Source organism: Dioscorea cayenensis, chromosome 9 (genome assembly GCF_009730915.1).
Source record: "Dioscorea cayenensis subsp. rotundata cultivar TDr96_F1 chromosome 9, TDr96_F1_v2_PseudoChromosome.rev07_lg8_w22 25.fasta, whole genome shotgun sequence".
NCBI lineage: Eukaryota > Viridiplantae > Streptophyta > Magnoliopsida > Dioscoreales > Dioscoreaceae > Dioscorea > Dioscorea cayenensis.
Genome location: NC_052479.1, coordinates 9,221,436 through 9,293,524, shown reverse-complemented (window position 1 = coordinate 9,293,524; position 72,089 = coordinate 9,221,436). Strand labels below are relative to the sequence as shown.

The following is a 72,089-nucleotide window of genomic DNA, read 5'->3' as shown; positions in this document are numbered from 1 at the left end:
TCACTCTTAAAAATGGTAGCACTTTCCATATCTATTCTAGGGGACAGTAACTTTCACTCACCTAAAAAGATAGCTTTTTCTCTCGTTACGGCAAACACAACATCGATTTATTGAGATTAGCTCCATACATTTTTTTTTCAAAAAAAAATATTTTAAAATTTGCGAACTTTTTCACAATAATTCCACTTGAAGTTCAATGAAAGACAAACTATAAAAGTCATCAAAGGTATAACTTGCTAAAATAGAGAAGTTGTATACTTTATTTGGAATAAATAACCAAGAATAGAGTAAAACCTAAAAAAAGGAACCCAAATAGAAACAATCTAGCATGTGCCTACCCTAGTAGTAAGAAACTCTCACTAGCTTTTAAATGCACCTTCATAAGTCAACAACTTGGCAAGTAAAAGAGTTCAAATAATCCTAAGCCCCTTCCCCCACACTAAAAATCATACATTGTCCTCAATGTGTGTATTTGATGCTAAAAGAGGTGAGAATGCAATAATAATGTAGAAAGCGAATGGACATCGATTACTTCTGTTGTTTACATAAGAATGTCAATAATCCTTGAGCCAGGATGGTGCATACCTTGTTGTGCCCAAGTGGTAGGGGTTCACTCAAGGGCAAGAAGAAACCGAGTAAGCATCCCCTTTAAAGTTGAGGGTGTTGGGTGTTGCATTACTAGCCCTGCGAATCCAAGTGGAAAAACATTAAAGCTCAACAAAATAAAAATAAAAAACAAAAATTAAAGACCAATAATTTGTCTAAAACAAGAATAAAGGTAATGAAAGTAAAAGATACAAAAAAATTTTAAAAATCTAGTGCTCGGCAGGGTTCAATGTGTGGAGTTAGTCAGTGCATGTGGAGACGTCAGTGGGTTGGCTGTGGGAGGAGTTGGGACTAGTCAGCTAAGAGGATAGAGTGTGGCCAAGGTTGGCCTTGATCCGTGCCTGCCACTCCATGATCGTGCATTGGTCCATATAGAGCTGTTGGATATCAGCTCATAGCTCCTCCCTCTGGGATTGATGACTGGAATGTGCCTCTGGGTGACAATACTCGAGCTATGATGCCTAACGGGGGGAAGAGTCTCTCTCACTAGACACATCATCCAACTCTTCACCTTACACTTTCATGCCCCAAATTGGTGAAAGCACCGTGGTACTGGTGGCAAGGACTAACCGGCATCTATGCAGGATGATCATCCCCATGGAGCAGAGGGTCTCATTCCTAAGGGTAGTTGCGGTGCTGACGTCGGGAGACATATGAGTCACCCCAAAATGATGTACTAGTCGTGTGATGTACTACCCAATGAAGATAGTGCTGAGATGCACATGTTGAGCCTGATACGCGAGGACATCAGCCAACGCATCCCCTAGATGGATGGGGTGACACTCCACTATACTTTGCAAGAAATACAAATCATGCAGCCCCACCATTCTAATATTATCAGTGCAGCCTACTATCGATATGGCGATGATAGCATGCACGTATCCATGCATAAGCTGGATCAAGTGGGACGCCTTCATCGACCCTGGCTTATAGTTTCAGCCCTACAGATACAAAGCCAAACTCCCATCGGTGTTGTACCAGGTGAAAAATTGATGGAGAGATCCTTATACTACTAGGTCGCAGTGAAGTCAATGTCATATAATCCTTGCAGCAGAGAACTCTATATAACTCAGCTGTTGGGTTCACTAAACATCTGGAACTGTATAACCCTGGGCTGAGAGAACCCTACCAGACTCTTGTCAACTTTGAATGTGCTGAGCACCTCCAAAATGATGTCATAGTAGACCGGCTCCTCCATGGATAGGAGCCAGTCCCCCACACCCCCCAAAGTCCACCATGTGGCAAATCACATTTTCTAACCCTAGGTGTACAAGCACCTACTAGTTTGTAAAACAAGACTGCCTAAATCATTTCTTCAAACGGTCGTACCTCTTTTAGAATCAGGGACAGAACATCGGCCACACAGGTGGGGCCGGGGTGGAGGAAGCAACACCCTCTGCTCTAGAGCTTGATGGCTCTGTCCTCAACCTCTTGGACGGTCGTAACTCGGTCCTCTTTGCTTGAATCATCCTATAGAGAAAAAAAATACAAAATTTCAACTCCAAAAATATGATATTTTCTCAAAACATGAGAGCATACAGCTTGCTTATGGGCAGGCTTATAGCTATAAGCCTCTGGGAAACCTATCTTTACAATAGGCCTTATGGACGTAAGCCTCGAGCTTAGGCCGTAAAGACCCGTCCTATACAATCAAGTCCAAACTTTTTTACAAAAATTGAATCTAAACTACAAGAATGACTTTTCAAACAATCAAACAAACATTTTAAGACATCAAATCAAGGATTCACCACAAAAATAAATAAAAATATTATATCTTTGAGCAAGAAGAGAAAAATGGAGAATCGGCTCATGAAATGCTTCTAAAATGGTCCAAGCCCGTACGAGAGTGCTAAAAAATGGAAATAGATAGCAAGGGGAGTAAAATGGGAGGAGAAGGAAGCGATAGTGACCAGAAATTGTAGAGAAAATAGGATTTGGGCTCATAAAGGTCACTGCAGTACCTTAAACTGCTTCCAAGTGGCTTACGGGTGTAAGCCGCGACCATAAAACTCTCTGTCTTCTCTGTACGAGGCTCACAACCGCAAGGACGTCCCTATAAGGGTTTCATCTCCTTTACAGCTTAGGTTATAGTTGGAAAAGCTTGACACTGCAGCCCATAAAGTTCTCTAAATTGCTTGTACGGTCGGGCTTACAGGCATAAGTAGCCAGTAAGGAACCTAGGTTATAAATACTGGGTTATGCACTATAAGGGACATAGTGAAGTGGGTCATAAGGCTCTCTGCATTACCCTTATGGCTGTAAGTTAGACCATAAGGAACCCAATAAAATTTCCTAAGCGGGTTATGAGCAATAGGGTTCGTTTGGTCTACTTGATAAGTTCTCTATTATACACATTATATCGATCTTATTTAGCGATTAAGTGATCCTTAAGAGTATGTTTTTATGGATAACTAATACTTAATTGATTTATTATTTCTTGCATGACAAAAGAAGCATGATAAGAGTAAAAGGAAGTAAATCGGAAATAAGCCGGTGCCAAAAGCAACAAACAGAGAAATACACTAGTAGGGTACACTCCCGTGTACTGGCCTGTGTAGACTTCGGTAGAGGAGCAGCCAGAGAAGCACACCATCACTATGTGATTAGTCATTTACTCCCTGATCACCCTCCTACCGAGAAAAACAAGGCCGTGTATATCCAAAGAGTTGAAGAGCATATTATAGACGAGAACACTGACATAAGTAGAATACATGACCGTGCAACCCAAGAGCTTGAGCGTGGAAATATCCTAAGAGTTACATTGCTAGATGAAGCAGTACATGACCATGCACAGCCAACCATGTACTTCGGAGCTGTTAGTTTCCCGACTAGTCCTAAGAGTTACACAGGAAAGATACTTGCACATGTATTGGTCGGGTTCCTATAATTATAAATAGAAGTTTTATAGGATTTTAGGAAATTCGAGTTTTGGCAAACTTTTTGAGAAAGAAGTTAAGGACAATTTTCAAGCGTTGGAGAGAGCTTCCAAGGTACTAAAGAGAAGCTCGAAGGAATCGTTGGAGTGACAATCCATTGACAACGATAGTAGCTCACATCAACTCCAATATCACGGCATTGAGAGGGGGTTTTCTTCATATGCTAGGGTTTTAGATATTGATTTACATTTTGTAGTGATGAACCTAGGCTCCATGGAAGGCTAACTTCCTTGGGTGCCCAGATTGATATAGCTTGGGAATACTTTCATCTTCTTATTGCTCTTAATATAGATTGTCTTCGGCTTTCGAATTCATCATTGTTTATCTTGTTGGTTTTGCGTATCGAGAGAGGTTTTACCTTTTTAATTTCACATGTGTATCGAGAGATCCTTGTGATAAGATCATACATAGATGCATAAGTATCACTGATGCTTAGAGATAGGCACGGGCCAATTAACCGGGCTCGCCGGGCTAAACTTAGCAAGCCCAGGTTGGCATCAGGCCGAACCGTAACCAACCAGGCCAACAGTGCTCAACTGCGGGTCCCAGGTGGTCAGGAGAAATTCGTAGGTCGCGGTGACTCGGACCCAATTCGGGACACACTACCAAACCGGCAGGCCGGGCCGGAACCGGCTAGTTCACGAGCTGGCTTGCCTGTTCAGGGGCTGGCCCGCTGAGTTTTATAAATTTTTTAATTTTTAAATAGATTTTAAATAAATTTATAAATTCAAATTCACAAATATAATTTAAAATGTAAAATAAATAACAATAAATTCGGGTGGGTATGACTGCTTTTATAGGCAATTGCTATGCCATTTCCTTGGAGCTGGCCGATGTGGGACTAAATTACAATTATATAAGACTTGTTTATTGTTTATATCCTTTAGTAAAGAACACACCCCTTGAGTGTGACCCACAAGTGCATGGGTTTGTCGAAATAATAAATCCCAGGTGAGTGGGATATCGTATCCACAGGGAATAAGGAATAGAAACACCAAGATTGCTACTTAACTAAGTGGAAATGAAACAATGATGGTGTGGATAAAGATCGATGCAAATAAACTAAAGAAAATAAGAAAAAGAGGTACAATAAAATGAGAGGAAAGGCAATCGATAAAAGTAGGGTACTCGAATATTGTTCCTCCTAGGATTATTGCTTCAAGTGTAAAACCAACTATTATGCTTCCTAACTAATGCTTAATGAGTCGTGGACATCCTTAAATACACGGTTCCAAACCTAATGTCAACTGTGACTAACTCTACACTGTGCCTTGGAGGAGAAATCAACCATTATCAATACCCCACACTATGTAAAGTTGCAAGAAGCTTTAGCGATTCCAAGTGATAAACCATATTCCTATATTTAGATCTAACCCTTTGGTCCAAGCGAAAGACCCCTAGTCACAATTAAGCCCCAGGTGTTAAAGTCACTTCAACGCTTCACGCTGTTGCTCGCGCAACTAAGCCCCAACGGAGTTCATCCCTTAACCCTTCACTCTATTGTGACCGCAAAGAACTCTTGGAATGTGGAGGTAGGATAAATCACACCGGAGGGGAAAGAGGATGCTCTGCTACCTCTCGACTCACCCTCTCGACCCTCTCTAATCTTGCTTTGTCTAACCCTCATGGTGTGTCACTCACTCACAAGGATTACTAATGTAGACTCTCAACCCTAATGTCACTCTAAGGGAGAAATCATTCAACAAGTATTCAAGATTGGAACTCAATTAAAGACATCAACTAAGGGAAGCACAATAAAAGGTTAATCAAACAAATACATCCTAGGGTTCACAAATCCAAAAACCCACTAGGGGGTTTAGATCTCCATGGAGCAAGATATAATCAATAATGAAATCGAAAGTAAAAACATGCAATCCACAGTAAAACCCCCTCGGTATTCGTGTCGAAGGTCTTGTGGAGTAGCCTCGTCCTCTCCAATGGTCCCCTTGTCAAGCCTTGGGCACACCTCGCCGGATCGGTGCCGACGAAAGCTCCCCCTATCTTCCAAGAGAAACGCGGTGTCGAAGCCATATAACCACTCCAAAAGACTTGCCAAAGCCTCTCTAAACCCTAGCCGCCGGCCTTCCAAAAGTTGGAGAAAAGATAGAAGAAAGGATGAAAGATAGATCCTGTAATCGGGGATGTTCACGGCTTTATATAGGCTAGAATCGGGAATCCACACGGACGTGTGGAATTTTCACATGCCCGTGTGGATTTCTGGAAATCTGATTTTCTGCGGGTAGTGAACAGTAACTGCTATAGTAAATTGCTACGCTGATTTGCTACAGTAACCTGCCAAAATACTCCCGAATCCACACTTTTCATCGAGGCAACATAAATGAGCACACGTCGCTTCTTAAATAAAAGGTCTCATTGGTGAAGATCTTGCTATTACTGCACAAGTCGGGATACGCAAAAGTGACTGTCTTTGTGCCCCTCCAAACCTTCGTAATTGCTTGAGTGCATGAAGGTTGTCACACATTCACGTATCTTCAATCACAACTTGTGTCTTCACGTTTGTTCACTCCAAGAATTCATCAACAAAGTACAATCGCAATCCACTTTGGCTTCTTTCTTTTATATTTGGCTTCACAACCCTTCATGCACAAAAGTTCACAAATACACATGCATTAGCGCTAAAACCTGATAAAAGTAATGCTGATAGTAAGAAAATAATATTTCATATTACTAATACACAAGCACTTATCAGTAAAGCATTTTTATTGGACTAAAAGTTATTGGTGAATTGGCTATAGAGTGGTGGTATCATAAGGGTGATGAGGTTCTTTAGTTCAAATCATATTGGCCACCATTGTTGATGAAAAATAAAATTTAATTTGTAAAAATTCAAAAAAAAAATATTTAAGATAATTTCAAATAAATTATAATAATTAAAAACTTTTATTTTTGTTAATTTATTTTTGTTAAATATTTATTATTGAATGTTTTGATAATTTTTTTTAAAACTTGATATTAGTTAATATAGGATTCAACTTAAATCTCTTCAAAAATCATACATTTGATTAAAATGGACCATGCTATATGAGCTAGAGGTCTTGGGTTCCATTCTTGTTAAACCCGTGTTAGGGAAATTTTTCTAGAAAATATATATCTATATATATGAACTCGTTGGATTGACCGGGCCAATCCAGCACGTCAACTTGTAACCGAGCTAGCTACAATGTTGGTCGGTTATGGGTTGTCAGCTAGGCTCGCCGGTTTGGTTGACCAGACAGGTTTTGCCGGGCCAGTTCCGAGCCCAAAAAGCGGCCCATGTCCCCCTCTATTGATGCTCACTAGAGATAGTTAGGGTGCTATGTACCTTTCGATTAGAATCTTGGTAGTTTATCTCTGATCCTTGACATGGAATTCTTAGAGCTCATTGCAATCGTGCAAGGGTAGGAGTAGGAGGGATCCACTTCCACCATTAATATAGGATTAGACACTAAGGAGTGTTGAGAGAGTACTAAGTGTAACTTTGATTTACTTTGATCTGATTTAGCTAAGGGTTTATCTTTATTGAATTGCAATTACATTATTCACCAATTTCCCAAGTGAAGTCAATCCAAGTATCATTCTATCCATCATTTCTAGTTCTCATTTTCCCTTGATTTGGTCTTTGATTTTTCTATTTCTTTTGTTCTCAAAATTGACCTTGAACATTGTTACTTAGTTAGAGAAGATAGAGATGAAACTAATATTATTTAGTCCCTGTGGATTCGACCTTCCTCATCAGCATGTATTACTTCAATTGACATGTACCCTTGTGTGTGTATTCAATATATCAATCACTACCCATAATGTTCTTTGGATCACCCTTAAGGTTTACCTTACGTGCGTAAGTCACACCTAAGGTACCTCCCAACTGTGCTCTTCAGGACTTACAAACTGTAAATGCGCTCATAAGGCTTTATGGAGTCCCCTTACGCACTGGATTAAGGGTATAAGGAGGCTTGTAAGCTTCTCTATTGAGGAATTATGGTCAGGCTTACGGTTGTAAGTAGCCAATAAGCAATCTTGAAAAATGAGCAGAGTTTCCCATGCTCCACCAATTATGTCCAAATACAAAATTTGACCTGGTAAGGACAAAAATGAGCATCTAGCACTACAAACAACCAACCAACTCATAAAAAATAATGACAAGCCAAGCATTTTATTGCTAACACAATAAAACAAACAACTAATAACTAGAAAGCAAAATGCGAGAAAAATACCAAAAATGCTTGGGTTGTCTCCCAAGAACGCTTGTTTTATACCAATAGCTTAACTTACCTGTTGTGCACATGTCAAGGGGGTTCCAAATAGGAATACTCCTCAACCCCAATGTGAGTATCTCTAAAATAGTGCTCAAGTGTAAAGTCAGAGAAAATTGTGAGCTTATCAATCGCATGGACTAACTCGGGTGTTACCTCCTTGAGCAAAGGTATGTCGTTGCCTTTCTTTACTTGAGTGACTAACTTCCAATGCTTTCTCTGTGTTCGTTCCTTAACTTCATTTGTTGGAAGCATGGGAAGTGTCCCCTCATCTTGAGGGTCATCCAATGACACCTCGAACGGCTTCTTGTGCATCATTTCCTGCACAAAATAATCAACAAGTGAGTTAATCACATCAATAAAATAGCAAGTGTCATTAGAAGCAAGAGAATGTTTCATGCCATGAGATAAAGCCAAAATAACTTTTTCAACCCTAAATGTCATTCTACCATTGCTAACATCAATTATAACTTAGAAGGTGGCTAGAAATGACTTACCTAAGATGAGTGGCACATCAACATCCTCATCAACATATAAAATAACAAAATCAACCAGGAAGATAAATTTGTCATCTTTTACCAAGACGTATTCAATGATGCCCCTAGGATCCCTAATTGACCAATATGCTAATTATAGTGTCATCCTGTTAGGCCTAAGGTCACTAAGCTTAAGTTTCCTAAACATGGTGGAAGACATAACATTAATACTAGCTCCTAGGTCCACTAGGGCTTTCTCATTAACCAATTTACCAATGTTACAAGGGATACTAAAACTCCCTCGATCCTTCATCTTCTTCAGCATCCAATTCTATAAAAGTGCCTAGCTTCCCTAACTCAACGTGACTATAGAAACCTCCTCAAACTTCTGCTTGTTAGTTAGTAAGTCCTTGAGAAATTTGTGTATTTTGACATTTAGGACAGGGCTTCTAAAAATGGCACATTGATGCGTAATTACTTGAGAAAATCTAAGAATCTCTTGAATTGCTCATCGGTGTGATCACTTCTTAGTCTAGAGGGATATAGGAGCCGTGGAACATACTCTTTTACTGAAATGTGACACACTCTTCTCTAATGTTAGAGTAACTCCTCCCTCTTTTGCCGGTTTTTAATGAACTTCAACTACCGGCTCCTTGTCCTTTCCTAAAACAGCCCCTTTATTCATCTCCACTTGTTTACCACTCCTAAGAGTGATAGCCTTGAAATACTTCAGAGGATTTTCTTTAGTATTACTAGGTAGACTTCCTTGTAGCCTCTCGGACAACAATATCATAATCTATTCAACCTGGTTCTCCAAATTTTAGAGAGATGACTGCTAATTCTTTATAGCAGACTCAATAATCTAAAACTTGTGGTCATCATTTATATGAACCAACTCAAAACATCCTTGAATGTGGGTTTCCTGTCTGATTAAGGGTAAAAGGGAAATCTTGATGAAGGCTTCTACCCCGGATTATATGTGTTACTATAGAGGTTCCCCTAAGGTTGGTGGATGCTACCAATAAAATCAATTTGTTCAGTGGGTTTGTGCGTCGTTCTTACTATCAGACAATCTATAGATGTGTCTCCTACCCCACAAGTATCACATGCCATAACATTAGCCGGCTTCAGTAATGATAAGCCATCAATCTTCTTGCGTAAAGCCTTAACATGGGCGGCTAGTGCTCAAACCTCACTAATCTCCAGGATCCTAGCAGCCTTGGTCACTGATTCCCACCGAGAGTTCCACTGATAGTTATTTATGGCAATCTCCTCTATCATCTGCTTAGCTGCCTTTAGGGTCTTATTGCCAAGCGATCCTCCTGCTGCCAAATCAATAAGCTGATAGGTATTTTGAATGATCCTATAGTGGAAGACCTATACCTCATCCACTCTTGGAGGTTGTGGTACAGATGCCTCCTTAACATATCTTTAAACCTTTCCCAGGTCTCAAATAAGGACTTAGAACCTAACTACACAAATGATGTGATTTCCTGTCTCAGCTTGGTTGTCATACCTGGCAGAAAGTACCTAACCAAGAAAGCTGCTCCCATGTGGTAATGGAAGTATGGAGAAGTGACTGTAGCCATTGCTTGTCTCTACCATTCAAAGAGAATGGGAACAGTCTTAATCTGATTGTATCATCGGATCCTAGGTTCATCTTCAGCATATCACAAACTTCTAGAAAGCTTCTGATGTGGCTGTCAGTGTCCTCATCCGGTAACCCATGCAATTCCGCACACTACTAGACCATTTGCATGAAGGTTGGCTTCAACTTGAAATTGTTTGTGGCTACCAGTGGTCGAATAATGCTTGATTAGAATAATTTAATATGGCCCGAGCATAGTCGGATAGGGTTCTCTATCGATCTCCCTAATCAGTATGTTTCCTGAGTTTTCTCCTTCAATAGAGTTATCCTCAAATGTGTACCAAACACTCTTTCCACACTACTATCACTCACCACTGGTTGTGATGATTTGCCCTTTCGTGACATACACAACAATCAAAGCAAAAGAACGCAAATTAGAAAGAATGAAAGAAAGAAAAGAAAGAATAAAGCAAAAGAAAAGAAATAAATGGCTAACGTGATAGAATGCAAGAAGCGTTCCTAATATCTCTAATTTTTCCTGGCAACGGTGCCAAAAAGTTGATTGAGATGGAAGTGTATGTGTCGATCTTATAATAAAGTACTAAAAGAGCAGGGTATCGATCCATAGGAAAAAATAGAGAGTACTAATACTAATCCTAACTCCAAAAATTAGCCTAACCAAAGTTGTGATGTGCTAAACCAAATAAGAAGAACAAAAAAAAGAATACGAAAATAAAGACAGTCAAATAAGTAATGGGGAATGGAATGATCAAGCATAGAATTCCTCTAGGGTTTTATAAGTCAAGGACAAAGGTTGTAAGTTAGCAATTCTATTTGAACCGAGAGAAATCCTAAAACATTATATCCCCTCTTAAAAGATAAATAGTAACTAATCCAGTACAGTGTTGATACAGACATCCCACGATTGCATTGCACTTTTGTAATCTCAATGCAAAATTAACAAGAATTCAATAACAAGACAACCCTTCTTATGAAGTGATTGCCCCTAATTCCATACAAAGTAGAAATGCGATTTCTCCTAAAATTTACTCCCTATGATTGCAAAAAGCATGGATTTTCTTGCTAATTCACTTTGGAGGGTTATGGGAAGAGAACTCTCAACTCCAAAATACCCTATTTCTAAGCTTACTCTCAACCCCTTGCAATCATGGCTTGTCTGTGCTAGGTGGGCTTTTTGACTCATCACACAAGCAAATCATATATGAAACCAGGGCTCTCGCTTAGATCGCATTCAAGATATTGATAACACATGATTGAATTCAAATAATATGGATTTCAATTAGAAATCAATTAAAAACATAAAGATCCACAACCAATGACAAAATAAATCAAACCCTAAAATTCATCTACTCCCAACCATCCCCAATATTAGTTCTCCATTAAAGTAGAACAACAATACAATCCACAAGAGGCAATATAAATTAATGAAGACATGAAAATCCCCTTCTCAATTGTACCCTTGATGGTTGCCATAGTGATACACCCCTTGCGTATTCGCAAGTGCATGGGTCATACAGGTAGTTAAGTGTAACCAATAGGATCGAATAGTCGAATCCACAAGGATTGGTATAGCTCTCGATACTTGTTTATTTTCTAATATCTAGCCGACTCAAAGATTGGGTTGAATCAATTAATCTTCTAAATGAGAAAAGAATAGAGATGGAATAATATACAGGGTTTTGTGTTGAAGATATAGCAGTAGAAAGGACAGTGCCCCAGATTTATTCCCTTGACAAATGCAATGACTAGGTAATGATTCAAGAGTTTCTTCTTGGACCGTGGTGAACACCTATGGAGGGTTTGATAATGTATGTCTTTACCCAAGGCTCAGAGTGGACTCAACCCCTTTCCTGATGTGTGCCCTAGCTACACGAGTAGAGATTACCCTCTAGACAACAAATCAATCTAGGGTTAACTAGCAACTTAAAATACAATGAAAAAAATGTGGAAAATAGCAACAAAAAAATCAATGCATACACAGCTATCAGCAAGTCCCTCGTTAGGCTAGCAACATACAATAATCAAGGCAATCAACACATAGAAAGATAAGCAATATGAATAAAAGGAAGACCACAAGGAAACTCAAAAATCAATATCACTAAAATTAAAGTATTAGAAGTCAAGGTTCATAATCCGGGGTACAAAAAGATGGTTAGCCCCTCATAGCCTTACAAACAATCATAGGAAAGCAATAAGAGAAATAGAAATTGTCCATTAAACTCCCTTCTTGCTTCACAATCACGTAGGAGAAGGCTTGACAATAGTTATCTCCAATAATCCTCCTTTTCCACACTTGTCTTTACTCCATATTCGGCCCTGAATGGTGCTGACGGCTACCCTAACTCATGCCTCCAGAAAGAGAGAAGAAGATTTCACCAAAATCTTATTTAGGGCTTAAATAACCCTTTCCCGATGTAAGCACACATGTGCTGATAGGCATGCTAATGACCGTGCTTGGATCCAGATCCTGGGGATTAATTTCAGCACAAAACTAGTAAATTGCAGGGGGGTAAGCACACCCGTGCTTATTGCTTGTACTTTGGGAGCACAATCATGTAAGAAGAACGGTGATCATGCTGAGATTCTCATGAGCTTTCTAGTAAATGCATGGGGTAAGCACACCTGTCCTTACTGACCGTGCTCCCTCAGCACAATGGTGCTAGGGGCAGTGCAACCATGCTTCTTAGTTCTGTGCAGACTCCAATAAAATGCACTAGAGTTCAGAACCCCCGTGCTTCCGAGCATGGGTGTGCTTCAGACCCTGCTTGTACTGAAACTTGTATACCAACACTATTTTATGTCAAAATCGGTCTCTTTTAGTTTCTTTTGGTCCGAACCCCAATTATCTATAATATTTAACAAACATACCTCAAGTAGCATTTGTTTATCATAAAAACATGCTAAAAGGACAAGAAAAATACACAATATGGTATATAAAATATCTATATAAAATGCACTCATCAAATACCCCCACACTTAAACCTTTGCTTGTTCTGAAGCAAACACTCAGCTCACAAGAAAAGATGATGAGTGCATGACCTCGAATCTCATAAAAGATAAGGAATTCAAAGACAACAAGGGAACATTAGAGACTAATGCGAAAACAGTTGATTTCTCAAGAAATAGATTCACCCAATCCATACTCCCTGTGTGTATGTGCATTCACCCTAGGAATGTGCCCCATGTTCCTTGGAAATGAAAACTAGTTCAACAGACCTTATTTCCTACCTAACTAAATGGGTAGTAGCTTCATACTCCCTAGAGCTAGGCATTTTCCTTGGTAGGTCATCAAGTGAATAATGGTAAAGCCCAAGATCTGACTACTTAAGGTTGGCTTTCACACTTCAAAAGAAGATAGCTCTTTCTACCATCTTTTGCACAAACTATATACAACCATCGGTAGGCCATTCATTGGAATCCGACTTTGCGATAACTAAAAAGAAAAATGAGCTCTCTTCTTTTTTTCACTAGAAAGAAATGGTCTATAAACTACAATCTTTGCTAGGATACAAGTAACCCGACTACTAGGTAAAAAATGAACTAGAAAATGTTTCTAAAAAATGGGTGAAACAACACTTAACACAACAAAGTACACTAGCTCTAATGTCACCCTTAGTCTTGTGAATGTTAGTGTAAGCCCTAGCCCCAATACATTGTATGAACTCTTATTATTTGGATAATTATTATGAGGCATCAATTTATCTATTATTATTTTTGTGCGTAGTTGATAAGATAAAAACATCCTTGAATATTGGTTCTGCCCAAGTTATCAAATGGGTGATTTGGATAGTAAAAACTTGGAGCATAAACTGGAACAATATTATAAATGTTCCTTGTCATTTCTTTCCATGGGAATGATAATAAATTAAGACTAGTATGTCTTTTGTGAGAGGGCCTTGTTTTACAGGCCATTAAATATAGGATATTGATAAGTTCCCCTTGCGTATATCCCGCAAGTGCACGGGTTTGTCGAAGTAATAATCCCGGATGAGCGGGTATCGAATCCACATGGAGTAGGGAATAAAAACAATTAATCCGCTTCTTAGCTATGTGAAAAATCAATAGTGATCAGTATGACAATGATTCAATTCTCAAAAGTAAAATCAACTAGTAAGAGAGCACGAGTAAAAGAGAAGATAAGGCAATCGATAAAGATGGGGTACTCGGATAATGCTCCGCCTAGGACGATCGCTTCAAGTGCAAGAACCCTCTATTATGCTTCCTAATCAATGCGATAGTGAGTCATGGAAATCATTCATTACATAGTCCCAAATCTAAGGTCAACTATGCCTAACTCTATACATGTCCCGGAGGAGAAATCGAACAATCTCAACACCTCGCACTCGCATAGAGTTGCAATGAGCTCTAGGGATTCCAAGTGATAAATCTCTTCCTAATTATAGACCTAACCCTTTGGCCAAGGTGGAAGGTCCCTAACCACAATTAAGCCCTAGATACTAAGATCACCTCAACACTTTACTCCGTTGCACTCACAACAAAGCCCCAGCGGAGGGTCGTCCCTTAGACCATTCACTCTATTATAGCCGCAAAGAACTAGAGGAACAGAGGTAGAATCTATCACGTCGGAGGGGAAAGGGGACGCTCTTGTACCTCTTGACTCACCCTGTCAACCCTCTCCAACCTAGCTTCGTCTAACTCTCGTGGTGTGTCACTCACTCACAAGGTTACCAACAAAACTCTCAACCCTAGTGTCACTCTAGGGGAAATGTTCATACAATCAAGCATTCAAGGTTGGAACTCACAATAAACATCAATTAATTGAAAGCATAATAAAGAGATTCAAAGAAACGAATACATCCTAGGGTTCACAAATACCCAAGTACCCACTAGGGGTTTAGCTCTCCATGGAGCTAAATACAATCAAAGAAATAGAATGTAAAAGCAATGAATCCATTGAAAAACCCCCTCGATGGTCTGTCGATGGTCTTATGGAGAGTCCTCTACTCGTCGCGAGGGATCCTTTGTCCGGCCTAGGATACACCTCGCCGGATCAGTGCCGACGAAAGCTCTCCCAATAACCTTCTTCCAAACGACGCGCGATGTCGAAGCCATAGAACCTCTCCAAAACCCTAGCCAATACCTCTCAAAATCCTAGCCGAAGCTCTCTCTCAAGTTGGGGAAAAGATGGAAAAAAGAATGCTGAAATCGGGGCTGAATCGGCTTTAAATAGGGCTGGAGTCGGGCGACTACACGGGCCTGTTGATTTTTCACACGCCCTTGTGGAATTTCCACACGGGCGTGGATAATTTCCACACGCCCGTGTGGATTCTATGAATTCCTGTTTTCTCGGCCGGCTATGAACAGTGTTGCTACAGTACCTTACTATAGTGTTGCTACAGTATCCGTCCTGAATAGCTTCCTGAATCCATACTTTCATTGGGGTAACGCAAACGGGCACACGTTCACGTCGTGGATCACTTGCTTCTTCAATGATAGACAAGTTGGTGGAGCTCTTGTTCTATGTGCATAAGTCGGAATGCTCAAGTGTGACTGCCCTTGTGCCCCTCCAAATGGATGTGCCAACTAGAATACGAGGTTGGCACACACTCTAGCATCTCACACCCGACCTATGTCTCTGCGTTTGAACCTTAGCAAGATTTCCTCCAAAATCAGTGCATTACGATCCACATTGGCTTCTTTCCTTCATACTCGGCCTCACAACCCTACCTGCTCGAAAGTAACATAAAAACACACATATTAGTGTAAAAACCCGAGAAAAGTAATGCTCAACATAAGGAATGAACGCTTCACATTCATATCGCGCAAAGCACTTATCAGATATTAATCAAAGGACATAGATACATGTTAGGGAACAGTGTACCTGGATTGATCCGCTCTTGAGAACACTACATGGTTGTATAGTCATAAGTGTTTTTCTTAAGGAATTCTTGTACTCGGATCCTTCAACTTGAAATCACTATAGGTCTCAGATGAATCCTTACACGCTTTTACTTACGCCTAATGTCATTCATAACTGAGTAGCAAGTACGGGTATGTTTGGGTATGTTACGGTTCATGCTGAGAGACATGAGTGAAGTAAAGCGATTGCCCCTCTCTGTAGAGAGAGTAAATATCACTGATTGCTTCCCCGCAAATGTACGGGATCGCCAAGTAATACCTCGTGTGAAGACACGGGGATCATATTCCATGGGGCTAAGGATCTCCTATTACTCATTCTCGAGCTATTATCTAGCCTAACATCTCAAGTGAGGGAATTTACTCTACTAGGTGCAATTAAAACTAAAACAAGATTATCAACAAATTAGAGAGAACAAGCAATAAGCAAGCAAAAAACTCAATGTAATGCAAAGGCCTATAGATCCGGATCCCCGTGAGGGGTTATCATGAAACATGGATGATGAATAAAAGATGCAAGGGTAAAAAAAACAATGAGATTCCAAGATTAGAACAACCCCAATTTCTCGGTGATTGACCCCTAATCCCATACGAACGTAGATAGGAATTTCTTCCAAATCCACATTCCTACGATTGCATTAAGTATGAGGAAATCTCACTTAGAAGTAAGCCTACTCTTCTTCGGCTTAAACCTACATGGAGGGCTACCAAACACACAATTTCTCAGTGTGATGATACAAGTATCCCCTTCTAATCCATTCATGATCTAATACATGAGAGCAAGTCACATCTACATGCATCACTCATAAAAAAGCTACGGATTTCTCCTTAGTGTAGCACTTAGCATGAAAACAATGGATTAAATCTCAAAATTACCCAAGCATGGAATTAATAAGTAATCATCCAAAATACATGATAAAACCCCCCAAGGTTCACCAACACCCGGTGGCCTTGGGCGTCTAGTGTGTCATCATCCCACAACAAGCAATACAATCAAGTGAAACACAGAAGAAAAGCATAAGTGACACTCCCAAGATGAAATGGTGGAGGAGGAGGTAGAATATATGCCGAATGACGCTTCCCCCGCCAAAGGAATGCCGATTGACGCTTCCTCTAGCCGCGGGCCTCCTTCCTTGAAATCATGGTAGATCTCCCCTTTAATGATGTTGCCTTCTTGCCTTGAGAGTCTTGGACCTTGGTCTTGAATGATCTCCTAGTTTCCTTGCCCTTCTTCTCCTTCCCAAGGTCGCCCAAAGCCTCTCAAGTGGTCTCCCAAAATAAGCCCAGCAAAAGCCCCTTGTTTTGCCCTAAAAGTCAGTATTTATACCCCCCCCATGACATACCCGTATGGGGGTTGTATGGGGGTCGTATAGCACTCAAAAACCCTAGATTCGTGTTTCATACGGGGTGCATATGGTCTCCATATGGCCCTGTATACTGGGTAGTATAGAAATCTGGGCATACAACTACAAATCATTCTGCTGCTACAGTGCATATGGCCCTCATACTGGGTAGTATGGGGATGGTATGAAATTCCTGTTTTCTTGTCTTTTCGCCTAAATGATATTTTCTTGTTCTCCATGGCTTCCTTATGCCCTACAAAGTAAATAGTAGATGATTAAGCACAAAACGGGCATCAAACCTCACAAAATACATGCAAAGTGAATACGATATATATATGAAAACACCTACATTTAGACGCTTATCAAATATCCCCACACTTAAGCATTGCTTGTCCCCAGGCAAAGAACTCATGAAAAAAACAAAGAGACTGAAAAGTGGCTAAATGCATTACCTCTGGCATCAAGCAAATATAAGACTCCAAAATCAATGGACAATGATACATAGATGTTGAGTTATAGTCAATAAGCATAATAAGAAATATCCTGTCTCACCCCTTATATGTTTGTGCCGTGTAAGTGAATTTTATATCTCATTTGCCCTGATCTGGTCTAGACTAAGGACTTCAATCAGTATAGCTCTAGATGCTAATCACTCTACATACAAAGAATACTAAGTGCTACTTCAATGGCCAAATAAGATCCTTCTAAGTCTTTAGCTTGAAACCAAATCCACTTTCTTCTCAAAACCTTTAGTAGGTACTCAAAAAGATCACTAGTGTTTTGTTTTATTTTCATTTCATCATTCATTTCTCTTTTTTTCGAGTCTGACTAACGTAGACTGCACCAACATCATTTTGAAATCTTTCTGGAGGGTGCAAATGCTGGTTAGGCACAAGAGCCACCCAACTACTTGATTACAGTCTACATAGACGCATTCATGCTTCAGTAGCAGAGGAATACTGACATAGACTCATTTTTTTCTTTTTTCTTTTTTTTTTCTTTTTTTTCCATTCATTCATTTCATTTTCATTTTTTTTTCACATTCACCCTAGATCACATCTTCAGAGTACTCTACATGACAAAAAACTAGGACTAGCTCAACAAGACTTAGAAGTTCTTAAGAAAACATTGAAGGATAGAACTTAGTGTTTTAAGGCCAAGTACTCAAAGTAGTGTGTTAAGCATACAAGAGAGTTAGAGTAGTCACATTGGCTATTCCCAGGGCATCGACAAAAAATTCAATGCACATGACAATACTAGGGGTAAAACAGGATTCACTAAAACATAAAAAACAAGTAACTCACATCAATCATTAGTCCAAGCTAAAAGAATTTTACAAGAATGAACAAAGCCATCATAGGTAGCACTAGCATGTAACAAATGGTACTAATACATGAAATACACTCATCCCCACACTTAGTGTTGTACATTGCCCTCAATGTACACTAATCATGAAAAACATGTGAGATGAAGCAATGCAAATAATAGAGGAGGGTGAAAATGAACTTCCTCGGTTCAACTTGTACTCGTCGTGAGGTATGACTCGACAAAAGGTGTGGTGAGCAATTCATGTCTCGTCCGACCTCCATTAAAAAGTAGGAAAGCTCACCAAATTCCCTCAATGCCCTGCGAGGCAAAAAGGGAACATCATCATTCCATAAAAATTTACCAATACAAACACAAAGGGAGAAACTAGGGAGTAGTCAACAAAACACAAAAATGAAAAGAAAATAAAGTTTGACACCACAAGTCGGTAGGGTAAGAACCATGCCAACTCAACAAAATACAAAACACAAAACAAAGCAAACTAAAGTAAATGAAAGGTGTCCATGCTCAAACAGGCTGATACTCATCACAATCTGGTGCCGGTGGTGGTGGCATGGCGGCAGAAGGAGGGGTCATAGTGTGCGAGGATGAACCATAGTACGATCTGATGAAACAGTGAAAATCTACCTCGAGTTGGCGCTATCCCTCAATGATCTGGTGAAGTTGGCCACGAATCTCACGCTGCTCCTGACGCACAGCTTGAACCTCTCCCTCAATCCCCTCAGTCTCATGTCAAAGTCAGGTAATGACGTAGTGCCGGGGGTGGGGATAAGGGCGCCCTCAGGCTCTAACTCTGTGTGCTCTGTCTGTCACTGACTGGACTCACCAGTGGCCTGGTGACGTGTGGGTCTACCACTCGCACACATGCTCACCACAAAGCCTATCGCCCATATGTGGGCTGCTCGAGGGGTGTTGTTCCTCCTACAACGGTCATACCTCATGTTTGCTCAAATACACCCATGCCACGGATCAATCTAGTCACATAAGGCCCAATAAATATAGCTCCCAATCATGTATACGAGCCCTGGTGAAGAAATGCATCGGTGACAAGGTGGCCAAGGTGAGTAGGGCGCCCCTCAAAAATGCCATACATCGTGTAAATATCGGCTTGAGTGACAACCCCCTTGCTATCGACCCGGCCCCAAATAGAAAGAGCAATCAAAGCATGAATGAAACTGCATGCCGGGTCAATCATGCCCGAGGCCTTTCGGGTCTGATCATCACCCGCCAAGGTTGCCCAATAGTTTCTCCTATCCACCTTACTTGGGAAATCAAGCTTAAGACGTGTACCGGGCATGGAATTGATAAACTCATCATTATAGATCCCCAAGTACTTAGCAAAGTCCAAGTGGTGCATAGTACGCTTTTTCCCAAAAGCTTGAAAGCGGATAGTGATACATTTCCTATCCCACACGGATTGTCCATCTTGTCGTGCCTCGAATGTACTCAAAACCTCCAAGGTTAATTGGCGAAAGGTTGGCTCGTTTATGGCAAAAAGCTTGTCCTAACAATTATGTGATAACCACTCCATGACTTGATTTGCTATCCCAAGGTTCTCCACAAGCCCCCAATCAATATAGCACAACGTCCCAAATGGCTTTGTCTTCAATCTATCATATCTCTCTCGATGATGGGCTAACTTGAAGACGGGTTCATCGAGTGTAGATGAGGGTGCAGTGGTTCTTGGGCGCTTGGAGGCGAGTCTTTTAGTGTGAGGCATCCCTACAATGAAGACAACCTTGTTCAAGCTCATAGGGATACAAGATAAATCAAAATAAAATGCAAAAGATGGAGGAAACAAATGAAAAATCGAATTTTTGAGGTCATACGGTCGTATAGTCACTATTCACACGACAAGAGTTTTCCCTATATTCCTAGAATAAAAAAAAATTTACATAAATTTGAATGAAAATTCATCCATGGCATTCACAACATCCAAACCAAGCAAAATGCTAAAGAAATCCAACCCAAAATCTCCAAGAATGCCCAAGAAATGAAAAAGATAAAACTAGGGCATTGAAAAAGCATACCGACGAAATCTTGAGAAAACAAGCTTTAAACTCGAAAAAAACCACTAGATCGAAGTCTCCAATGGATTGGGAGAAGTTTTAGGAGAAAAAATAAGAAGATTTGGCCAAGGATTGAGTGAGAATGAAGAGAGAAACTTGGTGGAAAGGTGGCAGAAAAGAGAGAGTGGAAGAGAGAGAGAGAGAGAAAGAGAGAGGAGAGAGAGGTATAAGAGGGGGGGAGAGGGGCCGGCCCACCCTAGACGGCCCCCATACGGCCCCGAAGTGCTACAATTCATCACTGATTCCGACCTCGAACTACTGCCCATAAGAAGATCAAGCTTTCGCGACAACACATCAACCTTTGCGGCCAAGGCATCATTACTACTAACTTTATAAAGCCCAGCAGTCTTTGTGTAGATCCTCTTGAGGCCCAATGTGATTCATTGCTTGCCATAGACTCAAGTAATTGCTCGGCCTCATCGGGATACTTGTTGCTAAGGGAACCACCCGCTGCGGCATCAATGAGTTGGCGTGTAGCATAATTCAGCCCGTTGCAAATGATTTGTACTCGCATCCATGAGGCAAAACCATGATGGGGGCACCTTCTAAGGAGATCCTTGAATCTCTCATAGGCTTCAAACAATGTTTCGAACTCCCCTTGTTTAAAGGCTGAAATTTCTTGCCTCAACTTCGCCGCTTTGCTTGCCTGAAAATACCTCCCAAGGAATTTCTCAATCATATCCTTCCATGTTTTTATAGACCCCGGACAATGATGTAAGCCAGCGATAAGCTCAGTCTCTCAAACTGAATGGAAATAGTCTCAAACGGATAGCATCGTCTGACATCCCATTAATCTTGAATGTAGAGCAAATTTGGAGGAACCGGAAAAGGTGGTCAATTGCATCTTCATTTGCAAGACCATTGAATTGAACCGAGTTCTGGACAATGCTGATTGCACTTGTTTTAATTTCAAAGTTGTTGGATGCTATGGACGGTGCTTCAACACTAAACTCATCACCCGTGAATTGGGGTCTTTCATACTCGGATAGAGTGCGTCGCTCTTCGACCATGATTGAAGACTCTCTATCCTCAATTTCAATGTTCTGTGTACCCGACCCTTCACCAACTTCTCTCAATCTCAGATGTGAAGTTCTTTCAATCTCAATATCCGGTGTAATCAAGGTCGATGGATTTTAACATGTCATGCACAGTACCTTGCAAAACCAAGAAAGATGATAGAAAGTTAAGATCAAAGGAAAAGAACATTAACAATAACAAATGAGTAAAGAATTGAATGGCTAGAGTAATAATCTAAAAGTTTCCTAGAATTCCTTAAAGGTCCCCGGCAATGGCGCCAAAAACTTGATTGCTTCCCCGCAAGCGTACGGGATCGCCATGTAATACCTCGTGTAAAGACACGGGGATCATATACCACGGGGCTAAGGATCTCCTATTACTCCTTCTCGAGCTATTATCTAGCCTAAGATCTCAAGTGAGGGAATTTACTCTACTAGGTGCAATTAAAACTAAAACAAGATTATCAACAAATTAGAGAGAACAAGCAATAAGCAAGCAAGAAACTCTATGTAATGCAAAGGCCTATGGATGCGGATCCCCTTGAGGGGTTATCATTAAACATGGATGATGAATAAAAGATGCAAGGGTAAAATGGACCATGAGATTCCAAGATTAGAACAACCCCAATTTCTCGGTGATTGACCCCTAATCACATACGAATATAGATAGGAATTTCTTCCAAATCCACATTCCTACGATTGCATTAAGTACGAAGAAATCTCACTTAGGAGTAATCCTACTCTTCTTCGGCTTAAACCTACATGGAGGGCTACCAAACACCCAATTTCTCGGTGTGATGATACAAGTATCCCCTTCTAATCCATTCATGATCTAATACATGAGAGCAAGTCACATCTACATGCATCACTCATAAAAAAAGCTACGGATTTCTCCTTAGTGTAGCACTTAGCATGAAAACAATGGATTAAATCTCAAAATTACCCAAGCATGGAATTAATAAGTAATCATCCAAAATACATGATAAAACCCCCCAAGGTTCACCAACACCCGGTGGCCTTGGGCGTCTAGTGTGTCATCATCCCACAACAAGCAATACAATCAAGTGAAACACAGAAGAAAAGCATAAGTGACACTCCCAAGATGAAATGGTGGAGGAGGAGGTAGAATATATGCCGAATGACGCTTCCCTCACCAAAGAAATGCCAAATGACGCTTCCTCTAGCCGCAGGTCTCCTTCCTTCAAATCGTGGTAGATCTCCCCTTGAATGATGTTGCCTTCTTGCCTTGAGAGTCTTGGACCTTGACCTTGAATGATCTCCTAGCTTCCTTGCCCTTCTTCTCCTTCCCAAGGTCGCCCAAAGCCTCTCAAGTGGTCTCCCAAAATAAGCCCAGCAAAAGCCCATTGTTCTGCCCTAAAAGTCAGTATTTATACCCCCCCATGACATACGGGCCATATGGGGGTCATATGGGGGTCGTATAGCACTCAAAAACCCTAGATTTGTGTTTCATACGGGGTGCATACGGTCTCCATATGTCCCGTATACTGGGTAATGTGGAAATCTGGGTAGATAACTACAAATCATTCCGCTGCTATAGTGCATACAGCCCTCATACTGGGTAGTATGGGGGTGGTATGAAATTCCTGTTTTCTTGTCTTTTCACCTAAATGATATCTTCTTGTTCTACATGGCTTCCTTATACCCTACAAAGTAAATAGTAGATGATTAAGCACAAAATGGGCATCAAACCTCACAAAATAAATGCAAAGTGAATATGATATATATATGAAAACACCTACATTTAGACACTTATCAATCACTGCCCACTCGATTAGTGAGACTGAGTAGTGCGTGGCCACGCCCAAGAGAAATGATAAGAATTATCATTTACTTGACCTAGTCAATTCACTAAGAGATCAAGAAATTAATTAGCATTAAATAAGGGTGACTCGCTCTATGCCTTATGCTAATTAAGATATTCAGTGGCAAAGGATTGTCTGAGGTTGCGATAGCCGTTAATTCTCGACATTGACCTTCGTTTAATATTGGGTAATCGTATTATCTTGCTAGAGAATAATTATGATTTATGAGGCGTTCGTGTGTATGTGATTGTAGAGGGAAGTCGCGATTAGCAGTCTATTTCGATTTGGGGAAAACAAGGATACGTTCAGAATTGTCATCAACACAAAGGTAAAATGTTTTAATTATCTATTGTTTTTTTTATTTTAATCCTAGTTTTGGCATGCATTAGGTTTATATTATGTTTACTTGCAATTAAAAGTTTTCTTATCCGATGCATTTCGACATGTATATTTTTTGCATGATAATTCCCTTCTTTGTTGATAAGATCCCAACAATGAATCCCTAGCAATAAGTCATAGATCGTCCTAATTCATGCTTCATCACAGTGAATACAAAGATAACCCTCCCCCACACTCAAACATTACATTGTTCTCAATGTACAACATGCAAGCACACAAGCAAATAAAAGAAGACAATAGAGTAAATTTAGGAGAGTTATTTGGGCTTCCCTGGACATGGAGAGTGATGATGCTGCTCTCAACATGAACAACTCAAAATTCCAAAGATGACATACATCTTGTAAAGAAATAAGGGCATAACGTGAAGATTAAATACAAAATAAGATAAATGAAAATAGAGTATTAAAATGAAAAACAAAAAGCAATAAGATAAATAGTTTAGAAGGGGACTCCCCTTGATAACTATAACAAAACAAAGCACAAGTCCAAAGAAAGTAAATGAAATAAAATGCCCAAAAATAAAATGAAAATGATAAAAGGGGGAATGCTACTCAATTAGACTCAGGCTCTGTGGCCTCCTTAGTGTCTTAGCTATCCACAACTGTAGAAGTATCTCTTAAGTCAACAAAATGGTCCTTCAGATCAGTGGTATCCACTCTAATACTACTCGTAACTGATGAAGATCCAATAGAAGAGGCTTCATAGTTGTCCGCAATTCCATGTAAACTCCGCATTAACAACCCATCAAATGGAGAACCATCGATCAAAGTTGAATCAGCATTGATTTGGGGAAGCAAGGGTGCCAAACTATGAGACTGAGTTTTGTAGTTAGTGATAAGAGGGTTATTATCATTGACACTGATAAGTGCTTGAGTAGATATATTTTTCTATATGTTTTACATGCATTGAGCATCATTTTTACCATGTTTTATGTCTCATAAATTGTATTTGGTGCTCTTTTGTGCAATTAGTTTGTGAATTCCTTAAAGGAAGAAGAAGAAGCAAAGATAAGTTATAAAGACACATTTTGAGAGTTTTTGTGCAACCTAAGGATTAAGACATAAGAGGAGCTCATGTACATGGAGGCTTGTGCAAACTTCTAAGAGAATTCAAGCCAATTTGTAAGTTGGAAGGGCACAAAGGCAGTCACACAATCATGTCCCTACTTGTGTGAAGAATGCAAGAGCTTCCAAATGATGATTCGACGATGAAAAGTCTTACAACCTACCACGTAGACGTGTGCCCAACCATGTGGCCTCAAAAGAAGAGTATGTGAGCCGCGTTTATGAAAAGTACTGTAGCAAAGTCCTATAGGAAATACTGCGGATTTTACATTGGGGCCGCATGAAACACTGTAGCAAAATACTGTTTACGTGGCCGTGTGAAAATTCCACACGGCTGCGTGGGAATTTCTATAGCTCACGCGGGCGTGTGAAATTTCACACGATCCCGTGGAGACACGTGAAAGACACGGTTTAGGCTTATAAATAGCCCTTTTGCCCTATTCTTTGGGAATTTTTTGCTAGCGTTTGAAGGGAAAAGCGGCTAGAGTTTGAAGAGAAGGTCTTTATTGGATTTAGGAGACGTTCTTCACCAACTTTGATAGATCTTTTCTCCGTCATAGCATCAAGGGGGCCTTCGACAACCTAGCTTTGGAGAGGGATACTTCAAGACGTTGAGTGACCCATCAAGGCCATCATCAGGAATTCAAGGGGGTTTTATTCCATGGTTTTCATTGCTTTTTATTGCATTATTCTTTGCTTTGTAACTTGCCCCATGGAGGGCTACACCCTAGTAGGATCTTATCTTTGTATTGACTTGCTTTATGTTTTCTATTAAATCCGAGTTTATTTCAGTTTTAATCTTGTTTTCTCATTGCTTGCATGTCCTATTGATCCTTGTAATTGATTTGTATTGCTTGATTTATTACCTTGGTGAGAGAGAGAGAGAGAGAGAGAGAGAGAGAGAGAGAGAGAGGTCCCCATTAGGGTTAGAACTCCAAGATTGAAGAGGGTTAAGAGGGTGAGTCATGAGATAGTGGAGTGTCCCCTTTCCATTTCAATGAGTGCTTCCTATTTCCGTATTCCCTAAGCATTATGCAACCATATTTGGTGTGAGGTGTGAGATTGAGAGATTTCTTCGCTGAGACCTTATAGGGGATTAGGGATCTTTCACCTAGAAGTAGGGTTTGATCTATCTTTAGGAATCAATTGTACTGCAAGGTATCCCTAGAGTTTATTATGGTTATATGTGGTGTAAGGTGTTGAGATTGAGTGATTTCTCCACCGGAACCTCGTAGGGGACTAGTATCGGTGGCCTTGAGGCAAGGACCGATTGTTCTTGGATTAACTCAACTCATCTAACTCTGTTTAGAAACATTTAGTAAGTCTTTTTCTTCATGTTAGATCCTAGGGGAAGCATTGCCTGGGTACCTCATCTTTATTGATTGAGATATCCCTTGTTTTCTACTTTCCCTTGGCTTGATTATTCGTATTCTTGCAATTAGGTTCATTTCATCATAATTATTGATTTCAACTAAATAACTGAGAAGTGGTTAGTACTAATACTTTCGTTCCCTGTAGATTCGACTACCCAACACACTGGGTATTTTATTACTTCGACACTCATGCACTTATGGTACACACACACAAATCGGACGTGTCAGATACCTTGTGGGGTGAATAACCCTATCGCACATAAGGCAAGGATAGTGATAGGCTTGACTCGTCCAGTAATCATCACTTGATCCATAGTTACCAATAAGTTCAACCCCCTCGCCAATCGCGTGATATAGGCCCCAACAAAAATGATGCCGGCTCAACTGGTTGTTGCTTAATGATGTAGAGCAGTTGCTAAAACATAACCTAGATGAAGCGAGATTTTATCTATCATTCTAATTAAATACTAGAAATCTCTGCAAATTATTACTCCCATACTTGCACCTCTATTAGTAACCGATCTGCTCAGCAATGAATGAATCACCCGAAGACCTGGGGATCGGAGAGTCAAAGCCCTGGAAGATCGTGGATCAAATAGCAAATTATTACTATATAGACAGCGCCACTACTGTAAGGATAGTACACTCTAGAGTGGAAGGTTTGCATACTCCGCTGTTTGAGTGAATTCTTAATCATAAACCCCAATTAGAATTGCAAATTTTGTATAGCTCATTACAAAATGCTTCCCCCAAAATCTGAAAGCTAAGTGCATCTGGCCAATGCCAGGACACCTCCCCCTTTTTCTTCTCAAAAGTGGCCAGGACTTCCAAAGTTAGCTCACGGTAAGTAGGGTCAGTTATATCAAAAATTTGAAACAATGAGCCCATACTTAAATACCACTGCAGTTCATCAGTGAGATTAGTTATTTTTAACATGTCCCAATCAATGGTATGGATACACCCAAAATGACAGCTTAGGGAACGCTGATAGCATCCCCTATGAATTTATGCTTCGAAGAAAAGTTATGCGAAAATAGTCCATGAACTCTCTAGGTTACGTGACTTCCTCGATAGGAAACCCTTACTTGTCTTCTTCCTAGGCATAATAACCTCCAAGCGAAAAAATGTTGACAAATTAGTCAAATTAATGTGTCCAAGAACAGCACCGGCGTGCTTCCGAAAAACATGATTGTGCTTAAGTGTAAGTGCTAGACAAGGGTTAAGCAAGATTAGGCTCAGCCAACTAGCTATAGAAAACAAGGGGAGCCCGACGAAACAATTAGAGAAAGATAACCCAAGCTTCAACGAAGAGACAAAGGAAACGGGAAAACTATGTACAAACTGCCGACCTAGCCCCCGAAAGAGAAATAGGGGCTTCCAAAGACGTCACCAAAGACATTCCTTGACGCTGCCAAGATGCTCCTTGATGGCTCCAATCTTTATCCTCCAAGGTAGGTGGGCTATATCCCCCTGATGATGAACCTCTAGAGGTCTGGAGAAAAGCCCTCTTTCTTTCCCTAAGCTTCACCGTCGATAGAATCAAAAGATCCCACTTAAAACCTTCATTAGAAATATATAAACCTAGCCACTTATGTTCTACTTGTAGGAGTAAAAACGTGGCCTAAGAAGCTGGAAATGATTGGTCATGAGCCTTATGGGATCACTTACTACCGTAAGTCCTATCCGTAAGGTCTTCTATCTAGTGTTATGGTCAATCTTATGGCTGCAAGCACCAGAATATAAACTTCTCTGGATTGCACTTGCAACCGCCCTTATGGGCGTATGTTGCTCCTTGTAAGCTCCTAAGGAATAGCATTTACGGTCTAACTTACTAGCTTAAGCATTGCCCGTAAGTCCCTCCGTTGGTCCTTATGCTCCTCCTTACAAGCATAAGCATGTCCACAAGGTTCCCTGGAAGTGACTTACAATAGTAAGCAATGCCATAAGGTGCCCATAAGTGGGTCTGTCTGGCATGTTCTTCAATAATTGAAGCCGAGAGAGCTCGATCATCCTTATTTTGGCTCTTGCTTGCTTTATTTAGCTCTCACTAGGCCTTATGCACTGACCGCTGTCTGAGAATAAAATTTAGACCATGTTTAGCATCATATCCAACAAAAGTATTTTAATGCATGCCTAATGAGTGTATAAAATGATATTAAATAACATATAAATGTACACTCATCAATACTTGGTCCCTGAAAATAACTCAGTCACACTATCAAACAACTTCAATTTGTCACAAATCTCCTTAGCCTTTTCCTATTCTTCATCAGATTGGAAGGCATTTATATAGATATTCTCATTGTTTCAAGCGTTTAAAGGCATCTTTATAGCCAATAGCAACATTAAACATAAAAAATTTTAAATTCCACCTCGTCTTACAATCCAAGACTAATTTTTTAATGAAATTCATTTCAGTTGTCGTATAGTTTCTTCAAACTTCTCATTTCTTTTGGGTGTAGCAACACAAAATGCACCACTATCACGAATATTCTCAATTGCAACATTAATCACATCTAAGCCATCTTTAACAATCAAATTCAAAATGTGTGCACAACAACACATATGCAAGAATTTCCCATCCATCCAAATTTTGCTACTTGACAACTTATTCACAATCAAACTCGCAAGTAAGTCATTTGTAGAAGAATTATCCGAAGACAATGTAGATAACTTTTTATCAAGGTTCCAATCCATCAAACAATTCACAAGTGTTTCGTACAAAACTTAAGAAGTATGTGGGCATGGCACATAAATGAATCTATTTATCAAAATCATTAAAATATAATCAAAGGCGTATCATTTAAAAAAAATGCAAATGACAAATAACCAATTGACAACAATTATTACCTGATAATTCGGCCTTTTAAAATCGAATCATCATCTATGTAATGTGGGGTAACAGCTATAAACCCTCTATTTTGATTATTGGATGTCCATATATCCGTAGTTATTGCAAATCTACTCTGACTTTGATCAAACAACTTTATGGTTCTTGATCTCTCATGCTAAAAAATCTTCAGAATATCACTTCTTACTATAGTTCTAGAAATAGGCTTGAACAATGGTTGAACCAAACTGACAAGTTCCCCTTGCTTATATCCCGCAAGTGCACAGGTTTGTCGAAGTAATAATCCCGGGTGAGCGGGGTCGAATCCACAGGGAGTAGGGAGTAAAGACACTTAATTCGATTCTTAGCTATGTGGAGTATCAACAATGATAAGTGTGATAATGATTCAATTCTCAACAATTAAAAGCAACAAGTAAGAGAGCAAAAGTAAGGAGGAGGTAAGGCAATCGATAAAGATGGGGTACTCGGATGATGCTTCACTTAGGATAATCGCTTCAAGTGCAAGAACTCTCTATTATGCTTCCTAATCAATGCAATGGTGAGTCGTGGAAATCCTTACATACATAGTCCCAAATCTAAGGTCAACTATGTCTAACTCTATTCATGTCCCGGATGAGAGATTAAATAACCTCTCAACCTCGCACTCGAATAAAAGTTGCAATGAGCTCTAGGGATTCCAAGTGATAAATCACTTCCTAATTATAGACCCTAACCCTTTGGTCCAGTGGAAGGTCCCCTAGCCACAATTAAGCCCTAGATACTAAGATCCCCTCAATGCTTCACTCCATTGCACGCGCAACTAGGCCCCGCGGAGGTTCATCCCTTAGACCATTAACTCTATTATGGCGCAAAGAACTCAAGGAGCGGAGGTAGAATCTATCACGTCGGAGGGAAGGGGATGCTCCCATGCACTCTCGACTCACCCTCTCAACCCTCTCCAACCTAGCTTTTGTCTAGCAGCTCGTGGTGTGTCACTCACTCACAAGGTTACCAACAAGAACTCTCAACCCTAGTGTCACTCTAGGGGAAATGTTCATACAATCAAGCATTCAAGGTTGGAACTCACAATAAACATCAATTTATTGAAACCATAATAAAGAAGTTCAATGAAACGAATACATCCTAGGGTTCACAATCATCCAAGTACCCACTAGGGGTTTAGCTCTCCATGGAGCTTAATACAATCAAAGAAATCGAATGTAAAATCAATGAATCCATAAAGAAACCCCCTCGATGGTCATGTCGATGGTCTTGTGGAGAGTCCTCTACTCGTCGTCCAAAGATTCCTTCGATTCGGTATAGGATACGCCTCGATCGAAGCTCCCCTACCAACCTTCTTCCTAATGGAATCACGATGTCGGAGCCGTAGAACATCTCCAAAACCTTGGCCGATACCCCTCGAAACCCTAGCCGAAGTCCTCTCACAAGTTGGGGAAAAGATGGAGAAAAGAATCTCTGAAATCGGGGCTGAAATCGGCTTTTAAATAGGGGTCGAATCGGGCGACTCCACAGGCGTGTACTGAATACGCGCCCGTGCTGGAATTTCCACGGCACGTGGATAATTTCCTCACGCCCGTGTGGATTCTCTGTTTACGTGATTTTTCGGTACGTGTGAGCGATAGCTACTGCAGTGATTTTTCTACATTGATTTTGCTCACGATGTCACTGCTGAGTACTATGCCAAAAAAATACTCCCGAATCCACTTTTCATCGAGGTAACATAAACGGGCAAACGTTTATGCCGTGGATCGCTTTGCTTCTTCAATGACGGATAAGATGATGGAGATCTTGTCTTATGTGCATAAGTCGGAATGCTTGAGTGTGACTGCCCTTGTGCCCCTCCAAATGGTTGTGTAAACTCAAATACGGGGAGGTTGGCACACACTCTAGCATCTCACACCCGACTTATATCTTCGCGTTTGAACTTTAGCAGGATTTCATCCAAAATCGGTGCATTGTGATCCACATTGGCTTCTTTCCTTCATAATTGGTTTCACAACCCTACATGCACGAAAGTAACATAAAAACACACATATTAGTGTAGAAACCCGAGGAAAGTAATGCTCAACATAAGGAAATAATGCTTCGCATTCATATCGCACAAGCACTTATCACAAACTAAAGAAAATCTCATAACACAACATGCTCTAACATTTCTAGAGGATACTCGTGCATAATGATCATTGTAGCCATCTTCTTCATTGACACTTCTTAATCATAAACATATGTTCCAAGTGACCATTTGCCACTAGCCTCGACCTTGGATTTCAACAATTCTTGCCTTATATCTCTTCCATTTTAGCATAGTTTTTTCCCCCACAACAATTGTATATAGACTTCCACTTGTCATCAATCTTTTGCCTATTGTAGTAACTCCATACTTCTGATTTCAACCCCCATTTAGCACTCAAAACTAATTCTTCTTCATTTTGGCCTGTAAAAGGGATTGATGATGTAGCTCTAGTTGAAGCATCATCTCTTGGTGTAGATTGTGCAGCACTTTGCATTGGTGAATCATTGTTTTTTGTAGATTAAATATCATCATCGACCATTTTTTACCTATCAATTCAAGTGAATAATATATAAAATAATAAATTAAGTAGCATCCTCCTGTGCTTGTGGTTCTAACATCCATATATAGAATTCAATTGAATTTCAAAATTAGAGCATGTGCATCACTAACACATCAAAGTAATCTTGTGCCAATTTCAAAATAATTTATATGAATTGCAAAATTTAATCATTAGATTGGTCCATTTCATTCTTAAAGAATACCATTGCTGAGCAATCCCAAACAAATTAGCATAAGCACACAACCACCAACCCAGAACAACAAAATCATATCAATAAAAGCTTTTCAAAAATCAAATCCATAAAAACATACATTTAAATAATCCCAATACCACAAAATAAACAAAAATCTAATGATACTCACACTAAAGGAAAGAAAGATGGAGACAGAGGAGCAAGAGTAAGGTATGTATACAGGATTGGAATAATAAATCTCAATTAAGCATGAATGAACGAAAAATAAATCCACCTTTGCTTGTTGATCAAAGGGGAGGTTGGGAAATATGTTAGAAGTTGGCTTCTCACAACATTATAGCTTCTCAGCCTTCTCACAATCACTAAGGTTATAGATTTAGGAGAAAAAGACAAAGGTGCAATTATTGTTGGAGAGCACATCACAAGATAAAGGGATCATAAATTTGAGTTGTGAATTGTGTGATGGGTCATAAACTAGTTGGTTGATCTCAATGATTTTCTGGCAAAAAAGATGTCTTGATTTGGATTTAAAAGATTTTTTTATTTTTTATTCAAAATATTTTGTGTTTTTTAATTTTTATTATTTCAAATATTTTTTAAAAAAAATCAAGTTTTAAGAATTTGTTAGTGATAATTCATATCAAATTTAAAAGCAAAAGTATTTAAAAAATTAATTATTTTTTTAATATACCAATGCTTAAAACAACAAATAAAAGAAGGCTATTTTACATATATACAAACTCATACCAGATTTTTTTACTGAACTTCATATTGTTTATTAGAGGCTATTTGTTACCTATAAGTAAAAATTACAGGGTTGTTTGGTTGCCTATAAGTGAAATTACATGTAAGTGAAAATGTTGTATTTTAACTTATATTAATGTTATTTAGTTTGAGGTAATTGGAAATACTGTATTTATATTTTGTTAGTTTAGTTTGACATAAGTTAAAAGATATAGTCACCATGTAAATAGGATGGTGAGATTACCCCCATTCTATTATTACTACTAATTATTTAATACTCTACATATAATTTAATTTAATAAACTATTTATTAAATATAAAAATATTTAATATTTTTAAAAATATTTTTTACCATTAAATTTAAATAAGAAATATCTTTTATTTCACAAAAATTAAATTGCAAATTACCATAACTAGAATAACATCATTTTAAGATAAGAACTATAATCACTACATTGCATGAAAGAACATACATACATAAATAAGAAAATAAAAAAAAAATCTAAATCTTTTATTGTAGTGATAGTGAGCTAGTAACCCCGGCATTGAGGTCGATAACCCCGATGCCCCGATGCTGGGGTTACTGCTAACTCCAACATCAACCCGGATGCTAGGGTTAGCAGCCTTGTAACCCTAGCATCGGGATTACACCCTCGTAACATAATTAGTTTTTTAAAAAATTAATTTAGATTAAAATAATTAATTAAGTTAACAAAGTATTTTATTAAATTTAAAAAGATTTTTTATTTAATTGATTTTTTAAAAAAAACATTTTAGACAATTAAAGTTAAATAACAAGTAGTATTTTTTATACCACAAAAATTACATCATAAAATACTTAATACAACATTAACATAGTTAGGATAACATTATTTTGAGATAAGAACTATAATCATCGCATTGCATGAAAGCGCGCACAAAAAAAAACATAAAAAAAAAATCTAAATCTTTTTATGTTGTAATAGTGGGAAAGAAACCAGTAACCCCAATGTTGAGGTTAGCAGGGCACCTTGCTAATCCCGATTGATAAATGCTCTATTATACATATTATATCGGTTTATTTATTAAGTGATCCTCAAGACTATGTTTTCATGGATAACTGCTATTAGTTGTTTCATTATTTATCACAGGACAAAAGAAGCACAACAATGGCCAAATGAAGGAAATCGGGAGTAAAACAGTGCCAAAAGCAACAAACAGGGAAATACACGGGTAAGGTACACGCCCATGTATCTACCCTGCTCATGGCAAAGCATGTTCCAAATGAAAACACTGGCAGAAGAAGAATGCATGGCCATGCAACTGAAGAGCTACTGTGTATACAAGACCTAAGACTTACACTTCCAGAGGAAGAAGTACACGACCATGTACATCCAACTGTGTACTTCGGGAATACGAAATATTGGGCTTGCCCTGAGAGTTACACGGACAAGATGTACGCCCGTGTACTTGTCCATGTACAGGCCGAGTTCCTATAATTATAAATAGAAGTTTTCAAGGGTTTTAGGGCATCTGAGTTTTGGCTGAATTTCTGGGAAAGAAGCTGAGGATGATTTGCTAGGGTTGGAAAGAGCTTTCACGATATTAAGGAGGAGTTCGAAGCAGTCACCGGAGTGATGATCCATTAACGACAATAGTGACTCACATCAACTCCAACATCACGGCATTGAGAAGGGTTTTCTTCACATGTTTATGATTTTAGAGATTGAAATACATTTTGTAGTGATGCACTTGGGCCCCATGGAAGGCTAAATTCTTTGGGTTCCATGATTGACGTATCTTGGGAGTATTTTCATCTTTTGATTGTTTTTTAATATAGATTACCTTCCATTTTTGGATTCATCCTTGTTTATCTTGTTGGTTATGTGTATCAAGAGAGACTTTACCATTTTTATTTCATATAAGTATCAAGAGATCCTTGTGAGGAGATCACACATAGATGAATAGGTAAACTTGATGATCGTTAGAGATACTTAGGGCTCCATGTAACTTTTGATTTTAATCTTGGTAGTTTATCTCAGATTCTTGATATGGAAATCCCAAAGCTCATTGCAATTGTGCAAGGGTAGGAGTAGGAGAGATCTACTTCCACCATTAGCATAGGATTAGACACTAAGGAGTCTTGAGAGAGTACTTAGTGTGATTTTGGATTCCTTCGATCTTTTCAGCCAAGGGTTTATCTTTATTGATTTGTAATCATCTTCATCATTAATTTCCCAAGTGAAATAAATCCAGGTGCCATTAGTGACATCATTTCTAGTATCTCATCTCTCTTGATTTGGTCTTTTGTTTCTTTTATTACTCTCGTTCTTGAAATTGAATCTGATCTTTGTTATTTAGTTAGCTAGCGAAGATAGAGATAGTACTAGTACATCGAGATTACTAACGAAGAAAATAGAAGATGCCCCCAGTCTCACTTACAATGTAAATATTATTAAATCAAGAATATATATATATATATAACCTTTTTTATTTTATTCCGTTATTATTATATTTAAACTCAATTCTTTTAAATTAAATTCCTATTTATTTATTTTTTTTGTTGGAGAATCCCCGCAGGGCACAAGGAACCCCACGGGGTCAGAAGAGTATTCTCCGCTCCTACCCTCACCTCGCTAAACGAGGAAGGGATTTCCCCCATTCCCTCCTTTGCGGAGAGGCTGTTTCAGAGAATCCCCGCCTTGTCGGGGCAGGTTCACACAGAGAGCCCTTCAAATAGGCCCCTTTAATGATGTGTGCCATCCAAAGTCTCAAATTTGATCTCTTCATTAGTATCGACGAAAGAGTGATATCTACGGAACTACTTTGTGGAAATTTCTACATATATATATTCTCTTCATCTTAAATGAAGGGATATATAGATTGGTTTTTAAAATCCCATTATACTCAAACTTAGAATCCATATTAAATTCAAACATTGAAGACAAGTATGATATTAAATATATTTCAAAACATTAATTTTAAAATATAAAAATAAATCAAGAAACTCATCAATTAATTTCTAAAATCCTCACTTTTTCATATGAGTTTTGAAAGAAAAATATGAAAGTATTTGAGTTGTATTATTCCATGCATCAAAAGCTAATACCTTGGGGATTGAACCCTTTCCTAGTGACACTACTGGGGTGTTTGATTGCTTGCAAGTAAAATTACATCTAAGAGAAGTTATAGTGTTAGTGAAAAATACTATATTTGGGGTGGTTAGAAAAGATGGGCTTCCACTAAAATCAATTGGGAGCCCTTTTGTTGTGATCTTTGAACTAAATGATATTTATCAAATTGGCTTGATTTGCATCCACTATTTGAATGCATTCAATATTAACAACAATATGTTTTAAAATTATATACAACAAGCAATGATAAATGTTCTATGAACCAAGTATAATTATTGAGGTATTAAACTGTTAAACTATATTCAAGTCAATTTAAAATATTAAAATATATATGTAATTTATATAGGAAATGGTAGGAACCAATGTGTTAGATAAATCTGACCACATAGAAAAAAACATTTCATATAAGCTCTAAAAATGAAATGTACAATTTGTAAGTATCAAAATCACCAAATAAGAATCATGCTTATTAGCAAGTATAAAAATCACCAAATAAACATGCTTATTTACAACTAACTTGGTTCACTACGACCAATATTACTTTGTTAGACAAAATCTTTTCCACAAAACCTGATTTCAAACTAAATATTAAAATGACTCTCAAAAATCATGAGGATAAAAATATTATGATCAGGAAAATCATGATAATAAAAGGGATTCTAGCAATATTAAAACAAATAATTAGATAGGCCTCTTAAGTGAATAGTCAAACAATTTGTAGAAGCAAGGGATCGATTTTATATGTCTGTAAAACTAATTTATTGTTGGAATTTGAGGGTTGAAAATAAAAATGGTTGATTGTGTTTTTTGGTTTTGTGTTGTTTATACTAGGTATAGGGTAGCATTTATCGGTATTTTTTGTTTGTTTAAAGTTTGCACCAACGATGGAAAAAGAAAAAAGAAGAAAAATAGACTTACACTAAGGAAGATGTGAGATCTTTTCTTATAACCTTTACAAGATGTTGTATCTCCAAAACCGCACTAGATGCCACTACTCATTCTCGGATCTGGGCCTTCCAAGACACCATTGCTTCTCCAATCTATGTTTGTCTTGGTTTAGTAGCGAGTGAAAATGTTAGGACTTGGGAGTGTGTGTCATAATCAATGAAAAAAGTGAAAAGCAAGGGTAAAGATAACATTTCTCATGTTATTCCCTTCCAAACAGTTCAATTTTGCCAGTCATGTGATTAACGTATAGCGGCCATCTACTTACCCTCAATTTGAATTTTAATCCGTTATTGGCTACATCAAAACGTAGGCATAGGATTAATGGGTGAGCGGATTCATTACCTCCATACAAACATACTGTTAAGGTTTTTAGTATAATAGGACTCCATATTAAAATATGAGACCCACACATGTCATTTTATAAAAGACCTAATAGTGGTATCAGAGCTACTATCTTAATAGCACACAGATCTAACGACCCAATTCAAAAAAAAAATAAAGAAAGAAAATAAAGAAGCAAAATAAAATAAAATAAAATAAAAGGCATGTGGCCCAAGACCTGAACTCCAGAGACTCGGTGAGGATGATGATCCGGACATTAAAAAAAAAAGACCAAAGATGGGGCTTGTAGTGAAAAAAACATAAAGAAAGAAACAATTTACAACCGGACAGAGACCGGTTGAACTTTAATCCCACATCCACTAAAGAAAGAAAATGAGATAAATTTAAATAAATTAAAAAAAAAAGGGTCCACATCATTAACTTAAGGTTTTTAATGTAATAGTACTCCACATTAAAATGTGGAACCCACGATACTATTTTATTAAAAATCCAACAATGGTAGCGCGCGGAGAGAAGGCATGTAGCCCAAGAGGTGAAGCCCATAAGATAACCTTCAGAATCAGATCAATTCAAATTCATATTAAATTATGGCGCATTTCACCAAACAAGGTCAACCAAAGATGGCAATATAGACTAATGTAAAGCCATTAATAAAACCCAATACATTAATCACCACCATCTCCACGTGTACCATATTTCTTGGCTTGAATCTTGGTCAAACTTCTTAATGCCATCCCTTCACCTCTTCTCTGAGTTCCCTCAGTTGGCATCATAAACTTACAAGAAGGTTTGAGAAGATGGCAAGCTTTCATCATGGAGATGCTATGGCCATGTGTGTGACTGGTGCAACAGGATACATAGGTTCATGGCTGGTTCAGTCACTTCTCAAGAAGGGCTATTTGGTTCATGCCACTGCCAGAGATTTAGGTTCTATTTCTGCTTCCCTTTTCATTTTAGTCTTTTGCCATTAACAAGATGAAGTATGTGCACATATATACATACATAGTTCTAGGTTTTTAATTATAGATGCATATATATGTGTGCATGTTTTGCTGAAGATGATGAAGATGAAGGTTACAACATGGTTGTTTTTCAACTTGATTTCCTTGTCTTGAGTTTTTCCGGAAAATGAATATAGATCAAGACTCTTGTAGAAATTTTTATGGTATGTTGTTTCAGTATCTTAGGAAAACTTTGTTTAGTATTGTTTTTGGATGGAATTTTTTCTATACTTTATATAATCTTGTTCTTGCAGAAATACTATTTTATTTTTTAATTAATAATAAGTATGTATTCACATGAGTGACACTTACGAAGTTAATATTATCTTGGTGTGCATGTTTACTCTATTATTTTGGGTTATTAATATTTTTTTCTTTTTTTCCCCACCGTCATCATTATTCCTCCGTTTTCAGAGGTAGGGAAAATAAACAAAAGGTTAACGTTAAGGTGTAATTAAGCATTTTTAGTATTAATATTTTTTTTAAATTAAGTAATCAATGTATTTATTCTGATAACTACATCATACGAGAGTAGCTGGTGAGGAAAGTTCGTGGTGTTTGCTTGAAAAATATAACTAACTCATCAAGCAAAGTATTAGATGAGTGAATTTTCATTTTCATATTCATATTATGATTTTCCCTTTGCTCTTCCTTACACAAATTTTATAAATATATAATTTGATTTTTTTTAATATATATAAATGTGATAAGTGCGACAGTATAGATAGTGCGCAAAATCACGAATTTTATCTCGTGGTACGTGAATTACGTTGCAAGCACTCTTCCATCCAAGAACACTAGTTTTCTTTCTTGACATTTGCAATAGGGTCATTTAACTTGGTGCACTCATGGTGCTCAATGTCCTTGTTGTTATGTTATCTTTTGGTAAAGAGTGATCTAACTTGGTGGACCTACTTGTTAGGTGATCCTCCGACAAAAGTCATCTAACTCGGTGTACTTGTTTGGTGAACTATTATGGAGTTACTATATTAAGGACTTGTTTATAGTACTTTCACATATAAATCGCAGTGTTAGTTTCTTTTTCTTAATTTATTTGAGAGAGTTTCAATTAGCACCAAAAAGAAATTTTATCTGATAGTACAAACTCTACTATGAAAGCAATTTATGGGAATTTTTATTAATCGGGGTTCAAAAGGCACAAACACAAAAGTGTTAAAAAAGATCACTGGCTATGGAAACGGATTTGTTACTCAATCCCCTCAATCGTCAGGTCAGTGGGTACGAGTCGAATGATCGATTTTTGATGGTGGACAATTTTAACATGTGATATGTTTACTTTATCTTTAAAAAAAACCAATTCAATCAGCACTTCCCCCTTAAACTGGATAAGAATGAACACATGCACACAACATAGGTCGAAATCAGTTAGGTTTGGTTTTGTAGAAAAATTGTAAAGATGGCTATTAATTTGCTAAGAGAATGAAAAGATATACCAAACTTATAGCAAAAACAAATGAAAACCTCAAAATCCCTAGTGACCCTGTTGCAAAATAATTAAGGTTGAGAATGAGAGATACCAAACTCTTACAGTGGACTTGTATCTAACTTCCAAGTTAGATCGAATACCGAATTAGAATCAAATAAATTTAGCAGGAGACATAGCTTTGATTGAGACAATGCAAATATTAATGTTGTATATCTTTCTCTAGGACTAGCGTCAAACATATATATAAAATAGATTTTAGGTTAATCAGGAACTTGTTTTACTTTTTACTCTTTTTGTTTTTCTTTTTATTTTGTCTTATTATTATTATTATTATTATTATTATATTTTTATTTTTTTTAGGCTTAAGTATTTTAATCATTACATTTTTAATTTTAGTATGGGTATTTCAATCATTATATTCAATTTTAGTAGAACCCAAACTGCCACTGTAAAAGGGGTTCCATTATTTTGTATGAAGATTTATTTTTTCTATTAGATCTTTGAGGGATGAGAATTCTCACCTTTAATAAACGCCAAGTTTTGTGAGATTTTCATGTTTTTTTTTAAAAAAAAATTTGAAACTTCACATGTTCTTTTTTCGTCGATAAGGGTTTGAGTTTGAAACCTATTATTTAAGTGACCCATACAAGTTCTTGTACCTAGATCAACCTCTTTTAAGTGAGTTATTATTTTATAATATTGATTTTGACATAGAGTAATGTTTAAGTATTTTATGTACGGAAGAGATGACATCAAATATACTTTCTTTGGGATAACCATACTCTACCATGAGAAGATTTAATGTTCAATCCAGGAATAAATCGAAGCAAACAAAAACTCTTAATTTTTGAACTCAATTCCTACTTCAAGGATTAAACTTTAAATAAATAGAATTATTAGTGCCTAAATAAGAATATCATCAACATAAACTATGGTGTTAGATCAAGGTGTTGATCATGTTTTCGGTTTTGGCCAAATTTCAACCTAAAACAAACTTTTCAGGTTTCTCAAACATAAATTATATAAATGTAAATAATTTCGTGTGTTAATAATGATAATCATTTATATATTTGAACTTATATGACATGCTTGACTTATGAAAGGAATTGTTATTAGATAAAGCAAGGCAAGTTCTATCAAACTTGGGAGGCAATGGCAAGTTAAAGATTTTCAAAGCAGATTTGGATGAGGAAGGAAGCTTTGATGAGGCAGTGAAGGGATGTATTGGAGTATTTCATGTGGCAGCTTCAATGGAATTCAATTGTGATGCAAACCAAAATATTGGTAATTCCCTCATAATTATTTTTTAATTATCTAACAAATAAATTTATATATAATTTAGGGAAAAAGTGATTTTGACCCCTAGACTTTGATGCAATTAGAATTGACAAAGATGCCTCAAACTTGCTTACCCATGGTCACCCACCCACCCATAATATGCCGGAGGATATAGGTAGATGGTCTGATTATCCTTAAGGGACGTTTGGTTCGTGGTAATATAAAAATTTTACTGGGAAATCGTTGTGGTAATGTGTTTAGAATTACTATATTTGGTTACTCTAGTAGTGGTAATGTTAGATTACCAATAGTGAGAAATTACTAAATAAGGTGGTAATTTGATTACCACCAAAATAGGTAATGTCCATCCAGATTACCAAGTTGGTGGTAATGTGTAATATTTTTTTCCCAATTATGCCCCTACTCATTTAATCTAATTCTTTATAACACTCATTATCAAAACCCTAGTTTTTATTTTCCCTTATTATTTTTGATATTATAATTTAATTATTTATTTATCGAAATACTTTAAATTATGTTTTTCAAATTTTTGCACGCATGGGTATTTTGGTAAATACAAAAATAATTTAAAAAGTTGTGAAAAAATAAGTTTTAATATTATAATTTAATTATTTATTTATCTAAATACTTAAAATTATGTTTTTCAAAATTTTATATTTAGGGGTAATTTGGTAAATACAAAGGTATTTTAAAATTTTGTAAAAAAATAATTTGTAATATTATAATTTAATTATTTATTTATCTAAATACTTTAAATGATATAATTCAAAATTTTATATGTAAGGGTATTTTAGTAAATTTGACATGTCTCGAGGGTGATTACCTGACCAACTAAAGCATGAGTCAGTGAAAGATTAACGATAATATAAATTCTCAACGCAAAATATGGTAATCTCAGCATTACTGCACAACATTCTCGAGCGTATAACGTTCCGATCAGCATTCTGTGATAATCTCATTCTGGTGGTAATATATCGATATTAATGAACCAAAAGCATCCCTTCATTTTCATTGGTGAAATAGATGGTTCCCATTTTCACTTGTAAAACAGGTAGATAGTTGGAATTTTAAAAGATATTTTAAATATATATATTTATATGTGACAAAAAATTATTTTATTTTAAATATGTAACAGAACAATAGTGAAGGATTGTTGCGTAGACTTGTCTAATGGCCTGGCTAAAAAAATTTAATAGCCCTACTAAAAAATTAGTGGGTTAGGACAAAAATATTAGGCCTATTGTTTGGGCCATGTACATAGAAAAGCTTTGTTTGAAAAATGGGACAGATGTTATTAATGATGTTTCAGGAATGGATCAAATTATGCAAAAATAAAATAAATAATTTTTTAATTTATAATTATTTATAATAAATTTAAATAATTATTTGTATGCCTTAACTTAAACAAGTAAAACTCTAACATAATTTAATTTTTTTTATCAAAACTCATTTAGATTTAATTTGTTATTAAACTGTTTTTTTTTTTAGTGTAAACTTTATTTTTTACTACGTTTTAATTTTTTTTTATTTTGTTTTAAAAATTAAATTTGGGTAGGTTAGTGAGGCCTTTAATCATGTGTTTAAAAATATAAATGTGTCTTGGACAAAAGTATAGTCCCTAATAACCGGGTCAGGCTTAGATAAGCATGGTCACTATTATTATTATTATTATTATTATTATTATTATTATTATTATTATTATTATGTTTTTGCCCGGACCGGACCGGGCCCAGCCTATGGAAATCTCTACCTACAATCATGTGTTATTGCTAATATACCCTGCCAAAAGCTATCTTAGCAAGCACCAGCCTGTACAACGGGGTATGTAAAAAATTTTCTTTTTTATTACTTATTATTTATTAACTCTACTAATTTAATACTTTTTATATGCTTGAATTCATAAAATTTTAAAATTGCAATTTATAATTAAAACCCATTACAGTCCATCAAAATGAGCCATGAATAACAAAGGACCATAACAACACATATACCCACTGTAACATGGGTACTAGCTGAGTACTGCGAATAAATAGTTTTTATGGCTATAAAAATTTGAATAATTTTAACCCATAATGGTCGGTTTATAAAATTAACTTGGTTTATTTGCTGGGTAATTTTTTTGAGTGAATATTATACTATAGTTATTTTTTATTTTAATAGTCAAACTTTAATTTGTATTATTTTGATTACTTAAGTTTAATTTGTGTTCACCAGAAAAGTACCAAAAGGATTCCGAAGAGAATTTAATGACATGTACATCAGATTTGCCACATTAACACCATTTCATCACGTCATCTGCATATGTAGACACGTCACATCATTAAAAAGAATCATGCGGCCACTCTTATAAACCAGTTTGACGGATTGACATGGCATGTAATGTGCCAATAAGAATAGCCACATATCTCTCTTTGATAACATATCATATCCCATATGGCGGACAAAAGTTGATGTCGCAATCCAACGTAAATATTATTACATTCCCCTGGAATCCCCATGGTACTCTTTCGGTAACGGTATCCATTCAAAATTTTTACCTTTTATTTGCGGCATATAATTAGAATAGTCATTTTCATTATTGTACTTTCAAAATGTTCAATATAGTTTTCCTAATTTGGCTTGTTTTTAATCCTTTTCTTTCAAAATACTCGATATGACTTTCACTTTACATTTGATCCAACATATTTAATTATTTTATCAATCTTTTCAATCTGAAATATTATAGTTTTAAGAACAACTCAAGAGATTTTAAAATAGCAAAATCAGCTTAGGTTAGCAGGATGTAACATCATCCATTTCCATAGTAAATTTCATGTCAATCTAAAAAAAGTCAATGAAATTATCATATGTTCTACATATGTCGAGTAATAACTATATTGAATAATTAAAACTATTAGGATCAAACTAAACCAAGTAAACAAATAAAGGATAGTATTAAATGTTTGGAAAATACAAGAAAGGAAATAAACATTAAAGTATATTATATTGACCGTAAACAACTTTATTCTTATAATTTATTTTTGTTCAAGTTTATAGTAATTTTCATAGATCATAACACTTCAGAGTTTTTGATTAATTATTGGTGTAGAATCAAGCATGCTAGAGCCTGCATTGAAAGGAACAACTAATCTACTACAATCTTGTTCAAAAGTTGGGTCTGTTAAGAGGGTGATATTCACATCGTCCATAAGTACCATCACTGCCAAAGACGAAAATGGAGAGTGGATACACAAAGTTGATGAATCATGCCTAAATCCAGCCAATCTTGTTTGGAAGAAAAGGCCAAGTGGATGGGTAAATTCACTAGCCACCAATCTCTTTTCTTGATAGACGGTTAATTAAGTGCAGTATTTGTCAATAAATTAATCACTTTAGTAGAGTAGATTTTGCTTGTTTTTTTCCCAAACAACTTATAAGATGCTATTGTGGTAAAATCCAATTTATTACTCTATCCAGCCTAGAATAAAATGGAAATTAGCGTTAGGGCTCCAAGTTGGTATTATTTAACACATAGAGCCAATTGGAGTTCTTGCTAACAGACATGAGGTGACGTGGTGATTATGATGACAACGTTTGGATGATATGGCAAAGATATTTTGGGCTAAAGCCTATTGAAGAAGGAGCTATCGTTAGTAGAGCTATAAAGATAATCTCTACTTGAGGAGAAAGTAAGAGTAAACCAAATTAGGCAATGGTTCAACTACTTGGAGATCAAGTTCTATTTTTGGAAGCCTAGTTTGGTAAGTGGCTAAATAAAGATATAATCTGTATTTGGAAATGCAACTTGAAGCCCAACCTTGGAAAAAATTATTTAAAGACGAAGCTAAATACGGATGAAGCTATTTAGAGATATGACTAAATATGATAAAGATTAAAAATATGATTGTGAAGAACCAAATTTTGATGAATGGAAGATTATGAAGACTAAACATAGGTGAGATCAAGATTGGTAGAAGACTTGAAGATCTTTGAGATTGTTGAAGATAATATTTGTATGGTAAATACGAGCCATAGTGGTGTGACTCTTGAGTGGATATTGCTAACGAGACCATAAGGGGTTCAGCTAGATGCTGATAAGTCGAGATCAATTGTCCTTTTTACTATGATACCCTAAGCAATCACAATATTCTATTTCTTTTTTAAAGCATCGCTAACAAACTTATTTGTAGAGGTTGACTCTATTGTTGCGTTTAGTTTTTAATTACCACTTGTTTTCTGCATCTATTTCTGGATCCAAGAAATGTTTTCATCTTGACTTCTAATTAGGTTTCTTGGGCTTTTAACTTCTCAATGTTGGCCATGATTTTTTTTCCTGGATAATTTTCCTACACAGGTAATAAGTAAACATCATCAGAGTTATCCGATGTGGCTAAAGATCTGGTGGGGTTACCAACTAGTGTTGCGACATTATTCTTCTTATGGGTTCCTTTTTTACTTCTTTGAATATCGCATTTGGTTCTTCCTTATTATTGGTGGATTCATCATTAGAAGAAACCTCATATTCTTGCTCTTCTTCTTCGATTGCTTGTTGGGTTGCAACACCTTCTGCCTTTTCAACCACTTATTTGTTTGCTTTTGACTTGTTCTAACCTTGCACATCATCTATGTGTGAAGAAGAGCTTGTTATTTTTTAACGGCTTCTTTTCTTGAGTTTTCTCATAGAAAGCCCGAGCAAACAGAAATGGTTGGAGAATCACATCAACAAGCAAAGAGTGAAGAACGATCTACGCCATCAAGAGGTTCATCTACAAAGAACATAACACATGGACTAATGGCGCTGGCCATAGTTCCCTAGCAACCAAAAGAATTTAAAGATGAGACAGTCCCATTTGCAACCAAAGAAGATCATATTGCACCATATGAGTGGTTGTCTAAGTAGCCAAAGTTATTTAAGGAAGAGAGCACAATAGCATTTCCACCCAAGAATGTAGAAGAAGACTCTTCAGGAAACCCTATAGGAGATCATCCTCTTAAGAGCGCATTGAAGGTAAAAGATCCATACAATTGGATGACTGACATACTCCCAACAGAATTCAAGAAAGGAGGATCAACATCAAAAGAACTCAAGAAAGGAAGGTAGAGGAAAATGTAAGGTTCCTCTTCACACATAGATGATGTACAGGGCTAGAACAAGTAAAATTCAGACAAGAAAGACATTGAAAAGCAAAAGGTGTTATAACCCAACAAGCAACCAAAGAAGAAGAGTAAGAATCTGAAAATTCCTCTATTGATGATGAATCCAACAACAGTGAGGAAGAACTAGATGTGATATTAAAAGAAGTTATCGCTGATATGAATCTCTCTAAAGAGAACCCGGAAGAAGAAGAATTTGCCCCAACACAAGTTGCAACCCCTACTGCATCTCCAAGTATTTCATATCACTCTAATGATGTTCCACTCATATCTAATATAGGAAAATTATCTAGGAAGAGAAAATTAGGGCCAACACTGAGAAGTCAAAAGAGCAAGAAAGCTAAGAAGAAACTACAAAGAAAACCTGTTTCGGATCCAGAAATAGATGTGGAAGAAAATTCAGTTAGCTAAAGACCTTCAATGAAATGTACAAGATCTATGAAAAAAGGGGAGCAAAAAGCATCAACCTAAGTTACCAGGAATGTCAAAGAAAACCTCAGTTTTCAGGGTAGGCATCTTCAATTAGTTGTCCATAACATACAGCTCAAGTTTTCCCAAATAAATGAAAGCATTTTTTTTAATGTAATTATGACTAGAAAAAGTTTAATTTGGGTAAATTTCTTTTTAAGAACATTGTGAAGAAGGGCGAGAGTAGTAGTACATGTACTCATCTTGGATATCTAGTGTTGGTTTCGCAGTTTCTGTTACAACGGGGAGTACCATCTATCAAGGCTGCGACTATATTAAGCGTAAAAAAGTTGAACATATCTCCCAAACTTTTACTTATAGGAAGAAAGTGGATTTACTAGGGAGAATGTCACCACCTCCACCTTTTGACTCTAAAGTTGCAGCATCAAGTTTCCTTTTTAAGGATGACTATGAGTTACTAAAGAAGCAACTTGAAGATATGGAGGGCAAACAATCAATGCTATTTTTTAAACTACTTCTGATTGGCAAGAAAAAAAAATGTTTAAGTTATTCTACAGGTCCATAGACATAAAAGAAAGTAAGTTTGAAAAGTTGGCAGTTTTAATATGAAGGGGAAATGACAACCTATTATGCATCAACAAAGAGGAGAAGGTTTTCTTTAGCATCATGAGTCACAAAAGAGGACAAAGAGCTTTAGACGAACCTAGTTTTAGCCTTGAGGTGTTTTGTGTCATTTATATTCTATTAAAGTCTGTTTTGTTTATAGTTTCTATTTTGTTAATATTTGTTTTGTGGCGATTAACTGATTAAAAGATTGGTAGTCTCTAGTGCCAATTTAATTTAAAATTTCATATTCTTCTCATACTCTGTAGTGTAGCAACTAGATGATATACCTTAGACAGTCTGGTTTGAGTTAGTCTAGTCATCTATATTTCCTATTAGCTATTGTAACTTAGTTGTAACTTTTGTCAGTCTTATAGAAGATGTTGTGTCAAATAATGCAAAAAAAAAAGAAAAAAAAAGAGATCGTTAATGCTCAGATTCCAAATTGGCATCATTTGACACACATAGTCAATTAGAGTTCATGCTGACATGACATGAGGTAATGTGATGATCATGATGACATGGCGTTGGATGATGTAGCAAAGTTATTTTGGGCTAAAGACTATTAAAGAAGAAGCTATCTTTGGAAGAGCCATAAAAGTCAAGGATGATCTCTACTTGAGGAGAAAGTAAGAGAAAACAAAATTAGGCAACGGTTCAACTAGTTGGAGGTCAAGTTAAAATAAAAAGACTACATTAGAAGCCTAGTTTGATAAGTGGTTAAATGAAAACACAATCTATATTTGGGGAGACAACTTGAAGCTCAAACCTGGAAGGAGTTATTTAAAGATGAAGCTAAATATGCATACAACAATTTAGAGATAAGACTAAATATGGTAAAGATTGAAGACATGATTGTGAAGAACCAAACTTGGTTTAATGAAAGATCAAGTTTAGTAAGTAGAAGATTGTGAAAACTAAACTTGGATGACTTAGAGATCAAAAATGGTAGAAAACTTGAAGATATCTAAGATCGTTGAAGGCTATATTTAATTAGTATGGGTTGCGACCCTTGAAAAAAATACTACTGACTAGACCATGTATAATGAGCTCGACTAGTTGCTGACAAGCCGAGATAAAAAGGATTCGATAGCATTCGATTCAAACACAACCAAGAGTGTTGGAGGCATCTTGAGGTCACATTGCAACAAAATCTAGAACTCAGTTAAGATCAGCAGAAGGACAACTTTACAAGTCTACCAAAGTTGCAACTACTAGGTTTGGACGGTACTTAATGTAAATAGCCCTGAAGATTGTTAAACAAAAAGGGTACTATTTAAAGGATGTAGAGACGCCTATATAAAACCATGATTTGAAAATTTAAGTAGCCACAAGGAGAGAGACCTAAAAATGTGGGTGAGAATGTGGGCATTGGGCAATCAATGATGCTAATTTTATTTTTTGGTGAAGGTGAGTGAGAAATTTATACCCACATTTGTTCCCCTCTTTTAGTGTATTCATGTTCTGATTTGACTCTCCTGACGTGGACTATTATCAAGTTGAATTGGATAAGCAATTCTTGTGTCTCTTTTTTGGTTATTTTTCTTTTAATTCAGTTGTGGTTGCTTCCATGAGATATTGAGTGACCATCAATCCATGGCACCTAGACGGAACTAACAATGAGTATGGTCAAAGGTTATGTTAATGTAGGCTGAGTTTTGACCATGGCTTAATTGTCTGGATTTAAATCCAGGTTGGGTCAGTCCCAAAAAATTTGGACAACCATACTATATACCCCTAAATTTTTAAAAGCTTATAATTTTAAGCCCAATTTCCCAAGCCCAATTGTCCAAAAACTTCAAACCTTTTGGGTCTTTTTTTAAGCTACATTATACATATCTCGATCATAACTTTAAAAATTGCATATTTGGAGCTTTACATATGATTTTGTGTCACTAAGACATGGATTTTTGGATACTAATGATGTGTATCATGTTGATGCACACTACTCTCCAAGTGTATGGGTCATCAAGTAATAGTGTGTGTGAGTAGAATTATCAAATCCACACAGACTAAATAATACTAGTATTAGCTCTACCCTCGTTATCTAACCAAGACCAAAGTATCAATAGGTGTCAAATCAATTAAAATCTTATAATGAAAAGGAATAAAATCATAGTCTATGAAGTGAGAAATCAATAGAAGAAGAAGGTGTCTAAATAAGATTTCACTTGGGAATTTAGAATTGAAGTAATTGCAATTACGTATATATATATATATATATATATATATATATATCAGACCCTAGTATTGTTGGACAGAGGGGTTTCAAAAGTATATTGAGTGCTCTCTCGAGTCGCTTCAATACCTAATTCCATCCTATGGTAGAGCTGAATCTCTTATAATCCTACTTTCACACATTTGCATAAAAATCTAGGAAACCCTTAAAAGAAATCGGAGCTCTCGCTACACTACTCTAATCGAAAGAATCACAAGTGACCCATCTCTAGCGCGCACTCTTAATTCCCTTCATCTATGAGTGATCTCACGTGATGAATCCTCAATCTCAATCATGCAATCAAATGAAATAGCCACTTTTGTTACTCTAAATCAACAATATAAAACATATATGAACCGAACAATCCAAACAAAATCTATATCAAAAGCAATATCAAAATGAAATCATCCCAAGCTACATCAAATCCAAACACCTAAGGAGTTACCCCTCCATGGGGTTCATGTTCATCACAAAGCAATAAAAATAAAACCCTAGAATACTATTCATGGAAGAAGAATCCCCTCTCAATGTTTTAAAAGTAGAAATCGATGTGAGCCGATGTCGTTACCTTGGATCATCACTCCGATGATTCCTTTGAACTCCCTTTTCTTCCTTGAATCGCCTTGAAACCCTAGCCGTCATCTAAAAGTCACTTTCCCATAATCTCGCTCTTTGAATAACTTTTTCAGCTTTCTTTTTATACCGGACTCGGAATCGAGTAAGTACATAGGCAAGTACAAGGGCTTGTACTTTACCACTGTAGATCTCTAAACAGCTCGAAACCAAGATCCCTAGGGTACACAGTCATGTATCTCTTCATCTGGCTATGTATATCTCTGGATGGTTTGCTTCTCAGCTCTTAAGATGCACGGGTATGTGTCTTGCTTTAGCCCGTGTTCTCCTCTGGACCATGCTGTTTAGATTGTTAGATGTACATGGGCATGTTCATCATATAAATGGGAGTGTGCACCATATACGACGAACAAGTTCTTCTCAGGAGGACATTAGTGCGGGAGTGCACTTTAGTCTGATGCATGGCCATATGCATGGCAGTCTTCTCGCAGGTGTTCATTTTCCAATACTCAAAGGGATACACAAGCAAAGTGCGTCGGCATGTACCTTGCTGCGTGTATTTATCTCGAATATTGCTTCGTACCTGCATGCTCGATTTCGTGCTGGTGTCTTGAGCTGCCAGCTGCGCTTGCCTTGAAAGTATAAATGGGACAAATCAAATACAAATCATCCACTTAGACTCTCTTGCAAGACCACTTAGTGCAAAAAGATAATCAATAAGACATGTGTATGCAAAATGAGCATTCTTATCAATTAATTTAGCGTTGTTATTTGAATTTTGTATTATTAAGACACATGATTTTATTTAATGCTTAGCAATGCGACTTGGACTATTGCATGCAGTTTGATTTGGATTTTTCAATTGTTGGACATCACATGTATTTGACATGGATTAAAGTCATACTCTGTATAGTCTAATACTTGAGATGAGATTTAAATATGGCTTATGGGATTTATAAGCAAAGTTTCGACATATGTGACAATTTAGATTTAAAAGAAATAAGATGGACAAGTTAGACTTGTGCAGCGATTTAAAAAGCTGAACCAAACTCAGAATAGTAAATTTATTTATTAATAGCAATAGTTAAATAGTTGTCAGTACTTGAAGACCATAAGTGCAAAAGATAATCAATAAGATATGTATGAAATAGCACTTATCAATTAATTTTAGCATGTTATTTGAATTTTGTATTATTAAGACAATGATTTTTATTTAATACTTAGTACGACTTGGACTATTGCATGATTTGATTTGGATTTTCAATTGTTGGACATCATGATTTTTTTGACATAGATTAAATCATCTCTATATAGTCTAATACTTGAATGAATTTAAATATAGCTTATAGGATTTATATAAAATTCAGACATATGGACAATTTGGATTTTAAAAGAAATAAGTGGACAAGTTAGATTTGTCACAATTTAAAAGCGAACTAAATCAGAATAGTAAATTTATTTATTAATAGCAATAGTTAAATAGTTGTCGTCCCAATTTTAGCCAGATTCAAATTTTTACCACCACTAATCATTGTCTGCTTCATTTTTAAATTTTTTGTCAGTTGTTGGAAGTTGACGTATTATAATCATATACTTTTGACCATATGTCAAATGAAAACTATATTGAATATAACATAACAAAATATGAGAGTCACATTAAATACCAAGGATGCGAACAAATATTGTTGCGAGGTACAATAACTAAAATGATTTTATCCGTTTAATTTAGATTTAACTTTGGTATTTGTAATTTGCTACACTTCTCAATACTTTTTCTTTTACTTTCTAAATATTCAATATAGTGATCACGTCACAAACAATTCTTAACATATGATTTGGTTATGTTTTTTAACCTGAAATATTTTTTCAAGTTTTTAAAATACATATAGTATGCTAACTTGATAAATTTTTATCAACTTGATAGATTGCCATTGTACATATCACCAATTACTTTGACTCTTACCATCTGTTTGGATGGAAGTAATCATCCCCTTCTAGAAGGGGATGTTTACTACTCTCAATGTACATCCATGTTTTGGTGTGCATGTTTACTATTCTCAATGCCAATCATTACCCTCCATGGGGTTAGCTTATTATCCCATGGGGGGTAATTGTTATTCCGCCCAATTTGGGCGGAATAAATGAGTTGGAGGGGGTAATGGGAAAATGCCCATTTTACCCCCATATAATCATATATATATATATATATAACATTAATATTAATGTAATAGTATTCCAAATAAAGATATTAATATTTAAATAATAATATTTAAGTATAATAATTGTAAAAACCATTATATATTAAATAATTTTTTATTTTGAATCAAATCATGAATATTAAATTATAATATTTACATTAATTTATTGTTAATATAAATTAATTTAGTTATTTAATTATGATAATTAATGTGAAATAACATGTTTACTGTTAATGATATACTTAATTAAATTAAAATAATTAATTAATTATACCAATTAAATTAAAGGTTGATATTTAAAATATTTTATAAATAAATAAATTAAAGGGACATAAAAGTAATTTTATCATATATCCTTTCATTACTTTTCCCAATTCCAATAAATTTCCCCTCCAACCAAACAAAGTTTTCATTCCCATCCCCTTCCCCAAAGTTTTCATTTATATTCCCCTCTCTAAAGTTTTCATTCCCATTCTCATCCCTATTCCGCTATCCAAACGCTACCTTAGTAGATGGTCACTGAAAAAGTGGATAAAATACAAGAAAATATAAATATCATATTAAACATTTTAAAAGTTTCCAAATTAAACTGAACAATACAATAAAGTATAAATACCAAAACTATACTTAAAACTTATTTTTTAATTTATATATTAAAACTATTAAGGTGCTTAGTGGAATAAAATTAAAATGTTGCACTTTGTTATCTATATATATATGACATAATTAATAAGAATTTTTTTTGTTTGCTGATGCTCTTGCGAATTTGTAGGTGTATGTTCTTTCAAAACTTTTAACTGAGCAAAAGGCTTTCCAGTTTGCAAATGAGAAGGGCATTGATCTAGTATCCATTATTCCACCAACAGTGGCTGGCCCTTTCTTAACACCTGATGTTCCAACAAGCCTTCAAGTTCTTTTATCGCCTATTACAGGTATAATAATCTTCTTATAGTTTGGCGTTCATGAAAAGTTTAATTTTACAAGATAAACTCATTTTTTCGAATCGGTACTTTACTCTCATATTCACTTTTATTTTCATATTATACCTTTTATATTTTTGCCTTTTGTTTATTTCAATTTTCACTTTGACTTTTTTATTTTTTATTTTATTTTATTTTTTTATTTTTTTTTTTGTAATCAATGAAAGGTTTAGTTCGAAAATAGGTTGCGATATAACTATCCTAATTGAACGGATCTTGTCATACTAGCATTTCATAAGTTGTTTGCAAAACAAAATAATATTTTGAATTGGGGAGGTAAATAAGATGATTATGTGTTTTGGATTGTATAATAATTAGCTACAGCTGAAGTCACTCCCATGAACAAAAGTAAAAACAAGAAAAATAAAATACAAAGGCAATAATAAAGATTATCGAAATACAAGCATAGATATTCATAGGCAAACTATAAGAATAAAAAATGGTTTTATTTTCTGTTTATTTATGCTTATCTTTTTAAATAATTCCTTGCTATTTTATTCTTATTGGTTACCTTAGGTGCCTAAAATTTTTGAGCTATCCTGAATCTCAATAAGTGATTTATGTTTAAAAAGTAAAGAAAAAGGAAATAGTGAGTAGTTATAAGAAGCTTGCCGCTAGACACTTTATTTTTCCTGTTTCAGGTTACATCACCCATATTCAGAGTTAAAGTGATTACTTTCTGTATTTTATAAAACATATCAAGGCCATTAAATATGTTTACAAGATCTACCGAATATGTTGCACACCTGGGCATAGAGCAACAATTTCAAGGAACAATAAGAGATTTTAATAACTATGAGAAGATTTTTTTGGTTGATCCAGAGAGTAAGACAAAATACGGTGAGCTTTGTAGTGGATAAACCTATCCCAGTATGAGTTTATTCATATATAAAAATTTAAATCTGTAACCACTTGCTTATGCAACATATACCTCTAACACTAAAACTAACCTGGGTTCTTAAAAACACTTATTTTTATTGATAATAATATATGATTTAGAGTAAATTAATTTGACATCTTATAATCAAGTTATTTATTTATTCTCTCAAATTTTATCTTTCTCCCTTTTATCTCCTAAATTTTCACTTACATGCAAATTTTTCACAAAATGGTCAAATTAACACCCCAATGAAACTTTAGAAGGCTCCCAATGACAAATGAATTTGAATAGCCAAATTGACAACTATTTCAAATTATAAATGTTGTTACATGTGAAAGTAAGGATGAATCATGAGATGGCCTGCATATCACAAAATTTTTTTTCTTATTTTTTGACAAGATGGATAGGCCACTGGGGGACGTGCATGTGCAGGCTCTAGCAACAAGAAGTATGTTAACTGCTACATGCCCTCACCCTTTGCTATACGAAAGAGTCAAATTCACATCTCACTCCATGTGAGGTGATCTTATATCACTAGACTAAGTGCCCTTCAGTAGATTATATTATAATTGCAAGCTCTAAACAAACAATACCAGCAATAATAAGATCAGAGTAAAAAATTTTAAAAAGTAGTAGTAAGACATATATAGTTCTACTCCATGAGGAGAACCAAAGAGATCCATATAGAAGAAGACTACACTTTGTTTGATAGGATTATGTGATATTCAAAGAACAAATTGAGAGTATGATTGCAAAATGGTCGTGGTTTAATGCCCAATATTCTTTATTTTATTTCATTTTATTTTACAAAGAGGAGCTCTTGGTGAGTCAAGGTATGGTTATAAGAGAGAGAGAGAAAGAGAAAGAGGGGTGGGTGTTGTACAGGAAATCCCAACTTTTATGGAGTTAATACTTTTACATGGGTTTTGAAGTCGTGCGGCCTTCTCCCTCCTCCAAAGAACCTGAATTAGTGCCGCTAACCATCTGAACATAGTGGCTTTGGCTCTATCTCCTTTTTAACTCTTGTCACAATTTCATCCGCTCAATTCCATTTACCGAATTTAGGCTTGTGTCACATGGATATAATACTTTTCAATTCTGGAATCTAGTCTATAAAAATTCGTAAATAATTAGGAGTTATATCAAACTAAGTTTTCTAATTGTACAATTCAATTTCTCTGTTAATTCATAATTAACTATGGCTTCAATAGGAACAACAACATAATTAACTATGGCTCTAACAGGAACAACAACAGGCTTCTTACTAAAACCTTAATAATGTATATATATATACAGGTGACCCAAAGCTTTTCCCCATATTAGCAGCGGTGCATGCAAGGTTAGGATCAATTCCTCTCGTACATATTGAAGACATATGCAATGCTCATATATTTCTAATGGAGCATGTTGAGGCTGAAGGAAGATATATCTGTTCAGCTACTTCTTGCGCCATGGCTCAGCTAATAGAAATTCTATCATTTAAATACCCTTCATGCAGTCCTAAAAGGTAATATATCTATCTATATGTATGTATGTATAGTTTATATGTTGCCTTTATAATAATGTAAAAATGTCACCAATATGTTGTATTTTGCAGGATCTCTGAAGATCATTATGAAAAAATTCCTTCCATTATTTGTTCAATGAAGTTAACTAGCTTGGGGTTCAAATTCTGCTATGATTTGGCAGACATCATCAAGCATAGTGTAGCTTCATGCAGTGAGAGTGGATTTTTAAAGACTTTTTGAGAACTTTTCCAAACAATTCTTATCCTAATTAGTGGTGAAATATTATGTAGCGGACAGATCTCATTATGACATCCTTTGACATATGCACTCTCATATACACTGAATTACTACATTTTTTTTTTAATTTTGTTGATGATTTATATGGTCATTAATCGTAATGGTTGATTTTTCAAGTTTATAGTTGAGATGCCTTTGTCTTATCAAATCCTTTGCATATAAATAACCAAGTCATCTTTGTGCTAGATATCAAAAGCATATATTGATCGGAGAAGCAAGCGTACGCGTCGATCAAGTAGTAAAGTGTGCACAAGAGTAAAGTATTGATCCACAAAAAAAATAGAAAGTACTAGTACTAATCCTAACTCCAAAAACTAGCCTACTAAAAGTTGTGATGTGTGAATGTGAACAAGAGAACAAAAACAGAAAACAAGAATACGAAAGTAAAATCAGTCGAATAGGCAAGGGGAAACGAAATGCTCAGGCATAGAATCCCTCTAAAATTTTAAAAGTCCAGGACAAAAGTTGTTAGCTAGTAATCCTATTTGAACTGAGAAAAATCTTAAAACATATCACCCCTCTCTTGCAATGGTGAATAGTAACTAATCCAGTACAATACTGAAACAGACATCTCACGATTGTATTCCACTCTATGAAATCTCTGTGTGAATTAACAAGTAGTCAATAAGTAGACAACTTTTCTTGTAAAACGATTGCCCCTATCCTATATAGAATAGAAATGTGATTTCTCCTAAATCTATTCCCTATGATTGCAAAGAGCATGGAATTACTTGCTAATTCACTTAGAAAGATTGTGGGAGGAGAACTCTCGACTCCAAAGTACCCTATTTCTAGGCTTACTCACAATCACCTTCAATCATGGCATACCAATGCTAGGTGGGTCTTTCGACTCGTCACACAAGCAAACTATATATGAAACTAAGGCTTTCGCCTCGATAGCATTCAAGATATTGATAACACGCAATTGAATTCAAATAATAAGAATTGCGATAAGAAAACAATTAAAGTATAAAGATCCACAACCAATGCCAAAATAGATCAAACACTAGAGTTCATCTAAGCCCAAGCATCTACAAAATTACTTCTCCATTAATGGAGAACAACTATACAATTCACAAGACACAAGGAGAATGAAAATGTAGAACCCCTCTTCTCAATTACACCATCGAGATTGCTATCAAATCTTCCCAAAAACCTTCCAAAGACACTACCAAGTCAATCCTTGGCAGCTCCAATCTTTATCCTTAAGGTAGGTGGGCTGTTTCTTCCTCTTGATTCACCTCCAAAGTCCTCGAGAATCTTTCCCTTTCATTTTCTAAGCCTCGCTGTCAAAAGAAAAGATTCCCCTCAAAACCCTATTTAGCAATATTTATGCCTAGCCACTTACGGATTACTTACAGGCGTAAGAGCGTGACCATAAGGAGCTGGAGAAGATAAGTCAAGAGCCTTACAGGATCACTTATAGTCGTAACTTTTATCCATAAGGTATTCTGTCTAGTGTTAAGGTCTAGTTTACAGCTATAAGCGATGGACTGTAAACTTCTCTAGATAGCCCTAACAATCACCCTTATGAGCGTATACTACTCCTCGTAAGCTGCTCTAGACAACCCTTAGGGTCTAACACGCGGGTGTAAGCCCTGCTAGGTAAGTCCCACTGTTTGACCTTATACTCCTCCTTACAGGAATAATACATGCCCTCAAAATTCTTTAGAAGAGGCTTTCGACCGTAAGAACAGCCGTAAGTGGGTCTGTCTAGCTTGTTCTTCAATGGTTGATGTCGATAAAGCTCCATGTTCCTTGTTTTGGCTCTAAAATGCTTCTTTGGGTTCTCTCTTATCCTTAAGCACTGCCCGAAGCCTGAAGATACAACATTTACCATATTTGGCATCGAATTCCATAATAGTTCTCTAATACATGCCTAATGAGTGCACAAAATGATATTTAATAATGAATAAATGCGCACTTATAAAATTCCCCCACACTTAAGCTTTTTCTTATCCTCAAGATAAAAGAAAACATTACAAACCAAGAAGGATAAGTGCATGACCTCAGGTAATCAAGAATTGGGGAGCTTCAAAAGTAATCTGTTAAGTACAATACAAGAATGCTAAAAATTCCGAGTTCCAAAAATAGTTAAGACTCTATTCAAGGTTATTGTGTGTGTGTGTGTGTGTGTGTGTGTGTGTGTTATAACTCTCTACTTCGTTTCTTTTGACCTGCACAACCTTAATAGCAAAAATTCACAAATAACTTCTCTTTTCTCAAGGTGGTAGCTTCACACAACTTTTAAGGTAGCCTTTCCTCTCGTGGCTCCGTAGAGTGGCTTTCACGTTTAAGAGTGGTAGCTCTTTCCACATATTTTGCTAGAGGACGGTAGTTTTTACTCACCTAAAGAGAGAGCTCTTTCTCTCATTAGGGAATACATAGTATCCAATTTATTGAGAGTAGCTTCACACATCTAATAGGGATCGCTCTTTCTGTCTCCAACATTTCCTTTTTAAAACAATTTTTTTTCAAACTTGAAAAAAGTTTCACAATGATTCAACTTGGAGTATATTAAAAGATAAACTATACAAAGTTATAAAAGGTCTGAGTTGCTAATATAGAGAGATTGTGTGCTTCAATTGGAACAAATAAAAAACCAAAAAGAAATAAACAAGCATGTGTCCACCCTTGTTCAAATATACCCTCATAAGTTAACAACATGGTAAGTAAAAGAATTCAAATAATCCTAAACCCCTCCATAACACTTAAAATCATACGTTGTACTAATTGTGTGTATATAATAATAAACAAAAGGTGACAATGCGACAAAAATATGGGAGGTGAGTTGAAAACAACTACTTCCTTGTTTACTTATGAATGTCAATATTTCTTGAACCGACATGGTGCATTCCTTGTTGTGTTAAGTGTTAGGGGTCACTTAAGGTCAAGAAGGGACTGAGTGAGCATCCCCTTTAATTTGGGAGTTTGGGTGTTGCAATTCTAGCCCTTGGAAGCCAAGTGGAAAGACATTAAGGCTCAACAAAAATAAAATAACAAAAAGTAAAGTAAAAATCCACTAAATATGTCCAAGATAAGTACAAAACCTGCAGGGCCAACCCTTGCCATAAAAATAAATACATGATATGAAACTAAAGAAAATACAAAGGAAAATAAAATAAAGTCTAATGCTCAAGTTCTGGTGACGGCTCAGGATCTGTCGATGGGTGGTGTGGCATCAGTAGGAGCCGAAGCAGAAGGCAGAGGGGCCAAGTGGCTCAAAATATCGAGGACATGGCCAAGGTCGGCCTCAAACCATGCCTGGGTGGCTATAATCGCATGCTGACCTTCTCGGTACTGCCTGATCTCAGCACATAACTCCTGAACCTTTGAACTGTGTTGGAGAAGAGTGGCTGCCACTATCAAACTGCCTATCCCAGATAGGAGCGACGAGTCACTGTTAGACTCGTCGTTCGAATCCACTCATGGATCCTCACCTAGAATTGTTGGAAGTACACTAGGACGAGAAGTGAGGATGTGCCTGGAGCCCCGTCGGGTGACCATCCCTATAGAATGGAGAGTATCCATGGCATGGGAGGTCATGCTACCAACGACCTCCTGCCCCTCAAGCCAGTCCATGAGACCCACTCCCCGAATGAGTCTCGTAATGTACGGTCTGACAAATATGGTGCCTAATAGAGTGTGTTTTCCCTGATGGATGATGAACTTAGCTAGTACATACCTGAGATGGAGGGGATGATGCTTAGTCAGGCTATGTAGAAACAACAGCTCTTGTCGCCCTACCACACTTGTATTACGGGCTTGCCGTGAAAAAGATCGAGCCATTACTCCGTGTACATACCTCAAGGTGGGACTATTGAGGAATGAAGCTTTTGTCACGTCGGTATGTACTTCCTCCTGGAACATAGGTAAAACCATACCCCAGCTACCATCTCACCACGTGTGTTATCAATCAATAGTCGCTCATACTCCTGGGAAGCGGTAAAATTAGTGTCATATAGACCAAAAGGTGGGAAAACTCTGTATAGCTTTGTGCCCTCTGCTCTCCAAATAGTTGAAAACGTACTGAGTCGGCTGTATCGAAGTCAACCAATTTTCAGTTTGCCTCTATCATGCTGAGGACCTCGAGCGTGGTGTCTCTATATGTCTCTTCCTCGATGGAGAATAGCTGACCCCATTCTCCAGATTGGAACATCTCTCGGACTTTTTCTTCCAATTCCAACAGTGAAATAGCTTTCCAATCCATAATGCGGAATTGGCTAAACTGCTTCATCCTTAAATGATCGTACCATTCTCAGAAGTGTGAGGTAGAAAAGGTCAATCTGGTACTACTGATGGTGTCGATAACTCCACGTTCCCTGGATGTAGGGTCGAGCCATCACGCCTTGCCTTCTTCTGTGGGCCGGTGGTTACCGGACATAAGGTGGAAGTCTCAATCCTTGCCTTCTTCCGTGGGCCGGTTGTAGTCCTCTTTGATTTAGTCATCTTATGAATAAGAGGATACAACATATCAACTTAGAAAATACAAATTTTTCTCCAAACAGAGGTGGTTACGACCTGCTTAGGAGCAAACTTACAACCGTAAGGATCGGGGAAACCTGCCTTTACGGCAGGTCTTATGGCAGTAAGTTGAGAACTTAAGCCATAAGGACTCCTTTTGTTTATTGGAGCTCAAAATGTTTACAACAATGGCATGAAAGCTACAAAAATGACTCAATAAACATACAAGTACCCAATTCAACCAATTAACTTGAAGGTTAATTATGAAAACCATTGGAAACAAGATACCTTCAAGTAACAGGAGTAAAGTAACAAATCAACTCAGTGAAGGGGAAGGAAATACGTCCAATCCCATTTGAAGATGCTTAGAGATGGAAATAAAGGGTAGGGGAAAGAGAATAGAAGCAGTATGTGGTCTTCGGTGACAATAAATATTAAAAATGTTTCAAAATAATTTCAAAAGCTGCCAGCAGTACTTAAACCCCAGCTACGTACTGGAGGCTTTCGAGTATAAGCTACGACCGTAAGACTGTCTGTATGCTCTTTATAAACTCCTTACGGCCGTAAGGACTGCCCTGTAAGGGTTTTATCTCCTTTATAACCTAGCTTACGACCGTAAGAGACTTTACAATGTCTTCCTTAAAGTTCTCTGGGTTGCTCTTATGGTCTGGCTTATGGGTATAAGTAGCCCGTAAGGCACCTAGGTCATAAGTACTAAGTTACAACATGTAAGTGACACAATGAAGTGGCTTATTAGGCTCTCTAAATTACCCTTACGTTTGTCTTACGGTTGTAAGTTGGCTCATAAGGACCAAGTACATTTCCCATGGAGGTCATGCGTCATAAGGGTCTTTTGGTCTACCCGTAAAGCACTCTGGATGACCCTTACAACTCACCTTACGGGTGTAAGTATGCTCGTAAGGCTCTCTAGATCCCCTTTGCCGGGTAGCTTATATTCGTGAAGATTCCAGTAAAGTTCTATGTTGAGACATTACGGTAAGGTTTAGGGGAGTAAGTAGCCCGTAAGTCCCATGGAAATTGAGCAGAGTCCCTTGTTCTAACAAGAATGCCCAAATACAAATGTGACCTGGTGAGCATAAGTATGAGTGTCTAGTACTACAACCAACTAACTAACTAATGAAAAATAGCAACAGGCTAAGCTTTTTATTACAAACTCAAGCAAAAACACAAAAATAATAACTAATAGACAAGATAAGAGAAAAATACAAAAAATGGGTGGGTTACCTCCCAAAAAGTGCTTGTTTTACGTCACTAGCTTAACTTACCTGATGTGTCCATTTCATGGAGGTTCCTCATGGAAACGATCCCTGACCTCAATGTGGGTGTCTCTGAAATAATGCTTAAGCCTCTGACCATTCACCTTGAAAGCACAATTTTTTGGATGTGATATCTTAATAGCCCCTTGAGGAACATTTGAGTGATGAAATAAGGTCTGGACAACCTTAACTTAAGTTTTCCTAGAAAGAGTTTCAAATGAGAATTAAAAAGTAAAACTTGATCTCCCTCTCGAAACTCTCTCCAGGGCTTAATCATTTTGTCATGGTAAATTTTTGTACGCTCTTTGTAAACATGCAGTTCTCATACGCCATTTGTTATCATTCATCAAGCTCATTTAATTGAAGTTGTCATTGTTTACTTGTAGTAACCAAATCAATATTCTAGAATATAGTGTCCCAATAAGCTCAATACTCTAACTTAGCCGGTAAATGGCAAGAGTTTCCATATACCAAATGATAAAGTGAAGTCCCTAACAGTGTCTTGTAGGCCATTCTATAGGCCCAAAGAGAATCATCCAATTTTTCCGACCAATCTTTCCTTCCAAGGGTGACTATTTTGTCAGAATTTCATTTTAATTCCCTATTAGATACCTCTACTTGGCCACTAGTTTGAGTATGATATGAAGTGGCAACCCTATGAGTAACACCAAACTTCTTGACAACCCTCTATAGCTGTGCATTACAAAAGTGGATGCCTCAAACACTAATGATGGCCCTAGGTGTACCAAAGTGGGGAAACAACTTCTTTAGGAACCTACAAACAACCCTAGCATCATTAGTGGGGAGAGCTTGAGCCTCAACCCACCAAGATACATAGTTGACAACAACCAAGATATACTTATTCTCGTAAGAACTAGGAAAAGGCCCCATGAAGTCAATGCCCCAAACATCAAATATTTCACAATTAACAATGGGATTTTGAGGCATTTCGAAGCGTTGAGAGATGTTACTTGAACGTTGGTAATTGCCGCAAAGTTCGATGTACCTTTACGCATCATGGAAAATGGAAGGCTAGAAGAAACCTAGTTGTACCCTGTCCTGATTTGAGACCTCGGGCCTTTTTAGATTCTTGTGCATGCATTAGGGGTAAAATGATCATTTAGCACTAGTGGCATCATTGCACGATTACAAAGTAGGTTGTGTGTGGAAACGAGCAGAAAACCAAGGCGAATCAGTCTTTTGGACCCTTTTCTTTTTATTTTCTATTAGAAGGGCATTTTGGTCATTTTCCTTTTTTTCTTTTAAAAAAAATGTGAGGATAAGAAGCACCAGCTAGCTTCTTTCTCTCATTCTTTCTTTCTTCTCCTTCTTTCTTTCTTTCTTCTATTCAGCCGAGCATCCAAAAGCTTTGGAAAAAAAAAAAATTCTCCGGTGAGCTTTTAAGTCGAATCAAAGCTTCTACTCTCTTCCTCTCATCCTCTTGAGCTCGGTAGGAGATTCAATCCATGTTTTTTTTTCGTATTTTCTCTCATTTTTCTTTGTTTTAGAAATCTTTGAAAACCTAGAATTTCACCTTGGTTTGGGTTGTTTTTAGGCTCAAATCGAAGCCAATGTCATAGTTATTCATTTGTGTGAATGTTTATACAAAAATTTCATGATTTGGTGGTGTAAATCGGAAAGAAACCATTATTTAAGGAGCAATTCCGAGTTTAATGTAGCACGGAATATTTTTGGTTTTTTCTTGTATTTCTTTGGTCTGAATTGGAGTCTTTCTTAGTTGGAATTTATTAGAACTAGGTTTACTCCAGTTTGAGGTCGTTTGGGTCCAAAATGACGTCGTTTTACCCTAAAACCATAAAGTTACATGTTCGACATGTAACATTACATTGTCATGCATTTTAGTTTCCATTCTTGTATTCATTGGTTCTTGGATTCCCTGCTTGTATCTAGATGGTGAAGCATCCTTCAAGGGGAAAAAAATTCCGACCAGTGAGCACATCTCGAGGTGAGACAACTGGTTATGTGAGTGGTTCAATTCATAATTGCATAGATTTAATAAGAGTATTATAGTATTTCTTCATGTGTTTCATAACATAAATTTGATGATATATCAGATTCCATTGATATATGTATATTTTGAGCATGAATTTATTTAGAATGGTTGAACCTAGTATACGTATGTGTATTTATCTCGAAAGAAGCACCGTTACATGTATATATATTTACATGCAAATGGAATATGGTTTGATGCGCATTTTCATATTCAAACATCGTATGGTGGATTCCTTAAGTTGAAATTGGAAATAATTACATTGTGGCATTTGGTTTTGATGGTGACTACGGACTTTAGTCCGGCACTGCAATAGGTGTCCCACGGTCTGGGCTGATGGGAGGCGGTGTGGTCAACCCTGAGTTTACCCAAGTCAAGAGGTGCGTGTAGCCATTGACAGAGAGTTCTTATATGTGAGAAACCCGGGGTTACCACACGGGGATCTTAGTAGCCAACACCAAGGAATGCATCATTTTTGAATATTAAACAGTTTTAAAACACCTTGGTGGTCCCATAGCTAGTCGCGGCCATGCTTAGCTCGGGAATAGTTTAAGGTCAGCCTGTATTTTGAGCTGTGCTCAGGTGTTGGAAAATGTTACTTGCTTGCACTATTTATAAATCATTGTGTTAACTACTAATCCATTGAATACTTGAAGCTACCTTTTTATATTATTATTGTGGGAATTACTATTTGAAATGCTTTATTGCTCTGTTATATCTATGCTTTCACCACTCACTCGGTAACACCTGTTACTCACCACTCTCCTTTCTTCTTTCTCAAATTGCGACGTTGGACTGGATTGTGCTGGGTAAGTAGTAGAGTGACCTACCTTTTCTCCTTATCTAAGTTAGTTTGCAGACTGCATATAAACTTTATGCATCCACTAGACTTGACTTTTGTGTACTATTCCCGTATTTGTACTTTCTGGTTATATTTGGAACTTTGGCTGGTTTCGTTATTGTTATTATCTCCTTCTTTAGTGAGCTGTATGACAGGTTTATTTTTTAGCCTTACGGTAACTAGGAGGTGTGACACTATAGGGTCCACTCCTTGTTGGCGTGGTGATTGACACGTGCCTAGCTAAAGTCGGGGCGTGACAATTTTATTGGTATTAGAGCTAGAGGTTTAGGCTGATTGTAGTCCAAATCATAAAGCTGTTGATTTCGCTACTAATTAGTCGATCCAATTACTGATTTGCATCTAACATAAGTGTCTATAGTAGTTAAGTTTGGAATTTGTCTTTCTTTGTTCCTTTCACTTAATAAAGCAAGCACAACGTCCACGTACGCGTCGAAGAGCTGGTGTTTCTTCTGAGGAACCCCCTCTAGTCCAACCTCCTTCTCCCATAGGCAAGAAATCAGTTCAGGACATGAGCCTACTGTAGCAGCATCAGTGCATGCTCCTGGAGTCCCAGACCCTGTGCCTAATACTGCAACTCCAAGAGTAGCACCTCCACCTAAAGCTTTCCAAGGCTTTAAGGCATATTGGGATGCCCAAGGTCTTCAGCTGACATACCATGTATACCATGGCTTCCCGGGTTATTGGAGTCTATTTGGGGGATATCCCCTTACTAAGCCAGTATCTGTACCACCACCACCTTCAATTCCTTCAGTTCAACAAGCACCGATAGAAGACAACAAGATTAGTCAGAGTTTGATTTTATCCAAGTTACTGAAGGAAGCAAGCTAGTTGGGATGCAATGCTTTTGATGGCTCGAGTGGTGCCATGACTGCTAAAGAATGGTTGAAAAGGTTGCTTGCTACATGTGTATAGAAGATGAGTTGAAACTAAAGGTTGCAATCAGACTTCTATAGAACAGAGCAAGATCTTATGGGAAACTCTCAAGGGTCGTTCAGATGTACCATTAACTGGGTCTGATTTTCTACAAGAGTTTGATAAAGAATGCTACACTCAGTTTCATCGTTACCAAAAATAATAAGAGTATATAAGGTTAGTTCAGGGAAATAAGGCAGTGACTAAGTATGAAGCAGAATTAAAGGACCTGGCTAATTTTGTACCTGAAATTGTTGGTGGTGAAGAAGCCCTATGTTCCAAGTTCGAGACAGGACTAAACCTCAGTATCCGAGAGAAGATGGAAGTTATTATAAATCAAAGTTTCAAGGAAGTGGTTCATTTGGCTTTGGGAGCCGAGAAGTTGGTCATTGAAGATAAGGGCCTTCATGAGAATTTAACCAAGAGAAGAAACTAGATTTTTCTAGGGTGTTCAAGTGCAGCAAGAGTGAGGACACTTCTTCAGGTTTTTCAGGATCTAACTCAGTCAAACCGCCATTAGGGCAAGTTTGCAGTAAGAAGAGTACTGCTTCTGTGAATAGCAATTTTGGAGGAAAGTCAACCAGAAATGCTCCCAGATGCCGGAACTACAATAGATTTCACCATGGTCCATGCCATGAGCCATGCAGATGTTATTAGTATGGGCAGATAGGCCACCTTAAGTCAGCATGTCCAGAGTTAGGCGTTGGAGCACCAGAGTCAGCACATTCCCTTACAGTATGACAGAGTCTGTCCAAGGACGTATCGCTTATTGGATTTGCACCCATAGCCCAATCAGGTCAGTTACTGCTAGTAATAATCCACAAGGTGAAACATAGTAATCACAGACCCATTCTCAGATCAGAGTTTTTGCCATAACCAATGAGGAAGCCGAGCACCGACCCAACATGATTTCAGATACTGTAACTATCTTTCAGCATGATGCATATGTTTTGATAGACTCAGGTTCAGAGAGATCTTTTTTAGCACTGCATTTGCATGTCATGCTGATAGAATAGCTTCTTCTTTAGACTGTAAACTTGTGATCCAAACACCTTTAGGCGAAGAGATTGTCAGAGAGGTAGTTTTTTAGGGATGTCTTATCAAGGTGAAGGGCATCAACTTTGAGGCAGATCTGATCCCATTGGAGATGTTAGATTTTGATGCCATACTCAGGGTGGACTGGTTAAACAGATATAGAGCTGCCATTGACTGCTTCAGGAAAGAAGTGACCCTACAAACCTCTCATGGATCTGCCATTGTGCTTAAGAGTGAAAAGAACGTTCATTCGAGGTGTGTAATATCTTCTGTGGAAATAAGGAAACTGGTACATAAGGGATGTGAAGCATACTTGGCTCATATAGTGGATACAAGAATTGTTGCACCAAACTTCAAGGATGTCCTCATAATTGATGAATTTGAGGATGTATTTCCTAGGAGTTTCCTGGATTACCTCTGGATCGAGAATTTGAGTTTTTTGTTGACTTGGCACCGGGTACTGCTCTAATTTCCATTTCACCATATCTTATGGCATCAACAAAGCTAAAGGAGTTAAATGTACAGTTACAGGATTTGGTGGATAAAGGGTTCATACGCCCGAGTGTGTCACCCTGGGGTGCACCAGTTCTCTTTGTGAAGAAGAAGAACAGTTCATTTAGATTGTGTATAGACTACCGACAATTAAACAAGGTGACTAGCAAGAACAAGTATCCTTTAGCTAGAATAGATGATTTGTTTGACCAGTTGCGTGGGGTAAGAGTGTTTTTGAAGATTAACCTTCGGTCGGGTTACCATTAGTTGAAGATTAACGAGAGTAATGTGCCAAAGACAGCGATTCGTACGCGATATGGTCATTATAAATTTCTAGTCATGCCGTTTAGTTTGACTAATGCCCCAGTTGCTTTTATGGACCTAATGAACAGAGGCTTCAGACCATATCTCAACAAGTTTGTGATTATCTTCATCGATGATATTTTAATTTACTCAACAACTGAAGATGAGCATGTACAACATCTGCATATAGTATTGTAGATCCTTCGAGAAGAGAAGTTGTATGCTAAATTCTTGAAGTGTGAGTTTTGGTTGCATGAAGTGGTCATCCTAGGACATGTGGTATTTGGAGAAGGAATTTGCGTGGACCGAAAGAAAGTTGAAGCAATCTTGATTGGGAACAACCAAAGAGTGTATCTGAAGTTCGAATTCCTTGGTTTGGCATACCAAAGCTTTGTTGAGCGATTTTCTCAGATTGCTGCACCCTTGTCACAGTTGATTCAAAAGGAGGTAAAGTTTTATTGGGATAAGAAATGTGAGAGCAGTTTTCAAGAGTTGAAGAACCGCCTGACTTTAGCGCTAATGCTCACTCTACCTACCAGTGGTAAAGAGTTTGTAGTGTTTAGCGATGCTTCACAACAGGGTCTTGGCTATGTATTGATAAAAGATGGGAGGATGATAGCTTATGCTTCTCACAGTTGAAGAAACACGAGTTAAACTACACTACCCACTATTTGGAGTTAGCAGTAGTGGTTTTTGCTCTTAAGATCTGGGGACATTATCTTTATGGAGAGAGATGTTTGATTTATATTTATCATAAGAGTTTGAAGTACTTGTTCACTCAGAAGGAACAAAACTTGAGGTAGTGTAGATGGCTAGAGTTGATCAAGGACTACGATTTGGTGAGTGACTACTATCCAGGGAAGGCCAACGTGGTAGCAGATGCTCTAAGAAGGAAGACTTCAACTTCTCTAGCTTCGGATACATCATCTTATCGGTCTCAACTTGCAGTTCTTCGAGACATGGATGTGAGACTAAAGATTGAGCCAAAGGGAGTTCTGTTGGCAACTTTGATGGTAAGACCATCGTTGCTTGTGCAGATTCAAGAATCTCATAGATCAGATGAAGAGTTGCAGAAAGAAATATAAAAGTTGATAAAAGGTGAACCTAGCGAATTTGGGCTTTGAAGTGATGACATTCTTGTATTTTAGGGAAAAGTTTGTATCCCAAAGCATACAGGACATAGAAAAACTATTTTAGAGGAAGCTCACTCCTCAGCCTATGCAATGCACCCAGGCAGTGCTAAGATGTATCTTACGATCAGGGAAAATTATTGGTGGTCTGGAATGAAGCCTGACATCACAGAGTTTGTAGCAAGATGCTTAGTTTGCTAGCAAGTAAAAGCTGAGCATCAACAACTGACACGTCCGAATATGCGTGTGAACCGCAAGTGCACGGGTGTCGAAGTAATAATTACCCGGTGAGTCGGGTAGTCGAATCCACATGGAACAGGGCTACTAGTACTAACTTCTCCTCTGCTCTCTAGCCTAATGATAATGGGATAGTGTGGTGATCTAATGTGCAAATAAATGAATACCGGAGATGAATATGCAAGTGTAAAATAGAGGAAGATCTCAATCAGTAAAATTGGGGTATTCGGGCAATGATCCCCCTAGGATTCAGGTATTAGGTACCAGATATGCAAAGTGTTTCTATGATAAGTAAGTTAAGTCGTGGAAATCCAAATATAATCGGATCTGTCTCCAGATCACCGATACTAGCCCCCTACGAGGTCTCGTTGGAGAAATTGCTCAATCTCAACACCTCACACCACATATGACCGCAAAGCACTCTAGGGATTCAGAAAGATGTAACTGATTCTTAAAGATTGATCCAACCCTAATTCCCAGCGAAGGATCCTAATCCCCTACAAGGTCCCAGGGGAGAAATCGAGCAATCTCACGCCTCCCACCAAATATGGTTGCATAGAGTCTAGGGAATAGAGATAGAATACACCAATCGGAGGGGAAAGGGGATACTTCACTATCTCATGACTCACCCTCTCAACCCTCTTCAATCTTGAGGTTCTAACCCTAATGGAGATCTCTCTCCCACCAAGGCAACAAATCATGCAAACCAAATAACCACAAGATCAATAAGGCAAGCAAGCATTAAACAATCAAGAATGAAACTTAATCAAACTCGGATTAAATAGAAACACAAAGCAAATCCACACAAGATGAGAACCCTAGGGTTCACAAGCCCAAATACCCTCTAGGGTTTTAGTTCTCCATGGAGCAACATACAAAACACACCATCAATGAATGAAAGTACATTAAAACCATAGAAATAAACCCCCCTCTTATATGAACTGATGGCCTTGATGGAGAGCTTCGATGACTTGAAGGACTCTCTCCGAAGCTAGGTTCACCGGTGGCTTCCTTGATGCTATGACGGAGGAGGAATCGATCAAAGTTGGTGACAAAGCGCCTCCCAAGCCGCAAAGACCTTCTCTCCAAACCCTAGCAATCTCACCCCTCAAGAGTCGCACAAAAGATGAAAAAGAATAGGGCAAAACGGCTATTTATAGGCCTTAGACCTCGTCTGTCACGTGCCCCCACATGCCCATGTGGATTTTCCATGTGCCCATGTGGGCTGCAGGAATTTCCACGCGGTGGCGTGGAATTTCCATGCGGGCGCGTGAACAGAAATTCTGCTACAACGCTTAGCTACAGTAAAATGCTATAGCATTTCGCTGCAGTACTCTCCATAATCACGGTCCAAACACTCTTCTCTTGAGGCCACATGGCGGGGCACACGTCCATGTGGTAGACTATAAAACTTTTCTTCATCGACGTATCTTTGAGAGGTCTTGCAATCTTCACAAAGAGAAAGAACATGAAGATGTGGCTGCCTTTGTGCCCTTCCAACTAGTAAATTGACTTGAATCATCTTGGAAGTTGGCACATATCTCCACGTTCATGAACTCCTCTCGTATCTTGGTCCTTGAATTGAACAAGAACTCCCAACATTGTTTCTTTATAGCCTATCTTTGCTTCCTTTTTACTCTTCAAGGCATTCACAACCTATATGCATAAAAGAACACCAAATACACAATATAAGACATAAACCATGGTAAAAATGATGCACAATGCATGTAAAACATATATAGAAATATGTCTACTCAAGCACTTATCAACAACCAACTGGACTATGGCAACCTTTGCCTGTCCCAAAGTGGAAATAGGAGCATATTACTATGGATTTCGTGGTTGGGTTACCGCGTACTCTGCATGTGCATGATGCTGTGTGGGTAATTATGGACCGTTTGATAAAATCAACCCATTTTTTGGCCTTTCATACCAAATATTCTTTGGAAAGATTAGCAAAGCTATTTATAAGCAAAGTTGTTAACCTCCACGGGGTACCTGTTTCAATTATGTCAGATCATGACCTGAGATTTACATCTCAGTTTTGGCTGAAGTTTCATAAGTCTCTTAGGATGACTTTGAGATTCAATACTACATACCATTCTCAAACAAATAGCCAATTAGAGCCTATGATCCAGATACTTGAGGATATTTTGAGGGCTTGTGTTTTCGAATTCTAGGGAAGTTGGGACAAGCATCTGCCTATTCTGGAATTCACTTACAACAAAAGTTTCCATGCAAGTATTGGTATGGCTCCTTACGAAGCTTTGTATGGATGTAAGTGCCGAACACCTCTCTGTTGGAGTGAAGTCGGTGAAAGAAAGTTGCAAAGTGTAGAACTAATTGAAGTAACCATAGAAAAAGTGAAGGTAATTCAAGATAAGCTGAAAGTGGCCCAAGATCGACAAAAGAGCTATGTTGACAACAAGGGAAGAGATTTAGAGTTCCAAGTGGGTGATAGAGTTTTCCTGAAAATATCACCTTGGAAAAGAGTAATACGGTTCCATAGCAGGGGAAAGCTAAATCCTCGCTATATTAGGTCGTTCCTGATACTTGAAAGAATTGGGTCAATGGCTTACAGATTGGAGTTGCCACCAGAGTTAGAGAAGATCCATAATGTTTTCCATGTCTCGTTGTTGAAGAAGTACGTGCCTGATCCATCACACACACTTGAGATACCCCCAGTGGAACTTTGAGAAGATTTCACATTTGAAGTGAGACCTGTTCATATCCTTGATCGGCTAGAAAAAGTGCTTCAAGGAAAGATGGTGCCAATTGTAAAAGTCCTTTGGAGAAGTGATCGAATTAAGGAGTTGACTTGGGAACCTGAACGGTTTATGAGAGAAAAATATTCTCATTTATTCAGTGAGTCTGGTAAGCTGAAATTTTGAGGACAAAATTTCTCTAAGGAAGGTAGAGTGTTGTACCTTGTCCTCATTTTAGACCTCGGGCCTTTTTAGATTCTTGTGCATGCATTAGGGGTAAAATGATCATTTAGCACTAGTGGCATCCTTGCATGATTGCACAGTAGATTGGGTGTGAAAACCAGCACAAAAACAAGAAGGGCATTTTGGTCATTTATTTTTTCCTTCTGTAAAAAAAATGAGAGGATAAGAAGCACCAGCTGGCTTCTTTCTCTCATTCTTTCTTTTTGCTCCTTCTTTCTTTCTTTCTTCTATTCGGCCGAGCATCCAAATCTTTAAAAAGGAAAATTCTCCGGCGAGCTTTTCTGTTGAATCAAAGCTTCTTCTCTCTTCCTCTCATCCTCTTGAGCTCGGTAGGAGCTTCAATCCAAGTTTATTTTCCATATTTTCTCTCAATTTTCTTTGTTTTAGTAATCTTTGAAAACCTATAATTTCACCTTGGTCTGGGTTATTTTTAGGCTCAAATCAAAGCCAATGTCATGGTTATTCAAGGGGAAGAAAATTGCAGACCAGTGAGTGCATATCAAGGCAAGATGATTGGTTCTGTGAGTGGTTCAATTCATAATTGCATAGATTTAATAAGAGTGTTATAGTATTCTTTATGTGTTTTATAACATAAATTTGATGATAAATCAGATTCCATTGAAATATGTATATTTTGAGCATGAATTTATTAGGAATGGTTGAACCTATTATACGTATGGTTTGATGTACATTTTCGTATTCAAACATAATATGGTGGATTCCTTGAGTTGGAATTGGAAAGAATTACATTGTGGCATTTGGTTTTGATGGTGACTACGGACTTTAGTCAGGCACTACAGTGGGAGTCCCACTGTCCGGCCTGATGGGAGGTGGCGTGGTCAACTTTGAGTTTACCCATGTTAAGAGGTGTGTGGAGCCATTGACAGGGGGTTCTTATATGTGAGAAACCTGGGGTCA

General features: G+C 37.3%; 1 protein-coding gene and 1 non-coding gene across 2 annotated transcripts; both read left to right on the top strand.

Annotated features, from left to right (window-relative positions):
* The first annotated feature begins 21,019 nt into the window (after positions 1–21,019).
* Positions 21,020–21,126, top strand: LOC120269666. The gene has a single exon (XR_005539309.1). It is a non-coding gene; the product is annotated as a small nucleolar RNA R71 (small nucleolar RNA).
* A 16,499-nt stretch (positions 21,127–37,625) lies between these two features.
* LOC120269317 (dihydroflavonol 4-reductase) lies at positions 37,626–55,541 on the top strand. Its single transcript, XM_039276651.1, has 6 exons — positions 37,626–37,861; positions 40,499–40,666; positions 43,770–43,975; positions 52,608–52,767; positions 54,992–55,202; positions 55,293–55,541. Exons 1-6 carry the CDS (start codon positions 37,732–37,734, stop codon positions 55,441–55,443), a joined length of 1,026 nt encoding a protein of 341 aa, XP_039132585.1. The 5' UTR covers positions 37,626–37,731; the 3' UTR covers positions 55,444–55,541.
* Positions 55,542–72,089: the final 16,548 nt, after the last annotated feature.

Coding starts and splice junctions, on each gene's coding strand:
- LOC120269317 (XM_039276651.1), top strand. CDS start 37,732: ATGGCAAGCTTTCATCATGGAGATGCTATGGCCATGTGTGTGACTGGT. Junction 40,667..43,769: donor TGATGCAAACCAAAATATTG/GTAATTCCCTCA, acceptor TTATTGGTGTAG/AATCAAGCATGCTAGAGCCT. Junction 55,203..55,292: donor CCTTCATGCAGTCCTAAAAG/GTAATATATCTA, acceptor TGTATTTTGCAG/GATCTCTGAAGATCATTATG.